General features: G+C 41.8%; 1 protein-coding gene and 1 long non-coding RNA gene across 2 annotated transcripts; both read left to right on the forward strand.

The window, feature by feature from the left end:
• Positions 1-37,356: 37,356 nt before the first annotated feature.
• Positions 37,357-39,134, forward strand: LOC311045583. Its single transcript, XR_014600784.1, has 3 exons — positions 37,357-37,426; positions 38,225-38,315; positions 38,715-39,134. It is a non-coding gene; the product is annotated as an uncharacterized lncRNA (long non-coding RNA).
• A 55-nt stretch (positions 39,135-39,189) lies between these two features.
• LOC311045228 (tetratricopeptide repeat protein 19, mitochondrial-like) lies at positions 39,190-59,270 on the forward strand (the record flags this gene model as incomplete). Its single annotated transcript, XM_084057029.1, has 4 exons — positions 39,190-39,211; positions 39,844-40,067; positions 40,877-41,038; positions 57,984-59,270. The coding sequence occupies 4 exons, from the start codon at positions 39,190-39,192 to the stop codon at positions 59,268-59,270; spliced, it is 1,695 nt and encodes a 564-aa protein (XP_083913155.1).
• Positions 59,271-61,213: the final 1,943 nt, after the last annotated feature.

A 61,213-nucleotide genomic window follows, 5' to 3' on the forward strand; every position in this document is an offset into this window, starting at 1 on the left:
TTTATGGAATTTCTTATTTAGCATTTTCTTAAATGACATTATTTTGAATGTTTTTCTTTATTTTTGTGACATTGATCTTGTAGATCGGCTATTTTCACATTGTATAATGTTTTTTGGACATCAACAATATTCCAATATGTCATATCTGCTCCATTCAGAACAAACCAATGTCATTTCAAATGTATTTAATACATTACAATGTTCATTGAACCGTAATCCACAGGCCAATAACTTGCTGGAAGCTTTGATTGAATACTTAAAGGGGCTACACCATGAATTTTTTTTTTTTTTTAGGTTTTTAGTATTTTTTGGGCTCCCCAGTGTCTCTTGTACCCAAAAAAATATTTTTTTCTAACATTCAGTCATTCATGCTCATTTCATGGATTTCCTGAATGGGCGTGTCTGAACAGGCCATTTCAGAATGGCTGTGCAAGTGATGTCACTTGCACTGATTTTGCATTGACGATGGCCAGACAGAATTGCTCAGTAGCTCCCCCCTGCCCAATAGGACGTTTTGGTATTGCAGCTGAAAAAGCTTGGAATGACAGACAGTCAGATTGTGAGAAAAAATATCTGGATGTTTTTTAGGCTTACAACCTGTTTAAAACGTATTAGGGGGCAATATTTATATATAATATATATATTTTTAATTCATGGTGTAGCCCCTTTAATTAACAGGTTGGGGTGGGGGGGGGGGGGGGGGGGTTATTTACTCATGATCCAAGAAAATGTGTCCACGACCCATTATTGAGTCCCGTGGACAAGGGTCCATTTTGTTCCATGTTTCCTTAAATATATTTGGTTCCTTTGAAAAATCGTTTTATTTCTGTACATTTCTTTCTTTTTTTTTTATTGTAGGAAACTAAAAGGAAAAATAGGAATATTTACTGACTCTAGCTGGTCTCAAAAACAAAGCAAAACTGGCAGAAAAAAAGACTCCCTCCACAAACTCCTTAGACGGAGACAAAGAGAAGCTATTTTTATTTTATTCGTTTCATGATCATAAAGTGCTCCAAGGGATCAAAGTGAAAAGTGCAGCAGCAAACATTTAGGTCATAGGACCATCGTCAGTGCTATATCATCAGATCTAATCATTTGCGGTTAAAGTTTCATTACGTCAGTCCACATCACATATGACCATAGTGTATGTCTGGTCTGGTGTAGTGTAGTGTAGTGTAGTGTAGTATGTGATGTGGATTTATGTCTCGTTTCATTTTGTGTAATTTGATTTGCGTCTCGTCTTATCATTTCACGTCACTTCAGTCATGTGCAGGTAAGTCTTCATCACGTCAGTCCACATCACATATGACCATAGGCGCTGTATGTGATGTGGATTTATGTGTTGTCATTTGCGGGTAAAGCTTCATTATTCACGGCGGTCAGTAGGCGAGGCACTGACGATGGTCCTTTGACCCAAAAGTTTGCTGCTGCACTTTTCACTTAGCTCTTGGAGCACTTTATGAGCATGAACAAATAAAATGCAAATATATTTTCTTAATCTCTGTCTAAGGAGTTTTCCTTAAAGTTTGTGTGGAGTGAAAACATGGCTACCTATTTATGGCCTGTTCATGAATTTTCCATGGCCAGACATTTGGGATCAATAAAAGTAGGAAAAAAGGCTGTTATTCTAGTCCGGACTTGTCCTTTAACATGGCAGCCTTGTTAAGTGGATAAACTAAATTGGTAAATGGATGAACTGTGACGGGATAGATGAGGGAGGTCAGCAAGAGTTTTTTTTTGTGCAAATATTAATTTGAATATCTGTTAGTTTATTGTATCTTATCTGTATTTTGTTTTAGTTTTTTTCCTTTTTTATTGTTGTAATGTTAATTATTGACATGTATTTTGGGTTATTGTTTTCCTGTTTTCTTCTTGGTCGTCATGACTTCCTAGGCTTGTCAAAATTACATAATAGCATTAGTCTTGATGGATAATATCATTGGAAATTATGTAATATTTGCACAAAAAATATTTCAGTTGTAATGTATGTTTTGTTTTAACTTCCATTTACTGTATTTGAATGTGATGGTATTCTATGTATGTGTTTACCTTGTTTATTGTGAGTCACTCTGGACAAAGAGTATAGATGAATATCTACATTGAAAATTGTGAAGTGACTTTACTGTTGAAATGTAAATGAATGAATGTTACCATGTGATTTGTAAATAACAACATAAAAACAAAGGCTCTGGTGTGGTTCTCCTGGTTTACCGGGATGGGGTTCAATTCCCTGCAGTGCCCTACTCGTAGTGTTGTATTTACCATTTTATATGGTCTGTTTTATTTATGTTCATAGTGTTGTATTTACCATTTTATATGGTCTGTTTTATTTATGTTCATAGTGTTGTATTTACCCTTTATGGTTTTATTCTTTATGTTCATTGTGTTGTATTTACCCTTACATGGTTTGTTTTATTCTTTATGTTCATTGTGTAGGGTTGGGATCCTTCATTATAATTGTTGATGACCAAATGGACCATTACAGGTCTGTAACTCTTTAGTGTACAAATGGAACCAAATGGACCCGTTATGGTGGTCCTTGAAACGTAAAAGTTTGAAGACCACTGGTATTGTAATGGTTTATCAGACGTGAAGACCACACACCAGCTCTTAGTGTGATGGATACGGTTCCAAATGCTAACGCAGCTACAAGCTCTTAGCCTGTCTCAAAGTGGGGTCCGAGGGATTTCAGCCTTGGGGGGATTTCAGGGGGTTCCCAGCTAGAGTAGTTAAGGTAGCATCATAAACATTTTAACCACTTTATCCATTTACTAGAGTCTCGGGGGACTACGCCCCCCGAGACCCCAGCCGTTGCGCGGGGCTTTGCGTTCGCTGGTGCCTACGTGTGTCTGTCTTTGTGTTTGTGTCGCTGTAGCACAGAGTGGGCATTAAGATGGGATGTATGCTCCTTTAAGGGAGGTGGATCGTGGGATTCTGTTGTGTGCAAAGAGGCGTTGTGAATATTGGCTCATTGCAGACTCACCTTATTGCCACCTGATCGTGTGAGTGATTGTTGTGTGTACGTAGGGCGGAATAGCTTGCGGGGTTGTGTGCTTTTTTGTTTGCTACTGGGCCTTGCATAGGAATGGATATTTTGAAAAGATGTAACAGTGTAAGGAAGCGTCTTTTGTGTGAAGTGGTAGGCCTTGACAATTATGTAGTGCAAGCATAAATGACACATGGAAGAATGCAACAGATGTACCTCAATGGGGAAGAAGCAGATGTCCATGATGTAAGGAAGTTGGCACGTCATCAGGTTCCAGAGATTGGCAACGCAGGGCCTGCAGAATGGGAGTGAAAGAGCAGCCAGGAATCAACCACACTATGTGACATGTTGAAGAGGGATTATGTGAAAGGAAAGGCAGTGATATGTGTGTGAAGTGTTAAGCAGCAGCACTATTAGTTATGTGGATTTATGAGAAAGGAATGTAACAATGCATGAACCTTGCCTCAAGGGGGACGAAGCAGTAGTTCAGGAAAGAAGCTGCAAGGCCGGCAGGTGGCGCGGGTTGTCATGAGAGGCTCTGCAGAATGGCTGAATGGCAGCGGTGACTTTGATGACAGCGGTTGTGGTGCTGTGTGATAAGCAGAAGGGGGTTGTGACCTATTTGGTGCCAGAAGTTGTTGGAACAGTGCAGGATAAAAGTGTATCCCTGTATCACAACGACTTTGGCAACCACCAATTGGTCAGCTCATCGTCACGTTGATTAGGGGGGAAAACTGTAGTAATAGTAGTGGATTGTTTGTTTGACGGGGGGCCACTGCAGGTGCTGGAGGACTGCTGTGAGATGGTCTGTGGAACGGGCGCTGGTGTGCGGGCAAGGCAGTGAAATGTCTGTGAAGTGGTAATTTGCGTCATTGTCAGCAGCACATGTAGATGAATGAGAAATGGCACATGTGACAATGCAGCAGATGTACCTCTTTGTGAAGGAGCACTTGACCATGAAGGGAAGTTGCAACGGGCTGAGGTTACACAGATAGTCATCCATGACAGAGGCTGCAGAATGGGAGAAATGGAGAAGGCGGGAAGGAAGCACACACTGTGACACGTCCACCATGGATCATGTGACAGTGAAGACAGTGATTTGTGTTTGAAGCGGTAGGTATTGTCAATTATGTAGAGCAATTACAAATGGCACATGGAAGAATGCAAGACTTTTACCTCAATGTGGAAGAAGCACTTGTTTGAAAACCACATTTTCAGTGTGGTCTGTCTGGTGCGGTATGGCAAACGTCAGGGCTGCTGTGTCACCCGTCCTTGAACTGGCAACATAAAGCTGTCCGTGGCTGAAGACAGGGGACTGTAGCCAGACTCCCACTCTTCTGAGGGTCTGCCCTTGGGACTTGTTGATGGTGGTGGCAAAAGCAGTGCGGATCGGAAACTGTCGTCTGGCCCAGTCAAAAGGGAACTGTCCAGCTTCAGGAAGGAACTTGATGCGAGGGATCAAGACTTCCTGTTGTGTGGCTGCGATTGTGCACAGCAGGAGCTTGTTGTTGAGGGACCTCTGGAAGAAGAGTTTGGTGCCATTGCACAGTCCGTCTTTAGGGCTGATGTTGCGGAGTAGCATCAAGGGCATTCCAGGCTTGAGGGTGATGATGTGGCAGGGAAATCCACTGGGGCAGAGGGTGTTGAGATATTTGATGGTGAAGCGCATAACATCTTGGTAGTCCACCAGGGTGTCAGCACTGGTGAGCTTGGTAGCCATACCTGGCATCCAGGTCTCCATGATGTCATTGATGGTGTCCACCTCTTTGTTGGTAGGGGCAAGCAGTGATCTGCCGTGCAGCCAGTCAGTTCGTGCGTAATTGGTAGGCAAGTCTGGAAACACTGTTGCAAAATTCTTTCATGGATGTGGCCTCTGCGACGTTGTTGCGGTCTGTGTTAGGTTGAATTTGGAAACGCATGCTTTCAGGGATGGAGACGAAGTCGTTGGCATCATTTGCTGTGCCATCGCCAAGGCTGAGGGTCCACGTGTCGAAGTCCTCCAGACGTGGGTCTCCACTGGCCTTGACGCGCATGTTTTCTGTGAGGGAGAAGACGGAGAGTTTTTCCCAGAGTGTGGAATTGTTCAGGCAGCTGTCTATAAACTGGCCCTCATTGGCCCCTCGAATCACTGGGAGACACTGTCGGAAGTCACCTGCCAAGACAATAATTTTGCCACCAAATGGAGTGTTTGGCTTCTGGAGTAGGTCTTGCAGTGAGCGGTCAAGTGCCTCTAGCAGGTGGCGGTGCATCATGGTGGCTTCATCAATCAGCAGGAGGCGTGAGCGGCGTAGTAGTTTGGCCAGGCTGCTCTGTGCTGTGTGTTCAAGGTAGTGTTCTTTGTGAGGTGGAGAGGAGCTTTCAGGCGCGAATGGAGCGTTCTGCCGAGGTGAAGGAGTTGGGCTGCAATGCCAGTGGTGGCCATGGCAAGGGCAATGCAGCCACCTGGTTCCAGACTCCGCACTGCATCTAGGAGGGCATTGAGCAGGAAGGTTTTACCGCAGCCTCCACGTGCAGATATGAAGACTTGTAGGCTTTGTTGTTGTGTGACAGCTGTAAATCTGTTGTTGTGCTGTAGTGAACTTTGGTATTGTTGCCTCCACAGTGGCGGAGAGCTCGCGCACATCGTAGTTAATTTCTTCACGGATGAGGGCGTCTTCCATGTTGACCAGCCCATGGACAGTGGCCTTTTCAGCATCAGTCATTGGTTCCAGGAAAACGTTGTGGAGGTCCTGGTGATGTGACTGGAGTGAGGCTTGTAGATCCAGTCGGACCATGGTTTTCAGCTGGTCCTCGGTGAAGGAGAGATTCCTACGCTGTGCTGTGCGCTTGAAATCATCAGTCCACTGTGACCAGTTGTCGTTGAACAGTGTTTTGGGGTCAGCTGGTTGGCAGAAGAAGAGGATGATTACGAATAAGAGACGAATCTGTGGGCACAGCTGTGTGATTGCAGCCTCAGTGAGGACAGTGGCCCACTCGTTGTCATCATCCAATAGGCCGAGCTCCCTGCACACTTCCTTGTAGGTTTCCAGGGTCCTGCCATTGATGGAGTAGAGGTCGTCAAAACTTGTTTTCCCTCTGCAGCGGTCATGGTGGAGTAGCATTCTCAAGTAGAAGACGTCGCCTGCCACGGGGTTGACGGTGTGGACGCGACCAATGGGGGAGGCATGCGTTAATCCGACAGACCTTTTCTCCGACTATGTGGCATCCGCGTGCGGTTAGGGTTAGGGTGCGGGTTTGGTTCGGGTTTACTGTTTAATGTCGGAGCACTGCGCTGTCGGAGGAATGCGCTGTCGGACTAACGTATTGCACCCGACCAATGGTGACTGCCTTTTTTTTTCTGAGCTTCCATTTTTTGGTTTGTGGTAGGTAGGTGTATTTCTGAGGCATGTCAACATAGCGCGGCATGGTTGTAGGGTCGAAGTGTGGACCTGCGAGGGCTTTCTGTTTGTCATTGTTGTCGAAGAAAGCAGTCAACTCTGTGGCCCTCTCCTGCTGCACCACAGTCTCCTCATGACCATGGGCAAAATAGACTTGCTGCTGCTCTTTCAGATGCAGGCGGAGGGCTTTGACAGGAGGGTGGTTCTTTGATATGTTGAAGGAGAAGAGTTTCCAGCAGGCCTCACTGGATCCAACTGAACGCATGTCCACATACTCGCGAATCTCATCACGTGCCGGTTGGCCGCCATCCGCTTCAGCAGATACCATTGCACGGTCAGGCCCTTTGGCAGGCAAATGTAGATAGGGGTGTGGGTGGAGAGAGTAGTACATGCAGGCGTTGCATGTTGGTGTGTATGTAGTGTGGTGTGCTGTTTGTGGAGGGGGAAGCAGTGTATTAGTTATAGGGCATGTGTGAAATGACTCTGCCGTCATGTGGAATGTGAAGTGCATGGAAGTGCAGAGGAGGGGCAACTGAGGAGCAGAGATAAGGGCAAAGAGGGCTGTGTGTTGCAGACAGAACATGCACACACACACGCAATGCACAGGGAGACACATACCCAGACTGTGTGCATGTATGTGGTGTGTGAGTATAGGGTGTATGACAGTGCAGTGGAGAGAATGTGTGCAAGAGTGGAGAAGAGCATAAGTCATTACCTTGTTTGGGAGACAGACTGCAAGGAAGGTTGTGCTGTGGCTGCAGCCTGGCGCAAAAGTCTCAAGGAGCGTCTCGGTGTGTTGGGCTGCGGTTGGTGCTGCTGGCAGCGTGTGTTCTTTGCGAGGAGTTGAGCTGAGAAGTGAAGACAGTTGGCTATGAAGTAGTGTGAGGAGCAATTATGCAGTGTGGATGAGAGGTGCGTGAATTGGCAGTAAGGCAGTCTGTGTGATGTAAGTGATAGATATTGGGGGCTGGTGTAGTAGGTAGCTAGTGTTCAGTGTGAAGATGTACATAGGAATGTGGGGTGGAGACGGAAAGAATTGCACACACATGTATGTTGCGGTGTATATAGTGTGTGATGCTGTTTGTGGAGGTGAAGCAATGTGAAGGTGAAAGGCAATGAGGGCAAAGAGTGTGGCGAGGGGTGTGATGTGAAGGCCAATGCAACAGCAGAGGACGTCCACCTGAGGACAACAGATGTGCGCAAGGACGTCTGAGTCGTGCAGACAATAGAGTGAAACACAGACACTCTGTGTGACAGAGAGACACAGACACACAGACACACACACACACACACACACACACACACACACACACACACACACACACACACACACACACACACACACACACTGCCACACAGACAGACACACACACACACACACACACACACACACACACACACACACACACACACACACACACACACACACACACACACACACACACACACACACACACAGAGACTGTAGTTGTGTGTGCATGGTGGTGATGTGAAAGAGTAGGTAGTACATGGATGACAGTGGACTGCATGAGTGGAAGTCATGAGAATTGCATTAGGCAGTACCTTGCTTGTGAGGCAGCTGCAAGGAAGGGCCTGCTGTGTGTGCAGCGTGCTCCGGTGTGTGGTGACTGTGTTGATGGTGTTGTTGTTCTGTGCCAGTAGGCAGGTGTGTGCTGAGGCGATTGGGTTGATGGTCTGCACCTAATAATGGAAGACAGTTGAGGTGGATATATTTGTTGCATTGGAAAGGCAAGTAAAGGCATCAATGAGCAATGTGTTTTGACACGGTAGGTGTACTGTGGAAGAGAAGTAGGTGAGGGTGATGTGGTGAGGATGTGAAATAAAGAGGTCCCTGAAGTGAAGAGAATGTGTTGGAGGTCAATGTAATAGCATGAGTCATCACCTGTGGCATGGGGCTGGGTGAATGTGCGTGTCCGTGTGTCTGGCGGCTGTTGCTGGTCGTGCGTGTGTGTGTCCTTTGCGAGGAGTTGAGCTGGGAAGTGAAGATAGTTAGAGATGAGGTAGTGGAATGAGCAGTAATGGCATGTGGATGTGATTATTGCAAGGACGGCTGCGCGTTGCAGACGATAAAGGGCCACGCACATAGACAGACACACAGACTGGCAGTGTTCCTCTGTGTGCATGTTGGTGATGTGAGGGAAAAGGTTGTACATATGCTTTTGCGAAGAGAATGGCTGGAAGTTTGGGAATGCAGTAAAGTCTACCTTGGCTGTCAGGCAGCTGCAATGAAGGGGTGTGAAGCTGGCGTTGTGGTGTGGCATCATGACCGGCATCTGAGAAGTGATGTGGCATGTACAGTATATGAGGTACACATTGGATGAAAAGGATTAAGTGCAGGTGGGAGACGTGGCGTGCTTTGGGTGGACATAGAATGTGCGAGAAGGTGAGTGTAGTCATGATGGGAAAGTGTGCGCCAGTAATGAGCAGTAATGCGATATATGTGAATCAGTGAGACAAAAGAAGTGGTGGTGTGTTGTTGTGCTGGGCAGAGCATATGTTGGTGATGAGAGATTATAGGTGGGAAATAGTGTAGAGTGGAAAGACTGCATGGAAGGGATGAGGACAACAGAAGTCATTACCTTGGCTGTCAGGCTGCTGCGGTGAAGGTGTGGGAGGTGGGGCTGGTGATGTGGACTCACTTCGTGCTTGTCAGCTGAGAAGTGAGGTATGCATGTTAATAGGTGTTGAATAGGATTGACTGCATGTGCGACCCCAGGGACTGGGGTCGCAAATTAGCCTTGGCTATAAACCCCTTGTACAATTGCAACGGTTTCATGTTTTTCTAACTGATTCATTGTTTTTTGTATTGTCCCTGTCAAATAAACATATAAATAAAATGTGTGGTGACACACACACACATATGTATGCATAGTGGCTGTGGCATGATGTGTAATGCTATGCGCAAGGGAAGAGCTAAGGACATGCAATGGAGGGGACTGCATAGTGAAAGAGATGTACAGAGAAGGTGGTGAAATGGAAGTACTGCATTACCTGATGTGTGTGGCAAGTGTGGCCGCTTGCGTCGTCTAGCCAATGCAGGCCTTTTCCTTTTCATGACTGCCAGACAATGTGACGGTCCCAAGCAGGAGTAGTGGGGTGGTTGTAGGTAAACTGTGAAGTAGGGAACATTGTGAGGCAGTGTAAGTGTGGTGTGACACCTTGTGAGGGCAAATGAAAATGTAATAACGGTGTGTACAATACAGCTGCGTTCCTCATAGACATGCTGTGCAAAGTGCTGTGGCCAACGAGAAGCAGCAAAAGGCACAATAGGATTGACAACGTAAAAGAGGGCCGAAGAAAACAATGTCTTGAAAGTAATGGGTCCAAGACAACATAACAGGCAGTGAGGCAAAGAGTGAAGAGATGAATTAGAACATAGAGAGTGGGAAGAGAGGAATGGAACTGAGTGCTAGAGTGAAGGAAGAAGTGTCGGCGTGTGCTTAGAAACACACGTGCAGTAAGTGGGGCCACAGACAGCGTGTGAGGTGATGGGTGTGTATGGCGTTGTTGTGATTCAGTTAGATGGAGACATGGTGGCAGTTGTGGTGCGCAACGGCTCCTTAGTATAGTTTTGTGTGTGAAGAAGTTGTATTGAATGATGTACTGCCTTGGCATGAGATGACATTACATTGTTGGTATGTGAAGGCGTGATAGCATGTGAAACATTTGTAGTGGCAGTGTGTTAAAGAGCAGTGTGCTGAGGTGGTTTGTAAACATGTTATGGCATTAATGTTAGCAGTCATGAAATAGAGGGGAAAAAAGCAGCATCCGTTTAGAAAACAATCATACATGTGCATAGAAAGAGTGTGAATTAGCATGGAGAAAATGCGAGGTTGTGAAAAGCATGGAGATAAGATGGGAATATGAAAGAAAGAGGTGAAAACATGAGTGTTAAAAAGGCATTACACATTACATTGTTGGTTTGTGAAGGCGTGATAGCATGGGAAACATTTGTAGTGGCGTTGTGTGAAAGTGGTGTGTGCTGTGGTGCTTTGTAAACACTAGAAGCTCGGCCCTGCTACGCAGGGCCTCGCGTCTAGCCCGCCCCTGCTACGCAGGGCCTCGCGTCTAGCCCGCCGCCACGCCCACGTAGCGCCCGCGGCCACTTGGCAGCGCATATAAGTGGCATAGTGTCATGAGGGCCAGTGGGGCCGTGGCTCGGTCAGTGAAGACCCTGTAGCGCGGATGATATGTGGCATAGAGGGGCAGATTTGAAATCTCCAGAGGAAACGTCCGTGGGCTACCATTGGTTCAGCGATGTGTGCGGGCGCCCTGCGGGCCCTCCTCCTCCACCAAAGTGCAGTATTGAGAGCCCTGACGTCACAACATTTGGAGCGATGGGCACTGCACTCTGGTTGGTTAGGGTCCACCTAGGGCCCAGGTAGAAGCCAGTTAAAGCCTGCATGGGCAAACCCAGTTAGGACCCGCCTTGGTCCCACATAAACGTGGCTAGTTGGGGCCCACCTAAGGGCCAGGTAGAAGCGACTTATAGCCCGCATGGGCATAGCAGTTAAGACCCACCTCGGCCCCACATAGAATTGCCTAGGTGGGGCCCACCTAAGGGCCAGGTAGAGTCGGTGGGGACCCCCCACAGGCCAATGTTAAAATGGTAGCACTTGTTCCTCAACATAGTGTGAATGTGCGTGCAAAGTTGACCACAATCGGACGCTGCATTCATGATTTGCGGCATTTTGTGCAAACTTTAGATGTGAATCTTAGCCAATCGGGATGGAATATGAAAGATTAAACAGATCCGTCTTGATCACATGACTATAGAGATCATGTGTACCGATTTGCGTGAAATGTAGATATAATCGGAAGGAGTAATGTAAAGAAATATGTTGTACATAAGGCGGCCTCCTGGTGGAGCTATAAAAGGTAGATGTGAGAAATGTAGGGGAAAGGTTTTTCCTTGACCTCTAGAGAGTGCACATACAAAGTTTTACACAGATTGGTGCAGGTATAGGTAAAAACACAAATCGGACTGTTATAGCGCCACCATGAGGCTGATTAGAAAAATCTCAAGTGGAATTTCTTGCTCGGCATAGTGGGAATGTGGGTGCAAAGTTGCACGGAAAGTGCATGCTGTGTTCATAATTTGAGGCATTTTGGTCAAAACGGAGCAGTCCTGGAAACTGTGGAAGCCATTTTTAGTCAAGCAGGATGGAAAATGAAAAATCTGAAAGAGCGTGTTTTTTTTAATGACTATAGAGATACTGTGTATCGATGTGCGTGATGTTAGGACAAAATATGTAGCAGTACTGTGAGAAAATGTGTTTTGCAAAAAGCGGCCTCCTGGTGGCACTATAACAGGGCCATGTGAAAGAAATGGGGCAGAGATTCTGAATTGGCATCCAGGGAGTGTGTGCACAGTTGCGCTGCGATCAAGCCAACGATGCGGGAGATTAGCTATCCACAGACCGTCGGACGGACAGGGGGTAAAACATACTCTCGCGCCATCCCTTTCGGCCTGGCGGAGACAATAAAAAAGCTAAAGTGAAGGAAAAGAGCATTACTGCAGCAAAAGTAGTCAACAAACTATACTATAAAACATTGGCCACATTGTCAAATAAATTAAGAAAGAGGCAAACATGTTGAAAATAGCCGAGCTTACAACGCCTCTCAACGTGAGGCGTTGTGAGCTTGTAGATCGGCTATTTTCACAATATTGACTTGTGGAACGGAGTCAAACAAAATTGGGTGGGTCCCCAGTTCAAATATGTTTTTTTTGGGGGGGGGGGGTAGCCACTGCCCTAATCGGACCGAAATTATCTGAAATTACTACATGACCATAATGCAGCCTAAACGTGTGTTGCACGGGGCGGTCCTGCCATTACGTTAGTTACTGGAGTTTCTGTGGAGCTACACCAGAAGACACACACAACATACACCATCTACAATGGACTAACGGAGCAGCAATAATAACAGTTACCGCACGAACGTGCATTGTTGACAAAGTGATTGCACAGCCGCTGCAGGCATGACAGCCACGTTAGCGTTAGCTACATGCCAACTATCACAGCGTCCTGTCCGTCGTCGCTGCGACTGACTCTGATGGCTACAGCCATAGATAAACACAACAGCAAGCTCTCTGAGATGCCATTGTCTGGGAACTGCTCTTAGCGTGACACGACCAATGAGAGTGAGCGCTTTCGTTGTTGCTAAGATACGGTGCATGGCACACGGCGTCTCTGCCCCATAGCTTGTAGATCTCTCACACATGATTGGCGTAGGCTGCGTTGCCGTCGACGCTGATTGGCTGCATGTTGCTGTGACGTTGAAATGGGGTGCCAGGTCTGCTTTGTGTGTAAGCGATTTTGGGCTCATTTGGGCGCGCTTTTGGGCTGTTTTCCATAGAGCACGGCAGGGCTTGTTTCTGTCCCGTGACGGATGTGGCAAAGAAGGTGCAAAACGAACCATCCGGAAGTAAAGTGCGAGATGAAATATATAGCACTTTATGATTATTAGAGAAGGAGACAGATGTGAAGGTGGAAAATGGAATGTAGGAGGTTATATAGTTTTTCATGAGCGATTTTTGTAGCAAGTTGTGAGTGAATTGGGCCACTCCTGTGGGCGGGGGGCTGAATAGAACCATTGGGGTTTGGGAAGGAGACGCTCTCTGTTTGAGTGGTGAGATGTTATGGCATGAATGTGAAGAGGCATGAAATAGAGGCAAAAGAACGTGCATCCGTTGTAAAGACAATCGTACATGTGCAATAGAAAGGATGTGAATTAGCATGGGGAAAAGGCAGCGTTGTAAAAAGCATACACATAAAAGCGAAGATGAAAGAAAGAGGTGAAAACATGTGTTAAAAAAGCATTGCAAAGTGCATTGTGTATGTGAGTGTAAAGAAAGGCTCCATACTAGAGAGTGGGCTCAACTGGGGAGATCTTGAAAGAACCGCTAAGAACCGAGTGAAATGGAGGACACTTAAGTCAAGTAAGTCAAGACTATATTATGTTGTAAAAGAAAGTATATGCTGTCATACTACGTTGGATGTTTCCATAGTGTAAAAGCAACACCACATGAAGCCACAACCTCCCCAGTTTGATTACAGAAAGAGAACATCAATTGCAGTCAAAATATCATCGCCGCCGCTAGCATCACTCAACGCCATTGTCGGGAGTTTACATCTTGAATTATTTAGCGGAGTGACGAATCTGCCGATCCACACAAACCATCTTTTGACCTCTCCCTTCAACCTCAAATATGCCCTTAAACATCTCATCGATGTGAAAGGCCTGGCTGCACAAGAGAAGGTGGAGATGCTTCACAAATCTGATGATTGGGGGTTTGAATCTTAAAGGTCCGGTGCAATGACATTTTCTGATATTTTTATACAACTAGATTCTGACAATGAGCACGTTTTTAAGATTGAGTAATTAAGATTGTTTTTTTAGGGACTTTTGATACAAAAATACACAAAAATGAGTTGAATTTGTTTTGGGCATCTATTGTTAGGTATGCCCATATAATAACGTGCAGCTATGAGTATCACACAGATGAACAAAATCAAGATAAATTCATACTCATAAAAGTGTATATCCCTCCTCACACTTTCACTCACTCAATGACATATGTCAGTAACATGGTCAGTATCATGGTCAGTTAAAACTTAGTGTCAAAAGTAGCAGAAATAAGCGATCTACAAGACCCCAACATATCGTGTGTGTGTGTGTGTGTGTGTGTGTGTGTGTGTGTGTGTGTGTGTGTGTGTGTGTGTGTGTGTGTGTGTGTGTGTGTGTGTGTGCGTGTGTGTGTGTGTGTGTGTGCTCTTTAATTTACAGAGAGGAGGAAACCAGACAAACTGCTGTCCTGTGCATTTAGGGGAATAAAAAATACCATTACATCACCCTAATAATAATAATTTGACCTATTTGATCCTGTGGCGTAGACTCAGTTTCCAGCTTTACCCAGCTGATGGTTTACCACAGTTAGGGGTCCAATGCCTTGCTCATAGACACGATGACACACTCCGATGAACTCTGCAGGTGGATTCTCTCTCCATTCAGCTATGAAGCCTCGCACTGCACCTTCCATCACCATGTCCTGAGCACCGGCTTCGAATGCTATCAATGCATTGAATGGGAGATTATCACGTTTTATCAGACCATTGAATGGGCGAAGTAGGCGAGCTACCGTCTACCCCGCGATTTGTCAGACCATTCATTGGGCGTAATCAGGAGCTGCTGACCTACCGACGGAGGCGGAGCAGTCCCCACAACAATATTTACGATTCTGTCCGTATCGGTACATAACTCGAACGGCGCTGAGTAGGCACAGGCGAGCGTCGCACCGCTCCGGACGGCAACTCAGTCGCCTTAGCTCCTTCGGTGGCCCGTCGCGGGGCTCCAGCTCGCCTGAGACTGCGCGCCTCCGTCATGGTCCGAAACCAAAACAACCAAAACCAAAACCGAAACTGAAGTATTTAAGTCATCTCCGTCGGTAGGTCAGTAGCTCCTGATTACGCCCAATGAATGGTCTGATAAATCGCGGGGTAGACGGTAGGTCGCCTACTTCGCCCATTCAATGGTCTGATAGAACGTGATAATCTCCCATTCTATGCATTGATAGCATCCGAATCAGGTGTCCTGAGACACTTGTTCAGACCTACAGTCTGTTCTGTGTTCAGAATGTTCAGGGTTTTTTTACATGCAATGATGGGGTCCTTTCCACATGCAGTAATGTTATGCTAGTAACACTAGGTTAGAGGGGAGTGCCGACGCGACGCGTTGTGAGCTTTTAGATCTGTTATTTTCAAACATTTTAGTACTTTAACTTTTGGTACTTTAAGCACATTTTGATACCAATACTTTTGCATTTTTACTCAAGTAAACTTCTACATTGCAGTATTGACTTAAGTCAAACATTTGAGTACTTTTTCCACCAGTGAAATTCATTTTATTTAAATGGATTTATGCCTGATTCAAACTTACTTTATACATAGTAACTAAGTTAAGGCTTCTAGGTGTAAACATTTACTTTCTACTACATCAATATGTTTGTGTTTTAATGTACTGTATAGTTCAAAACCATCTGCAACAGTGCATCTAAAGTCCCTTTGCCCACACCTTCTCAGAGGAAATGACACTCAGACATATTAGTGGGGTGGGACTTGAACCTGTGACTTTCTGTTTACCGGGTAGTCTCTCTACCCATTCAGCTATGGCTGTCTCTTTTGTCAGATTGGTTCTCTAACATCTTCATGACAAGGACCCCCAAATTGATATGTATATGGCCGTGGACGCCCATGTCAAAAGATGTAGTGCGAGGACCCCCCTTAAGAAAGATTTATATTCATAACTTGGAGGGAAAAAAAAGAGTGTTCCAAATTTGGCAAGATATTGTGTACAGCTTGGTACATTGTCAGAACACGGACTTGCAACCTCCCGTACCATAGGCAGGCACCATTACTCAGTGATCCACTGGCTCTATCTGAAAAGATTGTGCTGGGGTGGCCATAATAAGGATTTGTTTAAAACGTCAAGATTCTTCTGATATTTGTGGGACTTGAACCCAGGACCTTTTGGACATGCAGAAAGAGTCTTTTCACAGTGAGCTATTGTGGTGACTGCTAGAACAGCCAAATAGAATACATTGATCACAAAAAAAGACAGAGGATGTTTTCCATAAACATTGAAACATCTAAGCTAAACTAAATAATTTTAACTGCATATTTTGATGTGTATTTTGTTGCAGTAATTAAGGAAGTGAAGGGACAGTGGGAGTTACAGTGGTTCTTCCTTAATCTGAAGCATGTTTTAAACACCACACTTAAAAGCACTAAAGAAACATGTGGAAATGTGTGGAGGTGCCATAGGCAAGCGAGTTCTGGCGTGGACACCTATGCGACCTTCTAAACAAGGCCAAAGCAGGTTCAAGTCTCGCCTAGGCACTGAAGCACATACTCATCGATGTACTCTGTTACCCCTGGTGTACGGGGATGCAGTACAGTGGGGCCGGGGAGCGGTTCCACACAGTAAAACTAGGTGGTTATGGCAAAAGAAATCACACCTATCTGAACTTTTATGTAACCAAGGTAACAATGACAATTAGGTGAGGTCACTTCCTGAACTGCACTCCTCCCACCTCACTGTACTAGCACTAGCATTAGCATTAGCAGCAGCAGCAGCAGCAGCAGCAGCAGCAGCCAGGTAAAGTGCCTTTTATTTTCCACAGAAACGCCACTGTCAAGTCAAGACTCAGAAAGGGAGCTTTGACTTAGTGCTGAGAGCCTAGTGCCAATCCTCTTCCTACTGGCCCATGTATAGTCAAAACTACACCCCTGCTTTACGCTACATTTCCCAAAATGCACCAGCAAAATGGTCGCTCATTACTTGATGGGAAGCACCTTCAAAGGAGTGGAGGTGCTCAATCATTATACAAACACACTTCAGAGAGAAGGAACTCCAATTTCTACCAAAGAACTTGGAGAGAAAGATTTATATTTAAAACTTAAAAAGAATGTATATATTTATTCCAAATGTCTTTATTTTCACACAATGTCAGGATTAAGAATCAAACTCACAACCTTCTGTTTCTCAAGCAGGCTTTCAATCCAGCGGGCCACTGTGCCTTGCCTAAATTTGAAGGCCAAATAAATAATGACAGAAAAGCCAAAGGCTTGTTTCCATTGGGGTTCATTAACATTGAAACATCTAGACAAGTAACAGCACAGCAAACCATAGACAAAGTAATATGCTGTAAAGTTATTTTTTCTTTTCTTTTTTTAAAGTACTGTTGTGTGTTGTTCTACAAATAGGAATGAAGACCTTTCATAGCAAGGCAGCTGGTAGTACAGTGGGTAAAGTCAATACCAATGCTGCCAACATGTTCCAGAGATTGTGAGTTCAAATCCCACTCGCTCTTTACCCCGAAAAACTTCCTTTAAACTTTTTTTTTGGTCCCTAACATTCATCGAGCTCTGGACTTATATTTTTCACCATTTACCGAAACGAAAGTTGGTCACTACCGAAACAAAAGTTAAATCCGAAAAAATCACTAAGTGTGGAGGCCAAAATCGTCCCCCCAAAAACCTGTTAGGAGTACGTTTCAGGCAATTTAGAGTTGATTGGTACTGTAGTACTTTGTAGTGACTTTTTTTGGTCACAAGCGCTCGTTTCTAAATGAGGCTATATATTTATTCACATGATTCAGACAGGTTCTTTCTTACTTCAAATCAAGACAAATGGTTTAATTGTGAACATGGAATGTTATCCCTCATTTCCAGATCGCCAACATCCTCGACAGCCATGCTGCTACTCTGAACAGGAAGTCAGAGAGAGAGAGAGAGAGGTCTTCTTCATGAACACTCAGAGCATTGTGCAGTTCAGAAGTGAGTATATCCTAGGATATACTAGCGCTCTTTCTGCCCGTCATCCTCCACCCTTCACATATCATCGTTTTGAAGCTTAGGCTACTTAGGCGACTAACCAAGGGGCAATTTGAAGACCTGTTGAGTGTTGTTCAAGTGTTCAAGTGTGTATTTGCACTTCGTGAAGAAAAAAAAGCTGACATGGCCAACGTGCTCAACTACATATTCTCCCACGCCCAAGTTCCCAAAAATAATCTCCTGGTCACTAGTTAGTGTACAAATTGAATGAACACTGGGGATTTGACTGTGTACGTTGTCGTCTTGCGTGTCTAGGACCAGCTGTGTGGGCGAGATCCCACCCTCGTTGATGACCATCCTGACCGAGCTCACCCAGCTCAGCAAGACGACCAACGCCATTCAGCTGAATGAAAATGGTATGTGGCTACAGCACACATACAAAGATGCCCCATGTGAAACCGTTAAGTCACCACTTAATTATTAAGGGGTGACTTAGCAGGATGCATTAAGGTTTAATGCATCCTGCAGCAGCTATATTAATTCATGACCAACTGAAAATAATTGATGCCCAAATTATTTTACACTCCCCCAGGTGCTGATAGCCTCCCACCTGCCCTCCTATGAGCTCAGGCACAACCAGGTGGCCTACACTTGACGGACAGCACTTCAAACTCAGGGTGGAGCGACAGCACCTGACAGTCCATGTCATAGGTATGGCATGAGCTCAATACCCTTGATCTGCTAATGATTTGTGAAATGTTTCAGTTCCAGAACTGCAGGCACTGAGGCAGCATGTGGGCGACCTCAATCACTCTGCTGGGACAGATTTGACAAATTTAAGTAAAGGCCTCACCCAAGTAATGCCATCTTTTTAACTTTAACCTGGTTACTAAAAGTTTTATGAGATTACAATTTCATTTGCGATAAACAAATGGTATGTTGTAATGCAAATGAGCTGAAAGTAGTGGCAGTATAACTATGGTCTCTTCACTTGACTCTACAGATGTACAGATATTTCCAGACATTCTGACATTCTGCATTTGGGCAAGGCCCGTTCTCCCGCTCTGCAATACAGACACGACACCCGGCCAGGCGTTTGGAGCAGGAGGACAGCATGGGCTGTGTCATTGGTTCTATTTAGAAAAAGAAAGAAAAAATACACGCAAGAAAAACACACATTTTATCATTTATCATTGATATTATACACACATTTTTCAGTGTCCACACCAGCCATAACTGGTGTGGACTAGTCTAGGTGGACAAATGTCCGTCTTGTGACATGATGTCATCAATAGATACAATTTTGGTTTGATAAAAAGTTGGGTTTGAAAATCAGACATTTATCTATGCTAGTATGGATAGCTGACTCCATTCATATTTGTTGAATGATTTTTGATTCTCTTTGTTTGATTTCCTGAAAAGCAAAGTCTTAACATTTTATTTACTTGTCTCTCAATCCATATTTTTTTCTTTTACGTCAAAATTTTATATACAGTCAATATATTTTAACCGTTCAAGCCAGTTGTCACAACACTAATTCCAATACTATATTGGATTATTACTGTGTTACCGATGCAAAATGGAAACAATACCTCTGCACAGCCAGCACCTTCCTGGCATTTTTGCTTCCAGTAGCTGGGCCCTACATTGAGAATAATGCAGAGTCAAGATAGCACATTTAAGAAGGTGCTCATTTACTAATGACACTAATTTCAGATCATTTTAATTACAACATTCAGCAATGCATATATGAGCACAAATGACATGAGGATTGACCTGTAAAACAAACAATAAGCCAAGCTAAGACAACATGTAGTCTACACTGCAGTGAATCATGTTGTCTAGCGACAGACCAAATGAGACTTATGCACTTGACAGACTTTATGCTGCTGTGAGAAACGTGGGATTAAACTAACGCATTAAAGTAACTGTTTTCCTGTTCTCTGTTATACATTATAGTTCCTAAGTACAGTAACCAGGTTAAAGTTACTAAAGTTAAAAAAATGGCATTACTTGGGTGAGGCCTTCACTGAAATCTGTCATGCACGTCCCAGCAGAGTGATTCAAATTCAACAGCTAAGAAGTATCACAGTAGCTCTCACTCTCGATAAAGCATATGTTAATTCCAAATATTAACACCTCAGTCTACAGTCTTTCTATGCTTATGTGTTCACTAATGATTATTTGTCCTAGTGTCTATGCTGACCTGGTCTTGGCTAGACACCTGTCACTCCCCTTCTCAGCTCATGTGTGATTAGAGCCTGACACTATAAAGAGGAGCTGTAGCCAGCTCTCGGCTATTCCCCCCAGCACCCCAGCAGAGCACAAGAGTTTATTGGTTCCCTTGACTATTTGTACTTTCTTTATTTCAGTTACGATGGGCTGATTGTAAGTGTTTTTAATGTTGGTATGATTTGATTTCGTTATTGGTTACTTTGTACTTTGTGTTTTGGTAGTTCATGGGAGTCTGGTGAAAGGACACAATTGTAACTTTAATTAGAAATATAAATAAAGATTATTTATTTAACTGCTGTCCCTTCAGACTCAGTGATTTCATTTCCCATAGAGTGTGAGGACTGTTCTGATTCAGATTACACAAACTAGGTATACCACCTGTTTGATGAATGTAACCAATATAGGGTGATGAGTTAAACAAAGGGGCTTTGAGGAATGTTCAGGATGATCTTATACAAGACCATAGATGTAATATAGTTGGATGATTACATTATATGATAAGATGGCGGACAAGTTTCAAATAACTTGATCATTGAGAGACAAATCCTTTAAGGTGTGCATCTTTTTTGGAAGCATATATTCATTCTGTAGATTTATTATTCACTGTAACACCTAATACAAGGGCAGAGAAATGTGGCAGTCATAGGGGTCTTAAACGTTTTCAGGCCAGGGACCCCCGTTGGGGGGTGGTACAGCATATATTGTATAATGCAGGGGTCTTCAACGTTTTCAGGCCAAGGACCCCCTAGCTGAGAGAGAGAGATGAAGCAGGGACCCCCTCTATATTGTATAGAATGGTGTTTCAGATATACTTTTGCTGCTCTTTTCTCCCTCTACACCTATAACTCTTTGCCAAAAATAGCCGATCTACAAGCTCACAACGCCTCGCACTGCGAGGCGTTGTGAGCTTGTAGATCTGCTATTTTTGGCTAAAGTTCTCCTCAGAAAAGGGATGCTAGGGTTCAAGTGGTTAATATAAAAAAAGAAAAATCATATCACACAAAGATTTGGCGGACCCCTGTAGTAACTCTGAGGACCCCCTAGGGGTCCCGGACCCCCTGTTGAAGATCCCTGGTATAATGTATAACATTGTGTTTCATATGTATAGACATACGTACCATGTTGTGCATTCAAGCTATTCAAATAATAGATTAATATATTCATTCATATCCACTGCCATTAGTAAACATACTTTACTAACTGAGAAGAATGTAATACTGTCAACAATCTACCACACTTTAAGTATATTTTGATGCCGATACTTTTGTACTTTTACTCAAGTACATTTTCATTACCAGACTTGTACTTGTAACAGAGTGTCTCTACAATTGCAGTATTGATAATTGATTCATTGATATTCATTGTTAAATAAATATTACAATGTATGTCTATTATTATTATTATTATTATTATTATTGCTGTTATATATTTCGCTAACTTCTTCTCTTTAACTTTTAAATTAGTGAAATGACGTTTGCATTGAAAACAAATGTATCTATTTTTGGTTCGTGCGCATGTGCGTGCTTGTAATAGTGTGTGTGTGTGTGTGTGTGTGTGTGTGTGTGTGTGTGTGGGTGGGGGGGAAGGGGGGCGGGGCTTGTGTCGTGTTCGTGTCGTGTTTGTGTGTGCACGTCATTGTTTGGGTGCGTGCGCATGTGCGTGCGCATGTGCGTGCGTGTAACAGCGTGTGGGCGGGGGGGGGGGGGCTGTGCTTCCGTACACGCCGAGAGGGCATTCCCGGGGATGCCCTCTTGCATGTACGCATGTCTGCTTGTCAGACCAATCACAGCCCTTGTTGTTTTGTCCCTCCCCTCAAATCCACCGCTCTTGCTGAGCTCGGCTCATTTCTCAAGGTTTACAGCGGATGCTAGGTCGCTCGATACTAGGTCTCTCCGGTCGATGATAGATTACTATTGGAAACTGTTCTACTTGATTTCGGTTCATATATCACTGATCTACTTTCATTTCGTCGTCTTGTGTCTGAGGTGAGTAATATTACTTGATATATACCTTTTCCCCGCCTTTATTACTTTATTTTTATTTTTCCCCGCCTTTTTTGGACTACATGAACGTTCAGATTTCAAACACAGTTTTTACCCCATGGCCACGGATGTTATAATTATGTACGGGCCCTCAGAAGTAGCCGTATCTTCCGTATTGTTGAATAAAAACGCATCTTAATCCGATCGGTGGCCATTTGCTCTTAGCTGGCACACTCTATCAGAGTGCAGTACACCTACCAACCGATGGGTAATGCAGTTGAAAGCATTTTCTCAGCATGGCGGACATGCTGAGAAAATGGCCACCGATCGGATTGAAATGCTTTTTATTGAACAATACTGAAGATACGGTCACTTCTGAGGGCTCGAACAGAATTGTCACATCCGTGGCCGTGAGGTGAGAACTTTATATTTGAAATTTGAACGTTTATGTACATGTACGGGCCTTAAATGAATTAAGTGCAAACGCCAGATTACGTTTGTTTCAGGCCCCAGGACTCTGTCTGGGTAATGGTTTGTTTTCTTAAACTCACAATCGACCTGTCCATAACAATTCATTATACAACGCAGAATGCAGCTTTTAATCAACATTGCTATATGCGTTTGTTATATCTTGTCTGTTAAAAGCTTGAGCTTGAGCTTGTAGATCTGCTAAAACTAACTTTAAGCAGCCTCTAAAACAACCTAGGCTAACCAGTGCTAACGGCTATAAACGTATGCCTACAACTTCCGCATGGCAGTGAGGTAAATGATTACATTATCAACAGTATTGCTATCATGTTTATGTATTTATGTTTATGTATTTAATCAACATGTTGGTTTTCACATCCGTGTAATGAACGGGAGGCATGCGTTAATCCGACAGACCTTTTCTCCGACTATGTGGCATCCGCGTGCGGTTAGGGTTAGGGTGCGGGTTTGGTTCGGGTTTAGTATTGGAAACGTCGGAGCGCTGCGCTGTCGGAGGAATGCGCTGTCGGACTAACGTACTGCACCCGTAATGAACCAGAGTTAGCCAGAAGCTATCTTTCATCTGTAGTCCCTGAGCAGGCTGTTAAAAGTGCTGATATAATAACTATCCATACAAAAACGGTTGTATTAATAATACCATACAAGACCAGTAGACATAGTACAGGAGACAGAACAATGATATTTTATATGTTGGTGGACTTTACTGAGACAATGGCAAACAACGTGGCTTTGACTCAGTATAGAGTAACATGAGTTTAACTCTAGAAGGAGATGCTGTTGTAATTTGACTGTTTTACTAGCAGTAAATAGACATTCATTTGACGCACTGTTTGGTTCAACAAGTGTTTATCTGCACCGAGCATTGTACTGGGTTGACTAATGTTAGAGGACGCCGTGGCTTTGTTGTTTGTTGTTGTTTCTCTCGCTGAACCTGGCAACTGCCATGTCCGCTTATTGTAAGCGGATGGTCGCGCTTCTTTTGGGGCTTGTTTTGGGGTTGAAAAGGACCGTAATGAGAGTAGACGGTACCACGGTCGGTCGTACCGTGTCGGTCGCGCATGCGCGCCACTCTCAATTGTATATTAGGATCATCATATTTATGATTATGTGCCCACATTTGCCTCTAAATTGTGGAGAAACTGTCGATGCGGAACCAAACTGTCAAGCAATTGTTTCCGCCCAGACATGTTTCACTGTCGCACATGTCGAAAATAGCAGATCTACAAGCTCACAACGCGTTGTGAGCTTGTAGATCGGCTATTTTCAAATAGACTATGTATAAAATAAGGCTAAAGTTGTTAAGGTATGTTTTATAATGTAATAATTTATATCTTAAAAGTAACTAGTAACTAAAGTTTTCAAATAATTGTAGTGGAGTAAAAGTACAATATTTGCCTCTGAGATGTAGTGGAGTAGAAGTAAAAGTATTGGAAATTGGAAATACTCAAGTAAAGTAGAAATACCTCAAAATTGTAGGCAAATAGGTTTTATAAAATGTTCATGAATAGGAATTAATATTCACATTTATATCCATGAATAACTTTGGTTAACTAGAACACTGACCTGACTTACTTGCAAATCTATGCCCACATCAAGACTTTATTTTAGTCTAAATATTTGTCCCTTCCTGCTCCAACTTAGAAGGACAGAATTCTGTAAAGTGGGCAGGGATCACGATGTAATCTATTGGTTGCTTCATGCCAGTGTGACTTGATTTAAGAAGCAGTGATGTTGCTAAGTTTTCAATGTAATGGGTCCTGGGACCCACAGGTGGTCATTCAAATGGGTCCCAGAAACATTTTATGGGTCCCCAATTACACGCCCCCCCCCCCCCCCCCCCCTCCTTCTATCTTTTTCTTTGATCTCTAATCTCCATATCTTCTATGTGTGTGTGACTGTGTACATTATATCCTAATGCAGTGGATCTCAACCTTTTCAGGCAGCGACCCCCCCAAAATAATCATATTTGAACTGGGGACCCCCCGAGGAAGCACTTGGAATTAGGAGTTGAGGCATTTAATTTAGTTTGACTCAGTTCCACAGATACATATTGTGAAAATAGCAGATCTACAAGGTTGTATTTTTTTTTTTTGTAAATCCGATCTACAAGCTCACAACGCCTTGCTTGTAGATCGCCTCTTTCTTATGTTATTTCACAATTTTGCCCGTATTTATAGTATAGTTTGTTGATTAGTTTTGATGCAGTCATAGTCTTTTTTCTTTTCTTTCTTGAGGTATTAAAAATATCTTAAAAGTCCTTAAATTGTGACTTCACTGTGTCATCTGGGGACCCCCCCAAAATCATGTGGGGACCCCCCTGGGGGTCCTGACCCACAGGTTGAGAACCACTGTCATAATGTACATTCTATTATGCAACTTGTTGTAGTCATAAACTCAGAATACAGGGTACAAACTACGATATAAAGTTCATAATAATACTATGAAAAAGATAATGTACACTTCATAGGAGCAGAGATAGATAGGAACTAAAGAACAACAACACTTTGTGGAAGGGGGAAGAGAATGTAAACGGAACAGAGATATTTGTTTAAGAGAAGTAGTGTTTCGGTGTTTCGGCTCGCGGCCCGGTTTGGTGCGCGGGTCACGGCCCGGTTTGGGTCGCGGTCGCGACCGGGTTTGGTGCGCGGGTCGCGGCTCAGTTTGGAGCAGGGCTGCGTGGCTCGCGGCTCGCTTTAGTTGTATGCGTCCCGTGGACGCAGTGATGGTTCGTTTAATGCGTCCTTTATTAAAAATATGAGTCAGAGACGCAGGACGCAGGGCTAGCATACATTTGTACACTCTCAGAGTTACACACCTGCAAGGGGCCATTTGGAAGCCCATGAGGGTCCCTGGACCCCAACTGTAGACCCACTGGTGTAACAGAGTGTTTCCAGTGAGCCGACATGCACAATATCAGCACCCTGACTCTGTTTGACCAGAATGGAACAGAGCTTTCATTAGTATCATTGGTAACACCTGTGAATGTCTTCATAATATGGCTGCTGTCAATAGAGCCTATTGGTATCTTTAAAAAATATATTTGATTGAAATGCATTTCTTCATCACTGCCCCTATTCCTGCTCCATAGGTACGTCTTACTCGGGCTACGAGGCTGCCGTGTACTCTGCTGCCTCCACATATTACCAGCAGCAACAGCAGCAGCAACAGAAGCAGGCGGTGGCCGCGGTAGCCGCTACAGCAGTATATGTGGTTTCTACACTGTTACAGGTGGTCCAAATGCTGGCGACAGAGCTCCCGTCTGTGAGGAAAACCAGCTAACCACAGAAACCCAGTGTCGTGAGGCCATTGTATATGTGGCTGTATGTATGTATGTATGTGGCTCTTCAACTGCCTTGCATTAACCCACTAAGACCTGAGGAAGCGTCTGTGTCACTTTTTCATTTGAGCTAAAAAGCATTATTTTACACTTTGACTATTCAAAAATAGCAGATATACAAGCTCATAGCGCGGCACCGAGTGCCGCGCTATGAGCTTGTAGATCTGCTATTTTTTGAAAATATATATTCTTTTAAAGCGAACAATAACTCAAATCTTTGCTTCTGGGGGTCCATGGAACAAAATATTTTGAGACGGGGGTCCGCGGCCAAATTCATATCATTTTGGGGGGTCCTTTACATTTTGCAGAATATAAATTATACAGCAGAAAATGTCCTTATGGTTCATCTTGCATATTGTGGCAATAAAAGTGATTCTGGAGGCTACCTAATCGTGACCAAAACATCCCATTGCGATCCGGCTCTAAACTGTTTGCAAACGGTGACTAATTTTAATAGCAAGACTAATAAAGTTCTCTTTTCACAGACTGGGACCAGTGTCCAGGGGCATCTGGACAGCATCACAGAGAGCCTTCAACCCTATCTGCTTGCTGTGGGTATCCAGAAGAGTGTGATTCACAATGAAGTACTTCATTGTGATTGACAAACGTGCAATCCCTTGTAAGTCACCCAGGGGTTGACACTAACGCCTGCCCGACTCACCCCTCCTCTCCCCTCTTCTAACCTCCTCTCCTCTCCTCTCCCCTATTCTCCCCTCCCCTCCTCTCCTCTCTCCTTCTCTCCTTCTCTCCATATCTACAAGCTCACTGTGAGTTTAATGTTTGGAAAATAGCAGATCTACAAGCTCACTGTAAACTTGTTGCCTTATTTTAAATAGCCGATCGACAATCTCACTTGTCAGCTTGTAGATAACTTGTGAGCTTGTAGATCTGCTATTGTCACTATATTTATATAGTGACAAATATATATTTGTGTCTATAATACAGTATTTTTGCTTGAAATTTTCAGCTGTGGCGTGGCTGTACACCGGATCTGATATCTTGGCCAACACAGCTGTGGACTGAGGGGACCGTCCCAGACTGCACTACTGCAAGGTTTGTTTAACATAACATGACACATGTGCAAATCAAAACCTTTTAGATCTAACTATCTAATGTTAGCATATGGACATTTTCTTGTGGTCAGTCCATTGTCCGTTTTTAAGGAGGCATTGCCAATATATATACTCTGTAGCTTAACTCTTTGACTGCCATATGAACAGTGTAATAGTGTGCCACTGCTGCCAGCAAAAACAGTGATTTTTACTGTATCAGTTTGCATAGAAAAATACTGTACTTGTACTTCTATCCACTACAGCTCAGAGGCAAATATTGTACTTTTAATCCACTACAAGAAAACTTTAATTACTTTGTAGATTTTGGTTATTGTTTAAAAAAAACATAGGGTACATTAACCACTTCAGCCCCATTTAAACTTTGGCTATTTGAAAATGGCAGATCTACAAGCTCACAATGCAACATGTTGTGAGCTTGTAGGCTTACAAGCTCACTTGTCAGCTTGTTGGACACTTGTGAGCTTGTAGATCTGCTATTGTCTATTGATATGCATGTACTTTCATAGTTTTGTGTCTAAAATATTGTATTTCTTTTTTTTACAGCTCCTGCTGCGGACCCAGGTGACAGACACACCATCCCAGGCCTACTGCAAGGTGTGTAACTATCTAATGTTGGCTTATTGACATTGTCTTGGGGTCAAATACTAGGTTGTGGGGGTCTGTGGTTTAATGCATAGGCTAAAAAATGGAAGCTCTTTGACACTACAATAGTTTGAGAACCACTGGTATTCAGGTGACAAGTACATGTTGCTTACATTTTCTATAGTTGTCAGCTAATAATAATAATAATAATACATTTTATTTATAACGCACTTTACATTCTCACGGATGTCAGAGTGCTACAGATTAAAAGCAGAGCATAAAAACAGCATAGGCAACAAAACAATTACAATAGACCCAACCAGGCTAAACTAAAGGGCCAACATTTAGAAGTTAAAACTCAATACGAAAAACAAACAAAGTCCATGAAAAATTTGAAAAATGCTTTTTTTAAAAGGTAGATTTTTAGTCCATTTTTAAAAGCATCAGTGGACTGTGGCGCTCTCAGGTGGTCTGGGAGGGCATTCCACAAACATGGGGCTGTGTGGCAGAAGCAAGGGGCAAGGCTTGGATATTTACGATGAGGCCAACACGGAAGCTTGTGAATGGCCAGAGTGAGGCACTGTTTTACCCTGCGCCGACCTGCAGTGTCAGAAAGAATTTATTTTAACGCAAGTGAATGGGTTTTTGACAAACTTTAGACTAGATTTTCTTACCGTAATAAAAAAAACATAAATTCTATATGCTTCCAGTCGCTAGTTTAAAGTCTCCTTTCAATCATCATGACATGCGTTTTGCTAAATTATGGTCCCATTTATTCTAAAATTGACGATAAAGTAGGCTATGCTCCAGGAGGGGCGGGATGATTTGATTGACAACCTACACAACCAATAGCATTCATTCCCCGCCCTACTCTTGATTGACAAGCTACCCAACCAATAGCATTTTTGGGGGTTGTTTTCCCGTTCGCTGGTCACGTGTCTGGTCTCAACCAATAGCGTTTGAGTTCCGGCGTGGCCAACTGTATATATTAACGATGGAGGAATGCACGTTTCTGAACTATCGGCTTCATTTTCGTTCTGTAGAAAGCAGGGGAGTGGCTTTGTCCATTCTTTTTTACAGTCTATGGGCAGAAGGCCCGGTCGCCCATGGTGCGGAGGTTGGTGTCAGGGACAACAAGAAGGTTGGTGTTGTTGGAGCGGAGGCTTCGGGTGGCAGGTTTTGGGGTGAGGAGTTCTTTGAGGTAGGGGGGGGGGGGGGGCGTTGCCGTAAATGCACTGATGGGTGAGAAGGGAAATCTTGTATTCGGTCCTGAAGGAGATGGGGAGCCAGTGAAGGGTGGGTGGGTGTGATATGGTCATATTTTCGCACTCTCATCAGGACCCTAGCAGCGCTGTTTTGGATGTATTGGAGCCTTTGGAGGCTCTTGTTAGGGATCCCGATGAGTAGTGCATTGCAGTAATCCAGCCTGGAGGAGATAAAGGCGTGGACGAGTCAGCTGACTGAAAGGTGATAATAGGGGGGTGATTAGAGGTGTGGTTATCCATATGTGGCCAATATTTCAGCACAATATGACAGTTTTCAAGATGGATCTTGGCACTGTTTCTTTGCTATTGTCCAGTTTATAGAAAGCTATATGCTGATAGCCATCATTGCTTTGTGTTTGTTTAGTAACAGGGAACAGCCTGTCTCTGCAGGTCCTTTTTAAACAGAAAATTAAGGGTGTGTTGGCAATTTCATCCAACCATAATCAACAACTTAATTGTATAGGATGTGTCCTGTATGAGTTCTCTCTCCTGATTGGATGAAATTGGTCTCTCAAAATCACAATTTAGTTTTAAAGGCAGTTACTGTATTCACCCAGAAGCAGTATAATAGCAGTCGCACCCCTACTTAAGTAAGACTGTGTTTGCATACTGGTACAGTGGTGTAGTTAACTGGTATAGTTGCTGTGTTTTCACGTCGTGGATGCAATGTATTATTTAGTATATTTGTTTCCATTTGAAAGTATGCTTTAATAAGTACCTGGCATACAAACATGCTCACTTCTGTGTGCCTACGTGTTCCTGGGTCATTCCAGGGCCAGTGTTTAAAGGAGGAGTTCACCCAAAAAATTACTTATTTTCTATCAATTGCACACCCTATGAAGCCTTGAATCCATGGATTATTTTTTGTTTTTGTCGCATTCCTAAGCCAATAATTTGATTCCCGTCTCCTACCAGCTAATGTATCCGGTAGGAGACACAAAGTAGATTATTTGTGTCTCCTACCGGAAATACACACGGTCATCAAATTATTGTCTTAGGAATACCACAAAAACAAAAATAAATCCATGAAATCAAGGCATAAATCACAGTATTATTCATATTGTAGCATTGTTTTGCCTTATTCATATTATAGCATTGTTTTGTCTTATTCATATTGTAGCATTGTTTTGTCTTTTTTCATAACTATTGATTGTGAAGCATTTGTTTGAAAACAACACTAACACTTGTTTGCCTGTTTCTCAGAAGCCGTCCAGCACTGACATTTTTTTTGCCTTTAACCTTTTTAATGGTTCCACATGTATTATATGGTGAGACATTCCCAAGTAAATTACAAGGTATTTAATATCTATTATCAGGCTGGGGAAAATAGGTGCTGAATCTTATACTCACAAAACATGACATCATAATATAAGGAAAACGTGAAATGTCTTCTGAGTATTTACAACTTGTTTGGCAGATATGCCATTTACTCTATATACACAGGGTATTGTCTCCTCTCAATATCTCGGATCAGAAAAATAAGGTAAAAAAAAAAGGCAAGTTTGCTTTAACAATAATTTATTTTGAGATCTTCAACACCACTGGGGACTGGACTGTGAACTACTATGTGACGATGGATTCCTTGGACCCCCATGGCCGCAACCCAGAACTCTGCGTCGGCGCAACCACACTTTGCAATTGCCCTGAATTGTGAAAATTCTAGTTCAGTCTTATGCTAGATGTGCTCCTGTTTCTGCTCAACATTGTAACAGGGCCTTTTATTTATATGGTATATATTTTACCACAAATGTTTAGCAAAATGTCATGATTCCCAAATCATACCCCATCAACCAAGACAGTTAATAATGGAAAATTATATTATTGAGCATCGGAACACACGTTTAATTTAATGTTTAATATGTCCATAATGATTGATGAAGAGTTAAAAAAAAATAAGGGACAGCGCCCTCTATGTCTTGTCCGTCAGACTGCAGATGGACCCTTCAGATATCTTCCCAAATCTCGCGAGAGTGTGTTGCTGGGATAGAGAAAAGTCAATAACAAAGTTGATTTCCTCCTCATTTGTGTCTCTAAAAAAAGCCATTTTCATATGAAAATCTTGTACATATTGTGTGTCTTGTGACGATTGGGTCCAATATTTAGTTCAGTAACCATGGAGCTAAGGAATGGTTCAGAAGCTGTGTTCACGTTCACAAAATAAATATTGGAATTGGTCTATTTGTTCTATTTGATGCCTCTTTGTTATGCATCTTTTGGGAGGCCAAATACAGGCTTATATTTTTGTAACTGTCATTATTCGACTGTTCTCTTGGGATAAAAAAAACGAAAACAAAACAATTAAACGTCAACGGTATAGTTTGAATTACCGGCTTGCTCCTCCGGACGCGAAACGTAACGTCTGGGGGGTGACAGATACATTTTTACACCCACCCTTTGTTATTGTGGTCCAAGTGAAGACGATGATTACTTTTAATTGAAAGACATGTGTAATAATTAAAAGTAACTTCCCCTACACTGTCTATGAATTGACCTTCCTTCTCCGTGTCTTCCGGGTTGCAGTTGGAGGTTCTTCACCTGATGTCTCCAGAACAGAAGGCTGAGCTGCTACTGAGGCCTGAGGTTGCAGGCCTGGACAACGGGACCCTCAGCCTGGTCTTCCACAGCTTGATGACCGGTGGTCCTGGGCCCACCCCCACCTCCACCCCCGGATACACATACACCTCACATAGCCCCTACTCACCACCATCACCACCACAGAATATCTTCAGAGAGGTTGCATAGCTTTAAATATTATACATTTTTTTCATCCAATTAAACTTTTACCAGATTGTTGATGGTAATCTTCATAACCTTAAACAATATTATTTTGTTCTTTTTGAAACACTTGCAGGTGGTGAATGGGTTGATGGGAGCTTTCAGACCTGTTGGGAGCCTCGTCAGTGCCCAGCAAGCACAATGACGTCATGATGACGTTATGATGACGCCCGGTCATCACCCCGGTGACGTTCAGGACTAGGCCAGATCACAGCCCATATGGGGATGATCTTTACGTCATTTACAGGACGTCATCACCAGGACATCATATGGACATTTGGACAGCAATTTTGGGTGATGAGAATGTGTTTAGATGACGTCCTGGAAGTGACGTTTTTGTGGTCAGGATAAATTTTGGTTGAAATCAGGTGATATTCTGGGCCAGATCTGACTTGTCTTGGTTTGACTTGATCTAGCCCCAATCGAGATGTCACTGATTGGTCCGGGTCCTGACTGTGCTTGCTGGGTGAGTTTGTGTCTCTCACACGTGAGGTACACAGCGTACATACATATACTATATGCATATATGAGAAGCCAATTACTTGTTTTTATATGACTAGTTTATTATGATTATGCATATTACATCTGCTAACCTGACATGACCCTGACATTCCTATCTATCTGTTGCTCTCCAGAGAAATGTATCCGAGATCGGAAGCATGACTCTGACCCAGACCCTGCTGAACTGGACCCTAGCTGAGCTGGCTGGCATGTACACGCCACATAATACGTCCATAGACCTAAACTTTTAAGAAAAATCATTATGAATTATAAAGTATGCATATTTAAAAAATGTATTTCTTAAAATCTTCTGAAAATCTTTTGTATTCCTTTTCCTTTTCTTTAATTTCTGAAAATCTTTTGATTTAAAAAAAAAAGATTGTGGGACTTTGTTTGTTTTTGAAAAAACAAAAAACAAGCAGGATATTTACTTTACCTTACTTACTAATTCATAAAACCTGGTCTGTGACCCAAAAATGGGTCAAGAGTAAGACCCTACGTTTGGAAAACACTTATAGTCGAAATACACAAAATAGTCCCGGAATAATGATACATTTCTTTGCATTGCTGGGTCCAGAGTAAAAGACCTGAGTCATCATATGCGTCTCATGGATCCTGATCACAACCACAGCCCATTCCTTCTTGCTACATCACAACACGTCCGGTAAGTGAACCAAGTAGCCATAGCTAGAGACCAGCTCAGAGGACCATTTGTCTGCAGATGTACAGGAATTTCTGTTGCTTTCAGGGTACATTTTTGAGTAAAACATTACTCTATTCTAATACTATACTATTATAGCCTACACTGACTTGTGTATTTATCTTCAGATCCTCAGTGTGTCTCCTCATCCAGCCATAGTACAGAATGGCTGGAGGAGAACTTTGGATTCTTCTCCATGTTCGCCCCCATCACAGACTTCTATGATCTCAACATTTTTACTGAAAACATTGATTTGATTGTTTGTACTTGACACTTTCAATGACAATTTCAGTAACTTAATAACCTTTCAACCTGGCGTATATTTTGGGCATGTCATCACAGGATTGCAAGATTTTCAAAAACGTAATAGCTGATTTGCGAGTGTGACATTATAATTCGATTACGTATAAAATAGGGCTTCAGTGGTTAAATTTCATATCCTGCCCTCTCCCATTATGTCCTGTCTGTCTCTCTCTTGTCTTAAACGTGTCCAGATGGAGGTTCTACACCTCCTGACTCCGAAGCAGACTGCAGAGATGCTGCTGGTGCCTACTCCTCCAGAGAAAGACGTCATCATCCATGCAGTGTTTGACCATCTGACACAGTCTCAAGGAGACTTTCCTGAGTTCCTGCACCACCTGGTTCTGCTCGCTAGAGAGGTAACCTCATCTGTAGAGCGTCTTATGACAGCTTAAAAAACGTACAGCAAAATATAATAGTAATTATAATAATAATTATTATTATTATAATGCATGGACTTTTATTTTATTTCTTAGGTTAAGACACCCTGTGATGTCTACCAAGTCATGTGAGTGTGTTCTGATGATGTTAAATGGCTTACATTTTAAAGGGGCTACACCATGAATGTAAAAAAAAATATATTATATATAAATATTGCCCCCCAACAACCCCGTGGTCAACAATTGGTATTTTCTTGTGCGCCTGGCGTATTTCATCCAATTAAATGATAACTTCATGAAGACATTTGGAAAGTCTGTTTCCATTGTATTTTGCATTGTATTCTTGCATGTGAGGCTGTTGTCCTTTTACCATAATATTTAATATTGTCTGACCACATTACCACCAAGATAAAAGTCTTGTAAATGTATTGCATGAATGAACAGGTATCGCAAATAAAGTGATTCCAGTTGCATTTCTGATCTGGTGTCCCGTCTAATATGTCTCTATCCACTAATATGTCTCTATCCACAACGTCAGGCCTATGTCAGTGAGTCGTTCATCCCAGAAGAGAAAGTCCAGGAGCTGGGGCCTGCGTCACGCAACGCCACTACTGATGACATCAGCATGTGGAACATCACACAGATTGACACACTGTGTTCTTTAATGGACTCTTCAGATGGGGAGTGGGATTCAGCTCTGGTAAGTATACAAATGATCTTTGATTGATTGATGGTGTTATTGACAAATATACATGGGGCGGCAGTGGCTCAGGAGGTAGAGCGTCTGTCTGTTTGTCTGTCTGTCTGTCTGTCTGTCTGTCTGTCTGTCTGTCTGTCTGTCTGTCTGTCTGTCTGTCTGTCTGTCTGTCTGTCTGTCTGTCTGGCTGGCAGGCTGGCTGGCAGGCAGTGTAATCAGTGTAAAAGTGAGAAAACATAATGCGTTGTGATTATATTTACACGTTTTTGCATGTGTGTTTGTAAATGTGTGCAGTACATGTATATGGCACTAGCACATTTTTTGTCACCATCAAGGCCAAGGCCATCATTTCCAAGTATCTGACTAAGGCGGGCAACAGTCTTGGCAGTGCAGAGCTCAGTTGTGTCAAGGGACCCAACCTGTGTTCCCTGGATACCAGTGTCCTACAGACCATCTCAGAGGACACCCTCAGGTGAGGGGTGTTGGGGAGGGAGTTGGGGAGGGAGAATCATGTTTACTTTAGTATTTCTTCACTACTTGCACACACTTGAACATCGACATTAATCCAAAAAACTATTATTATAAAAAATAAATTGGGAATATGTTGGGCTTTATTGACAGTGTATAGTAGAGCGAGACAGGAAACAGGGAGAGAGAGATGGGGAATGACATGCAGCAAAGGTTGTCGGGACTGGGATTCAAACTCGCGACACTCTGTCAGACTGTATTAGAGCCTATATATGGTATGCGCCTGGACCGCTAGGCCAACGGGCGCCCCACCCAAAACTATTTTTAACCTAATTAACCCTGGCATCCGTATTTTGGGCTGGCAAAAATAAGAATCAATTATTATTTTATAGAAATAAAAGTCCTAATAATAATAATTCACGCATTTTCAAGTAGTAAAATTAGCATACATTTCTACAAGCAACATCGTACAACAAATTATAAAAGAGTGATGTGTGTGATTCCATGACATATTAGCCAAAAGGTAAATAAGATATGTAAGGGACTGAATTTTAGAGACTGAATAAATTACATTTGTGGTTGAAAATGTGGTAGCACTCTTTTGAGATGTGTGCTGTGTGTCTCCTGGTGTTTCCAGTAATTCCAGTTTGCTGGTAGTGTCCAGCTGTACGCTGGAGAAGAAGAAAGTGCTCTTTAACATCGCAGAAAAAGCCTTCTCTGTACTCAGCCGCACTACAGCTATCAGCACTACCAGCTTCCAGAATACAGAGCCATTTTTGGGTAAGCAAGCATTCATTCACATGTACATGCGTACAAACACATACTGTATATTGCAGTGGTTCTCAAACATTTCCATGTCAAGGACCCCAAGTTCATACACAACTGTCTGTACTGTACTGTATACCAGTGATAATAGCCTAACTCAAAAATCCTCACCAGGCCCGGCGCCACGGGGGGGCCTGAGGGGGCATGGCCCCCTCAGTTTCAAATTGTGCCCCCTCAGTTTATTTTGGGGAGAAAAAAAAAATTAAAATGTATTTTTTTATAATTATTTTTTTGATAAAAAATCGGTGAAATCAGGCAAAAATAAGAATTAAATAACATAAGCTTAACCTAAACCCGAAATAAAGTAACAAAAAAACGCCCAAAAACGTCCACAATCCGCGCAATTAACCGCAAAATTTTGCGCACGGGTCCCGCGACATGCACGCACGATGCGCGCGCGTGCATGCTGCGCGACTGGTGTGCCCCCCCACAATTTTCAACTGCCCCCTCAGTCATTTCATCCTGGCGCCGGGCCTGATCCTCACAATGTCTCAAATTTCTCACGCACGCACGCACACACACACACACACACACACACACACACACACACACACACACTTCAGAGATGGATAAATTCAGTATTTTCTTTATGACCTGTAGGTGGTGCATCTCTTTCCTTTATGAGAAGTGCCGCTGCCTCCAATGTCAACATGGACCTGGATACCTTTGTCAATCTGGATCTGAGTGTTGTACAGGTTAGTGGCGTGTGCGTGCGTACGTGCGTCCTTGTGGTTGTACATGTGGGAAAGGCAAGTGGTTAATGTATGTTTTTATTATACTCCAGTAAAGTAAAAGTACCTTCTAATTGTACTTAAGTACAGTACTTTAGTAAATGTACTTAGTTACTTTACACCACTGGATATTTCATACCAGTGTATTGAAGGATATTTCTTTCTCTTCCACAGGGAAGTCATGTGGCTCTGCTGGGGAAATCTCCAACGGTCAGTTTGTGTACACCGGATCAAAGTTTGGAGACTCTGCTACAGGTGTCTGTGATGAAGGGTAAGAACATTATAAATATATATAATAAGAACTAGGGCTGGGACTCGATTAAAAACATTTATCAAATTAATTAGAGGCTTTGTAATGAATTAATCACAATTAATCACATTTTAATCGCATATCAATATTTTACTTGAGAACAGGGAAAGGCAATTTTTTCATACGTCCATGTAAAAAAGTACATGTAAAAAAATAAAAGGCTTAAAAATACTAAAAAGAAGGAAAAACGTTGCGACGCTGAGGAGGAATAGCCAAAGTATAAAAGGTCATAATTATTGTGATGCTATATTAACACATTTTGCTCGGGACCCCCTGGAACCCCCTCAAGTACCCCTGGGGGTCCCCGGACCCCACTTTGAGAACCAACGGCTTATGGGCTATGATGGGATGCCACCGGCGAACTGCAGAGCCTATTTCCAAGAGCTGGCTGGTGCAGATTTCTCCGTCTTCTCCAGTGCTCTCAGCTACAAACGTACTGCTCTGTTAAAAAATGCCAGGACTTGCCTGGTGAGTTGAGAGTAACCAGTAACCACCGGACCCACACAAATTAAACTATTACTGATAATGACAGTCAAATCCACTGACATTGGGTCTCAGGGAGAACATTGTACAGATGATCTTCAAACCTTCACATTATAACTAACATATAACAGTTATACAGGACAATATAGATAGCTTACAATCCAATTTCAATGCTGTGATACTAATAGCTCTGATGCCATTATTTTCATGAATGAACCGAAACCTTTAACCACTTCATTGACCAGAGTCCCCCAGGGGTCTATATTAGGCCGCCTATTTTTTCCCCTGTACACAAAATCGATCTATGAGCTTGTAGATCTGCTATTTTCACAGATTTCATGTGCTTAAGTTTATTCATATTTTTTCCCCCTTTTTTTTCTGTCTTAGGGTATAACAACCACAACCTTGACAGAGGATAACATCAGTTTTGGGTAACATGTGCTGTAAGATTGGTGCGGCTTATATTACGAATTCTTACTCATCCATCCTGGAGAAACTAAAGAACAGCCCAAATATCAACACAAATCGAGCGGCTGCCATGGAAACCCTCCTGTTGTCAGGGACAACGACATACGGGTAAGCAACGACAAGCACAGTTCAGTTATTAGCAGTGGTGGAAAAAGTATTCAAACTTTTTACTTACAATAAGTAAAAGTATCAATACAGCAATGTAGAAACACTCTGTTACAAGTAAAAGTCCGGTAATCATAATTGACTTGAGTAAAAGTACAAAAGTATTGGCATCAAAATATACTTGAAGTACCAAAAGTAGTTCAAGTACTCATTATGCAGAATGTTTTTCAAGTCTATAAAATGCATGAAAATATTTTGAAAATAGCAGATCTACAAGCTCACAATGCGTTGCATCGCGACGCATTGTGAACTTGTTGATCAGCTATTTTCAAATAGGCGAAATGTATATAGGGCTGAAGTGGTTTTGTAATAATAATCAAAATCTACAAAGTAACTTGTGGCTAAAGTTTTCAAATAATGATGATTTATTATTTATATTTGCCTCTGAGATGTAGTGGAGTAGAAGTAAAAGTACTGAAAATTGGAAATACTCCAGTAAAGTAAAAAATACCTCAGAATTGTACTTATGTACAGTACTTGAGTACATGCACTTAGTTAATTTACACCACTGATAATAAAATGCCCAAAATAGGGTCACCAGTCTGCCTGTGGGATTTAAAAATATTTATAAGTGAAAAGTATCAACAACAGCATACGACAAACAACTACATGGGATCCAATGGACAACAGGTTATTTTCCCCATTTGCTGAAAAGTAACCTCCGACAATTTGAACGTTGATGATGTTTTTTGTTTTTCAATGACAACTGAAATACCGTATTAAATGTTTTTGTGCACCCAGAGATCCTGCAACATGGAATAGAGACACTTTGAACAACCTGGGTATTCTGCCACTGTACTTATCATCGACCTTCTACGATAAGTTTGATAAAGTGAGTAATAGATTGCCTTGGCTCTGTTAAAGGGATAGTTCACCCAAAAAAATACTTTGTTTCTATCGATTAGTCACCCCATGGAGACTTGAATTCATGGATTTTTTTTTTGTTTTTGTCGCATTCCTAAGCCAATAATTTGATGACCAGCGGTTCCGGTAGGACACACAAAGGAGACTCTTTGTGTCTCCTACCGGAACCGCTGCCGGTCATCAAATGCCACTCCTATGAATTCAAGTCTCCATGGGGTGACTAATCGATAGGAAAAAAATGACATTTTCGGGGTGAACTATCCTTTTAACATCATTTCCACTTTTCTGTTGCTTCGTGCATTTGGTCATGTCTGTCTGTTTGTCCATCACTTTTATTGAGATCGGCGTTTTCATTTTGCCCGAGCAGAAAACTAAGCGACAGTTCCTGAAGGCATTCCTTAAAGTCCTTAGGCGGGATGGAGTGAAGAGGTGGAAGAAGAGGAGAATGAAGAAAGCCATCAGGCATTCCATTAGGAACAGCAGGACAAAACGATCCACCAGTAAGTCTCAGCTCCTATTTCTGCCTGCTGTCATCTCTCAGTGGAGTCAGTGGTTCCCAAACGTTTTGGCTCGAGACCAAAAAGATAAATGTGATGTCTCCCTGGGAACATAGCTTATTTACAAACGCACAACGTTGTGCACTTGTAGATGTAGATACGCTATGTTCACTACTTCTTAAAAGTATTATACATTTATGGAATTTCTTAGATTGTTTTCTTTTTTTTATGACATTCCTTTGAAAGATGTTAGATTTTTCTTTTATTTCACAATCTTTTGAAATATATATTTTTTTATTCATGTAGGAAATGAAAAATATATATATTTACTCACGCCCCATGAAAATGCGTCCGCTCCTGACCCACTGTTGGGGAAACCCTTAGGGCGTTTCCGTGGGGTCCCTGGTCCCTGGACCCCACTTTGCGAACCACTGTCTTGGTGCATTTGTTTCCTTTGGTGACCTAACATACTGTAACCACTTTAAACCTGCCGTCCCTGTTTTGGGCTTGTCATCATAGGGGAGACATTTGTAAAAGAATTTCAAGAAACGTTAAATAGCAAAAATAGCAGATCTGCAAGGTCACACGACCTGTATGAGCTTGTAGATCTGCTATTTTCGTAATTTTCTTTTTGTATAAAACCACTCATCCCATTAAACGCAGGAATTGCGTGTCTGTGTAACCACTTAAACCATTCTTTTATACTTTGGATATTCAAAAATAGCAGATATACAAGCTATGAGCTATTTTTGAAAAATCTTTGCATCTGGGGGTCCCTGGAACAAAACATTTTCAGATGGGGGTCGGCAGCCAAATACATGTAATTTTGGGGGTCCTTGACATGAAAAGGTTTGAGAACCACTGACATAGTAACAAACGTTTTTCATAAAACTGTTAGGATTTAGAAGACGTTTTGTAGAATCGGAACCTCAGGCCTTAATGGGTTAAGCCAAAGGCCTTGGGCAGGTGGTTAACAACACCCACAATGTGTGTAACAAGCTGTCCTTCCCTGCCTCTTCTGCTCTGTCACATCGACTGAATGCACGGTGGGACAAATCACACAGGTGACGATCGGCGACGAGACCTTCCCCTTCGACTACGACGACGAGACACAGTTCAACTCTTGCCTCAGCGCGACGACTGTGAAACACAACCTGGCTGCCATCTTGGACAAAGTGGACCAAGAGGAGTACGCCAGCATTGTTCTCACCAAGCTGCAAGAGGTGAGTCACTGAATATGAAGCAACATCCCCCCAAATGGACCAGTAAAGGTCCATGTTTTAGATTGTCTGAGTTCAATTAACCACTTTCAACCTGGCGTGCCTATTTTGGGCATGTCATTACAGGCGAAACTTAAAGGTAGGGTAAGTGGTTTACTTTTGTTAAAATAAGTGTGAAATAGCTCTATATTCTGATAGTAATCATTGCTATAGAGTGTTTGTTCAGTAAAATTAGTCTCTATGTCTCTCCAGCTCTTTATTAAACAGAAAATGCATTTTCAGTACTCTCTCCTGATTGGCTTAAATGTTGTCACCTACCTGAAAATGTACATAATTCTGTTTACTAAAGAGCTGGAGAGACCCCTGTGACCGAACAAACGCTCTGTAGCAATTATTACTATCAGAATATAGTATAACGTTTTGACAAAACAAAAAAAAACATCACTTACCCTACCTTTAAAGATCTGCTAGATATTTTTGAAAATAGCACTAGCATATAAAACAAAATATATAATAAGGCTTAAGTGGTCAACAATTGGTATTTTCTTGTGCGCCTGGCTTATTTCATCCAATTAAATGATAACTTCATGAAGACTTTTGGAAAGTCTGTTTCCAATGTATTTTGCATTGTATTCTTGCATGTGAGGCTGTTGTCCTTTTACCATAATATTTAATATTGTCTGACCACATTACCACCAAGATAAAAGTCTTGTAAACGTATTGCATGAATGAACAGGTATCGCAAATAAAGTGATTCCAGTTGCATTTCTGATCTGGTGTCCCGTCTAATATGTCTCTATCCACAACGTCAGGCCTATGTCAGTGAGTCGTTCATCCCAGAAGAGAAAGTCCAGGAGCTGGGGCCTGCGCCACGCAACGCCACTACTGATGACATCAGCATGTGGAACATCACACAGATTGACACACTATGTTCTTTAATGGACTCTTCAGATGGGGAGTGGGATTCAGCTCTGGTAAGTATACAAATGATCTTTCATTGATTGATGGTGTTATTGATAAATATACATGGGGCGGCAGTGGCTCAGGAGGTAGAGCATCTGTCTGTCTGTCTGTCTGTCTGTCTGTCTGTCTGTCTGTCTGTCTGTCAGGCAGGCAGTGTAATCAGTGTAAAAGTGAGAAAACATAATGCGTTGTGATTATATTTACTCGTTTTTGCATGTGTGTTCGTAAATGTGTGCAGCGCAGTGGTGGAAAAAGTACTCAAATTGTTTACTTAAGTAAAAGTAACAGTACTGCAATATAAAAATACTCTGTTAGAAGTAAAAGTCCAGAATTCAAAATGTACTTGAGTAAAAGTACAAAAGTATTGGCATCAAAATGTACTTAAAGTACCAAAAGTAAAAGTACAACATATTTGAAAATAGCAGATCTACAAGCTCACAACGCGTCGCATCGCGAAGTTCATCTGTAAAGAGTTTTGTGCAAAGTACTCAAAAATCCCAGGAGGAGATAGATTTTAACTATTGCAGTTTTATGAAAATGATTCATCTGCCCCTAACACATACATGCAGACTCACAGAGCTGTACTTAAGTACAATTTTGAGGTATGTTGGGGCCAACAAGGCCGTGGCCCGGTCTGTAAACCCTGCTTGCCTCTGTGTAGGGGCAAGATCCGCCAGGGGAAAAAAACAAAAAATCAACATAACAACATTAGCAGCCCCTCACCCTATTCTGTTGTAGCCAACCACAGCAAGTCGCCTTTGTTTTCAAAGGAGGCTCATTTGCAATCGGGGAATAGAGGGTATGCGCATGCTTAAAGTGAATGGCACATGGAGTGGCAAAGCGAGTGGCAAAGCAACATGCAAAGTGAGTTTAACATTGTTTAATGTAGTGTAATGCAATCAGATATGACTTTTCTGTTTGGATGCATGGGCTGTCATGGCCAGAAAGTATTTTTTGACACTCAGTAGGCATTCCTGCATAACTTCCGGGTTTGATAAAACCTGTGATCAGTGTTGCCATGTCTGCTTATTATAAGTGACTTTGGGCTTGTTTGTTTGCAAAGTGGCTTATAACGTTTTCTGGGCTTGTTTCTAAACTGTAGTTGCTTATTTGGGCTTCCTTTCTAAATGTTATTTAAACCAGTGGTTCTCAAACATTTTCATATCAAAGACCCCCAAATTAATATTAATATGTATTTGACCACTGATAGCAGTATTTGATATCCCTTTGAGATTTATTTTAAAATGGCAGACTTTTTTTAATGTATAACTTGTCACTTTAGAATTAAAACAATGAGCCGATAGTCTGTCTACAGACTTAACACTATATTGTAAATATGTCAAGAAGCAAGTCAAGAAGCTGGTATGGAACTCCTGGTTTACTAGGATGGGGTTCAATTCCCTGCGGTGTCTGCTGATTGCAGGTTGCTGTAGTCTGTTACGTTCCTTATGAAACTACTGTATCAAACTGCCATAACAAACTACCATATCAAACTACCATCAGGTACTACCAGGAACGGCGTACCTGACATTCCTGGAATTAGTCATGTCCAGAGTTTCGGTAGTGACCCAATGGTGAAAAAATACATTTGAATGTTAGGGACCAAAAAAAGTGTCACTACAAAGTACTACCAATCAACTATAAATTGCCTGAAACGTACTCCTAACAGGTTTTCAGGGGACGATTTTGGACTCCACACTTAGTGATTTTTTCGGATTAAACTTTCGTTTCGGTAGTGACCCAATGGTGAAAAAATAAATGTACTAAGTCCAGAGCTCGATGAATGTTAGGGACCCAAAAAAATGTCACTACAAAGTACTACCAATCAACTCTAAATTGCCTGAAACGTACTCCTAACAGGTTTTCGGGGGGACGATTTTGGCCTCCACACTTAGTGTTTTGTTCGGATTTAACTTTCGTTTCGGTAGGGACCAACTTTCGTTTCGGTAGTGACCCAATGGTGAATTTACTAGGTCCAGAGCTCGATGAATGTTAGGGACCAAAAAAAATGTCACTACAAAGTACTACCAATCAACTCTAAATTGCCTGAAACGTACTCCTAACAGTTTTTCGGGGGGACGATTTTGGCCTCCACACTTAGTGATTTTTTCGGATTTAACTTTCGTTTCGGTATTGACCCAATGGTGAATTTACTAAGTCCAGAGCTCGATGAATGTTAGGGACCAAAAAAAATGTCACTACAAAGTACTACCAATCGACTCTAAATTGCCTGAAACGTACTCCTAACAGGTTTTTGGGGGAACATTTTTTTTTCGTTTCGGTAGTGTCCCTACCGAAACAGAAAAAACATTACGGTAGCACTTTACAATAATGACCCGTTATAAAGCATTTATAAACGTTTATAAGTAGTTTGTAGACTATTAACAAATCATTAACAACCTGTTTGTTGACATTCGTAAATGATTACTAAAACCTTTATAACTACAGTTACAAATCATTTGTAAAGTATTAGTAACTATTCATGAATAAGCCATGTGTAATACATCTGTAAATGATTATTAAATCACTTTTTTTTTTAAAGTAATTTGTCTTGTTTGTTGTTCAAGTCAAAGCAACAGGAAGGCTGTACTTGTCAGCCATCTGTTAGCTCAATGGGTTGAGACGCAGTATTCATGATCCAGAGGCCATGAGTTCGAATCCCATTGATGTCTTTCCTATGATTCTTTCCTTTGCAGACTGGCTTCCAGAAGATCAACTGAAAACTACCAGGAAGCTATATTTGTCATCCAGCTGTTAGCTCAATGGGTTGAGACGCAGTATACATGATCCGGAGGCCATGAGTTCAAATCCCATTGATGTCTTTCCTATGATTCTTTCCTTTGCAGACTGGCTTCCAGAAGATCAACTGAAAACTACCAGGAAGGCTGTACTTGTCAGCCATCTGTTAGCTCAATGGGTTGAGACGCAGTATACATGATCCAGAGGCCATGAGTTCAAATCCCACTGGTGCCTTTACTGTGATGCTTCCCTTTGCAGACTAACTTCTAGAAAAACAAGTTAAAACCACCAGGAAACCTTTAACTCTCAGCCAACAGTTTAGCTCAACTGGTAGAGCGTCTGTCCAATAACATGACTTGACTTGAGTGGGTTCGATTCCCACTCGAGTCAAGTGTCCCCGGTAACTTGAGGCAACGGATAAATTGACTGATATCCTTAGTGATGCTTCCCTTTGCAGACTAACTTCTAGAAAAACAAGTTAAAACCACCAGGAAACCTCTAACTCTCAGCCAACAGCTTAGCTCAACTGGTAGAGCGTCTGTCCAATAACATGACTTGACCTGACTCGAGTGGGAATCGAACCCACTCAAGTCAAGTCAAGTCAAGTCATGCTATTGGACAGACGCTCTACCAGTTGAGCTATGCTGTTGGCTGAGAGTTACAGGTTTCCTGGTGGTTTTAACTTGTTTTTCTAGAAGTTAGTCTGCAAAGGGAAGCACCACTAAGGATATCAGTCAATTTATCCGTTGCCCCAAGTTACCGGGGACACTTGACTCGAGTGGGAATCGAACCCACTCAAGTCAAGTCAAGTCAAGTCATGCTATTGGACAGACGCTCTACCAGTTGAGCTATGCTGTTGGCTGAGAGTTACAGGTTTCCTGGTGGTTTTAACTTGTTTTTCTAGAAGTTAGTCTGCAAAGGGAAGCATCACTAAGGATATCAGTCAATTTATCCGTTGCCTCAAGTTACCGGGGACACTTGACTCGAGTGGGAATCGAACCCACTCAAGTCAAGTCAAGTCTTGTTATTGGACAGACGCTCTACCAGTTGAGCTAAACTGTTGGCTGAGAGTTACAGGTTTCCTGGTGGTTTTAACTTGTTTTTCTAGAAGTTAGTCTGCAAAGGAAAGCATCACAGTAAAGACACCAGTGGGATTTGAACTCATGGCCTCTGGATCATGTATACTGCGTCTCAACCCATTGAGCTAACAGATGGCTGACAAGTACAGCCTTCCTGGTAGTTTTCAGTTGATCTTCTGGAAGCCAGTCTGCAAAGGAAAGAATCATAGGAAAGACATCAATGGGATTTGAACTCATGGCCTCTGGATCATGTATACTGCGTCTCAACCCATTGAGCTAACAGTTGGATGACAAATATAGCCTTCCTGGTAGTTTTCAGTTGATCTTCTGGAAGCCAGTCTGTAAAGGAAAGAATCATAGGAAAGACATCAATGGGATTTGAACTCATGGCCTCTGGATCATGAATACTGCATCTCAACCCATTGAGCTAACAGTTGGATGACAAATATAGCCTTCCTGGTAGTTTTCAGTTGATCTTCTGGAAGCCAGTCTGCAAAGGAAAGAATCATAGGAAAGACATCAATGGGATTTGAACTCATGGCCTCTGGATCATGAATACTGCGTCTCAACCCATTGAGCTAACAGATGGCTGACAAGTACAGCCTTCCTGGTGCTTTGACTTGAACAACAAACAAGACAAATAACTTTAAAAAAAATGTGTTACAGCATAAATATAAATCTTTTTCATGGGGGGCCCTGACACTACATCTTTTCACATTGGGGTCCACTGCCCAAATACATGTCAATTTGGGGGGTTGACAACAAAACGTTTCAGAACCACAGATTCCAAGGAAACAGCTGTAGGTGAATGGATAGAGTCACTGACTAATGAGCCGCAGGTAACAGGTTCAAGCCTCAGCTCCAGCAGCAAGTCAGGATGTCAAATCAAATAGGTATTATTAGGAGTGAAATGGTTGTGTTTCTTCACCCCAATTGCACATGACATCAGTTTACATGTACGTTATTTTCAGTGATGAAGACAAACCGCACAGACGTTCACTGTACTTTAGTACATTTTGTAAACTTATGACTCTGAGTAGAGTATAGCCTGACTTAAACAAACAAATAACAACTTAGTATAGTCAGATTATTTTTTACACAACTTACATTTTGTAATCAAACTACCGAAACGAAAGTTGGTCACCACCGAAACGAAAGTTAAATCCGAAATAATCACTAAGTGTGGAGGCCAAAATCGTCCCCCCAAAAACCTGTTACGAGTACGTTTCAGGCAATTTAGAGTTGATTGGTAGTACTTTGTAGTGACTTTTTTGGTCCCTAACACCACAAATGGTTTACATACTCTTTACGAATGTCTTACGCATCATTTGCTTAACATGAATGATAATTCTAGTAATTGTTTGGTGTCTGCATTCATGAAAGCCAGGTAGTTTGCAACAGGTAAGGAGAAAGTCCACATTAACAGACAGTCATAAATGATGAACTGTCTTCACTTTACTGTAGGGCACATAATAACATGTACAAAGGATTTATAGATATTTTAGGAATGTTTTACAAAGCATGTTAAACATGAACAAACACATTAACAGACAGTTGTAAATGATGAACTGTCTTCAATTTACTATAGGGCACACAATAACATGTACTAAGGATTTATAGATACTTTAGGAATGTTTAACAAAGCATATGTTAAACATGAACAAGCTACCAATAGCTTGTATATATTATTCAACATCAGTTACAAATGATTTAATAATCATTTACAGATGTATTATACATGGCTTATTCATGAATAGTTACTAATACCTTTATAGATGATTTGTAACCGTAGTTATAAAGGTTATAGTAATCATTTACGAATGTCAATAAACAGGTTGTTAATGATTTGTTAATAGTCTACAAACTGCTTATAAACGTTTATAAATGCTTTAGAATGGGTCGTTACAAATGATTTAATAATCTTTTACAGATGTATATAAATGGCTTATTCATGAATAGTTCACTACTTATTAATACTTTACAAATGATTTGTAACTGTAGTTATAAAGGTTTTAGTAATCATTTACGAATGTCAACAAACAGGTTGTCAATTATTTGTTAATAGTCTACAAACTACTTATAAACGTTTATAAATGCTTTATAACGGGTCATTATTGTAAAGTGCTACCAAAATGACTAAGTCCAGAGCTCGATGAATATTAAGAACCAAAAAAAAAGTCACTACCAATCAACTTCAAATTGCCTGAAACGTACTCCTAACAGGTTTTCGGGGGAACAATTTTTTTTTCCGTTTTGGTAGTGACACAATTGTGTCACTACCAATTGTGTCACTACACAATTGTGTCACTACCGAAACGGAAAAAAAATTACTAAGTCCAGAGCTCGATGAATGTTAGGGACCAAAAAAAAAGTCACTACCAATCAACTTTAAATTGCCTGAAACGTACTCCTAACAGGTTTTTGGGGGAACATTTATTTTTTCGTTTCGGTAGTGTCACTACCGAAACGGAAAAAAAAATACTGTCCAGAGCTTGATGAATGTTAGGGACCAAAAAAAAAGTCACTACCAATCAACTTTAAATTGCCTGAAACGTACTCCTAACAGGTTTTTGGGGGAACAATTTTTTTTTCGTTTCGGTATTGACACCATTGTATCACTACCGAAACGGAAAAAAAATTACTAAGTCCAGAGCTCGATGAATGTTAGGGACCAAAAAAAATATCACTACAAAGTACTACCAATCAACTCTAAATTGCCTGAAACGTACTCCTAATAGGTTTTCGGGGGGACGATTTTGGCCTCCACACTTTTTTTCGGATTTAACTTTCGTTTCGGTAGTGACCAACTTTCGTTTCGGTAGTGACCAACTTTCGTTTCGGTAGTGACCCAATGGTGAATTTACTAAGTCCAGAGCTCGATGAATGTTAAGTCACTACCAATCAACTTTAAATTGCCTGAAATGTACTCCTAACAGGCTTTTGGGGGAACAATTTGTTTTTCGTTTCTGTAGTGACACATTGTGTCACTACCGAAACGGGAAAAAAATTACTAAGTCCAGAGCTCAATGAATGTTAGGGACCAAAAAAAAAGTCACTACCAATCAACTTTAAATTGCCTGAAACGTACTCCTAACAGGTTTTCGGGGGAACAATTTTTTTTCCGTTTTGGTAGTGACACAATTGTGTCACTACCGAAACGGAAAAAAAATGACTAAGTCCAGAGCTCGATGAATGTTAGGGACCAAAAAAAAAGTCACTACCAATCAACTTTAAATTGCCTGAAACGCACTCCTGACAGGTTTTTGGGGGAACATTTTTTTTTCTCGTTTCGGTAGTGTCCTTACCAAAACGGGAAAAAAATTACTAAGTCCAGAGCTCGATGAATGTTAGGGAACAAAAAAAAAGTCACTACCAATCAACTTTAAATTGCCTGAAACGTACTCCTAACAGGTTTTTGGGGGAACAATTTTTTTTTCGTTTCGGTAGTGACACCATTGTGTCACTACCGAAACGGAAAAAAATTACTAAGTCCAGAGCTCGATGAATGTTAGGGACCAAAAAAAAAGTCACTACCAATCAACTTTAAATTGCCTGAAACGTACCCCTAACAGGTTTTTGGGGGAACTTTTTTTTTTTCGTTTCGGTAGTGTCAATACCTAAACGGAAAAAAAATTACTAAGTCCAGAGCTCGATGAATGTTAGGGACCAAAAAAAAAGTCACTACCAATCAACTTTAAATTGCCTGAAACGTACTCCTAACAGGTTTTTGGGTGAACATTTTTTTTTTCGTTTCGGTAGTGACACCATTGTGTCACTACCGAAACGGAAAAAAATTTTACTAAGTCCAGAGCTCGATGAATGTTAGGGACCAAAAAAAAAGTCACTACCAATCAACTTTAAATTGCCTGAAACGTACTCCTAACAGGTTTTTTGGGGAAAAAAATGACTAAATCCAGAGCTCGATGAATGTTAGGGACCAAAAAAAAAGTCACTACCAATCAACTTTAAATTGCCTGAAACGTACTCCTCACAGGTTTTTGGGGGAACAATTTTTTTTTCGTTTCGGTAGTGACACCATTGTGTCACTACCGAAACGGAAAAAAAATTACTAAGTCCAGAGCTCGATGAATGTTAGGGACCAAAAAAAAAGTCACTACCAATCAACTTTAAATTGCCTGAAATGTACTCCTCACAGGTTTTTGGGGGAACAATTTTATTTTCGTTTCGGTAGTAACACCATTGTGTCACTACCGAAACGGAAAAAAAATTACCAAGTCCAGAGCTCGATGAATGTTAGGGACCCAAAAAAAAGTCACTACCAATCAACTTTAAATTGCCTGAAATGTACTCCTAACAGGTTTTTTGGGGAAAAATTTTTTTTTCGTTTCGGTAGTGACACCATTGTGTCACTACTTAGTGGACTTAGTAATTTTTGACAGGTTTTTGGGGGAACAATTTTTTTTTCGTTTCGGTACTAACACCATTGTGTCACTACCGAAACGGAAAAAAAATGTACTAAGTCGAGAGCTCGATGAATGTTAGGGACCAAAAAAAAAGTCACTACCAATCAACTTTAAATTGCCTGAAACGTACTCCAAACAGGTTTTTGGGGGAACAATTTTTTTTTCGTTTCGGTAGTGTCACCATTGTGTCACTACCGAAACGGAGAAAAAATTACTAAGTCCAGAGCTCGATGAATGTTAGTGAACAAAAAAAAAGTCACTACCAATCAACTTTAAATTGCCTGAAACGTATTCCTAACAGGTTTTTGGGGGAACATTTTATTTTTTTCCGTTTCGGTAGTGTCACTACCGAAACAGAAAAAAAATTACTAAGTCCAGAGCTCGATGAATGTTAGGGACCAAACAAAAAGTCACTACCAATCGACTTTAAATTGCCTGAAACGTACTCCTAACAGGTTTTTGGGGGAACAATTTTTTTTTTTCGTTTCGGTAGTGACACCATTGTGTCACTACCGAAACGGAAAAGAAATTACTAAGTCCAGAGCTCGATGAATGTTAGGGACCAAAAAAAAAGTCACTACCAATCAACTTTAAATTGCCTGGAACGTACTCCTAACAGGTTTTTGGGGTAACATTTTTTTTTCCGTTTCGGTAGTGACACCATTGTCACTACCGAAACGGAAAAAAAATGACTAAGTCCAGAGCTCGATGAATGTTAGGGACCAAAAAAAAAGTCACTACCAATCAACTTTAAATTGCCTGAAACGTACTCCTAACAGGTTTTTGGGGGAACAATTTTTTTTTCGTTTCGGTAGTGTCAGTACCGAAACGGAAAAAAAATTACTAAGTCCAGAGCTCGATGAATGTTAGGGACCAAAAAAAAAGTCACTACCAATCAACTTTAAATTGCCTGAAACGTACTCCTAACAGGTTTTTGGGGGAACAATGTTTTTTTCTGTTTCGGTAGTGAAACCATTGTGTCACTACCGAAACGGAAAAAAAATAATTAAGTCCAGAGCTCGATGAATGTTAGGGACCAAAAAAAAAGTCACTACCAATCAACTTTAAATTGCCTGAAACGTACACCTAACAGGTTTTTGGGGGAACATTTTTTTTTTCGTTTCGGTAGTGACACCATTGTGTCACTACCGAAACGGAAAAAAAATTACTAAGTCCAGAGCTCGATGAATATTAGGGACAAAAAAAAATGTCACTACAAAGTACTACCAATCAACTCTAAATTGCCTGAAACGTTATCCTAACCGGTTTTCGGGGGGATGATTTTGGCCTCCACACTTAGTGATTTTTTCGGATATAACTTTCGTTTCGGTAGTGACCAACTTTCGTTTCGGTAGTGACCCAATGGTGAATTTACTAAGTCCAGAGCTCGATGAATGTTAGGGACCAAAAAAAATGTCACTACAAAGTACTACCAATCAACTCTAAATTGCCTGAAACGTACTCCTAACAGGTTTTCGGGGGGACGATTTTGGCCTCCACACTTAGTGATTTTTTCGGATTTAACTTTCGTTTCGGTAGTGACCAACTTTCGTTTCGGTAGTGACCCAATGGTGAATTTACTAAGTCCAGAGCTCGATGAATGTTAGGGACCAAAAAAAATGTCACTACAAAGTACTACCAATCAACTTTAAATTACCTGAAACGTACTCCTAACAGGTTTTTGGGGGAACATGTTTTTTTTCGTTTCGGTAGTGTCACTACCAAAACGGGAAAAAAATGACTAAGTCCAGAGCTCGATGAATGTTAGGGACCAAAAAAAAAGTCACTACCGATCAACTTTAAATTGCCTGAAACGTACTCCTAACAGGTTTTTTGGGGAACCATTTTTTTTTCGTTTCGGTAGTGTCACTACCGAAACGGAAAAGAAATTACTAAGTCCAGAGCTCGATGAATGTTAGGGACCAAAAAAAAAGTCACTACCAATCAACTTTAAATTGCCTGAAACGTACTCCTAACAGGTTTTTGGGGGAACATTTTTTTTTTCGTTTCGGTAGTGTCACTACCGAAACGGGAAAAAAATGACCAAGTCCAGAGCTCGATGAATGTTAGGGACCAAAAAAAAAGTCACTACCAATCAACTTTAAATTGCCTGAAACGTACTCCTAACAGGTTTTTGGGGGAACAATTTTTTTTATCGTGTCGGTAGTGACACCATTGTGTCACTACCGAAACGAAAAAAAAAAGACTAAGTCCAGAGCTCGATGAATGTTAGGGACCAAAAAAAAAGTCACTACCAATCAACTTTAAATTGCCTGAAACGTACTCCTAACAGGTTTTTGGGTGAACATTTTTTTTTTCGTTTCGGTAGTGTCACTACCGAAACGGGAAAAAAATGACTAAGTCCAGAGCTCGATGAATGTTAGGGACCAAAAAAAAAGTCACTACCAATCAACTTTAAATTGCCTGAAACGTACTCCTAACAGGTTTTTGGGGGAACAATTTTTTTTATCGTGTCGGTAGTGACACCATTGTGTCACTACCGAAACGAAAAAAAAAAGACTAAGTCCAGAGCTCGATGAATGTTAGGGACCAAAAAAAATGTCACAACAAAGTACTAGCAATCAACTCTAAATTGCCTGAAACGTACTCCTAACAGGTTTTCGGGGGGACGATTTTGGCCTCCACACTTAGTGATTTTTTCGGATATAACTTTCGTTTCGGTAGTGACCAACTTTCGTTTCGGTAGTGACCCAATGGTGAATTTACTAAGTCCAGAGCTCGATGAATGTTAGGGACCAAAAAAAAAGTCACTACCAATCAACTTTAAATTGCCTGAAACGTACTCCTAACAGGTTTTTGGGGGAACATTTTTTTTTTCGTTTCGGTAGTGTCACTACCGAAACGGGAAAAAAATGACTAAGTCCAGAGCTCGATGAATGTTAGGGACCAAAAAAAAAGTCACTACCAATCAACTTTAAATTGCCTGAAACGTACTCCTAACAGGTTTTTGGGGGAACAATTTTTTTTATCGTGTCGGTAGTGACACCATTGTGTCACTACCGAAACGAAAAAAAAAAGACTAAGTCCAGAGCTCGATGAATGTTAGGGACCAAAAAAAAAGTCACTACCAATCAACTTTAAATTGCCTGAAACGTACTCCTAACAGGTTTTTGGGTGAACATTTTTTTTTTCGTTTCGGTAGTGTCACTACCGAAACGGGAAAAAAATGACTAAGTCCAGAGCTCGATGAATGTTAGGGACCAAAAAAAAAGTCACTACCAATCAACTTTAAATTGCCTGAAACGTACTCCTAACAGGTTTTTGGGGGAACAATTTTTTTTATCGTGTCGGTAGTGACACCATTGTGTCACTACCGAAACGAAAAAAAAAAGACTAAGTCCAGAGCTCGATGAATGTTAGGGACCAAAAAAAATGTCACAACAAAGTACTAGCAATCAACTCTAAATTGCCTGAAACGTACTCCTAACAGGTTTTCGGGGGGACGATTTTGGCCTCCACACTTAGTGATTTTTTCGGATATAACTTTCGTTTCGGTAGTGACCAACTTTCGTTTCGGTAGTGACCCAATGGTGAATTTACTAAGTCCAGAGCTCGATGAATGTTAGGGACCAAAAAAAATGTCACTACAAAGTACTACCAATCAACTTTAAATTACCTGAAACGTACTCCTAACAGTTTTTTGGGGGAACATTTTTTTTTTCGTTTCGGTAGTGTCACTACCGAAACGGGAAAAAAATGACTAAGTCCAGAGCTCGATGAATGTTAGGGACCAAAACAAAAGTCACTACCGATCAACTTTAAATTGCCTGAAACGTACTCCTAACAGGTTTTTTGGGGAACCATTTTTTTTTCGTTTCGGTAGTGTCACTACCAAAACGGAAAAAAAATGACTAAGTCCAGAGCTCGATGAATGTTAGGGACCAAAAAAAAAGTCACTACCAATCAACTTTAAATTGCCTGAAACGTACTCCTAACAGGTTTTTGGGGGAACATTTTTTTTTTCGTTTCGGTAGTGTCACTACCGAAACGGAAAAAAAATTACTAAGTCCAGAGCTCGATGAATGTTAGGGACCAAAAAAAAAGTCACTACCAATCAACTTTAAATTGCCTGAAACGTACTCCTAACAGGTTTTTGGGGGAACATTTTTTTTTTTCGTTTCGGTAGTGACACCATTGTGTCACTACGTTTGGTAGTGACACCATTGTGTCACCTTTGGTAGTGACACCATTGTGTCACTACCGAAACGGAAAAAAAATTACTAAGTCCAGAGCTCGATGAATGTTAGGGACCACAAAAAAAGTCACTACCAATCAACTTTAAATTGCCTGAAACGTACTCCTAACAGGTTTTTGGGGGAACATTTTTTTTTCCGTTTCGGTAGTGTCACTACCGAAGCGGGAAAAAAATTACTAAGTCCAGAGCTTGATGAATGTTAGGGACCAAAAAAAAAGTCACTACCAATCAACTTTAAATTGCCTGAAACGTACTCCTAACAGGTTTTTGGGGGAACTTTTTCTTTTTTCGTTTCGGTAGTGTCACTACCGAAACAAAAAAAAAAATGACTAAGTCCAGAGCTCGATGAATGTTAGGGACCAAAAAAAAAGTCACTACCAATCAACTTTAAATTGCCTGAAACGTACTCCTAACAGGTTTTTGGGGGAAAATTGTTTTTCCCGTTTCGGTAGTGAAACCATTGTGTCACTACCGAAACGGAAAAAAAATTACTACTGTAAGTCCAGAGCTCGATGAATGTTAGGGACCAAAAAAAAAATCACTACCAATCAACTTTAAATTGCCTGAAACGTACTCCTAACAGGTTTTTGGGGGAACAATTTTTTTGTCGTTTCGGTATTGACACCATTGTGTCACTACGTTTGGTAGTGACACCATTGTGTCACTACCGAAACGGAAAAAAAATTACTAAGTCCAGAGCTCAATGAATGTTAGGGACCAAAAAAAATGTCACAACAAAGTACTACAAATCAACTCTAAATTGCCTGAAACGTACTCCTAACAGGTTTTCGGGGGGACGATTTTGGCCTCCACACTTCGTGATTTTTTCGGATTTAACTTTCGTTTCGGTAGTGACCAACTTTCGTTTCGGTAGTGACCCAATGGTGAATTTACTAAGTCCAGAGCTCGATGAATGTTAGGGACCAAAACAAATGTCACTACAAAGTACTACCAATCAACTTTAAATTACCCGAAACGTACTCCTAACAGGTTTTTGGGGGAACATTTTTTTTTTCGTTTCGGTAGTGTCACTACCGAAACGGAAAAAAAATGACTAAGTCCAGAGCTCGATGAATGTTAGGGACCAAAAAAAAAGTCACTACCAATCAACTTTAAATTGCCTGAAACGTAATCCTAACAGGTTTTTGGGGGAACCATTTTTTTTTGGTTTTTCGGTAGTGTCACTACCGAAACGGAAAAAAAATTACTAAGTCCAGAGCTCGATGAATGTTAGGGACCAAAAAAAAAGTCACAACCAATCAACTTTAAATTGCCTGAAACGTACTCCTACAGGTTTTTGGGGGAACAATTTTTTTTTCGTTTCGGTAGTGACACCATTGTGTCACTACCGAAACGGGAAAAAAATTACTAAGTCCAGAGCTCGATGAATGTTAGGGACCAAAAAAAAAGTCACTACCAATCAACTTTAAATTGCCTGATACGTACTCCTAACAGGTTTTTGGGGGAACATTTTTTTTTTCGTTTCGGTAGTGTCACTACCGAAACGGAAAAAATAATTACTAAGTCCAGAGCTCGATGAATGTTAGGGAACAAAAAAAAAGTCACTACCAATCAACTTTAAATTGCCTGAAACGTACTCCTAACAGGTTTTTGGGGGAACAATTTTTTTTTCGTTTCGGTAGTGACACCATTGTGTCACTACCGAAACGGAAAAAAAATTACTAAGTCCAGAGCTCGATGAATGTTAGGGACCACAAAAAAAGTCACTACCAATCAACTTTAAATTGCCTGAAACGTACTCCTAACAGGTTTTTGGGGGAACAATTTTTTTTCCGTTTCGGTAGTGACACCATTGTGTCACTACGTTTGGTAGTGACACCATTGTGTCACTACCGAAACGGAAAAAAATATACTAAGTCCAGAGCTCGATGAATGTTAGGGACCAAAAAAAAAGTCACTACCAATCAACTTTAAATTGCCTGAAACGTACTCCTAACAGGTTTTTGTGGGAAAAAAAATTACTAAGTCCAGAGCTCGATGAATGTTAGGGACAAAAAAAAAAGTCACTACCAATCAACTTTAAATTGCCTGAAACGTACTCCTAACAGGTTTTTGGGGGAACGATTTTTTTTTCGTTTCGTCACTACCGAAACGGAAAAAAAATTACTAAGTCCAGAGCTCGATGAATGTTAGGGATAAAAAAAAAAGTCACTACCAATCAACTTTAAAAAGTATTGATACTTTTACTTAAGTAAGAAATCTGAGTACTTTTTTCACCACTGTTAAGTCTAGAGTATTTGCTTCCCTCTTTTTGTACCTTTCCTAGAAAATTAACAAATGAATAATAACAATAATAATAATGAGAAAGAAAGAAAGACCACAAAAAGTATAATAATGGAGGGGGGGGGGGGGGGGGGGGGGGTTAGTGAAAATAGCTGATCTACAAGCTCACAAAGCTTGAGAACCACTGATTTATAACAAAAGGAAACAAAAGGTCTTAATTTATTTCCTGTAAACTCTTTGGTTTATTGGTGTAAAAACAACAACAGCTTTATTGAAACACATCCAGTAGTCATGTGATCAACATTACCCATCTGCAGTGGCGGACAAAGTCCTCAACCCCACCCAGTACTTGAGCATAAATGCTAATAATTATAATTATAAATACTCTCTGTCAAATGTGCACGTCAGTTAAAGTACAAGTATACCTGCGTTCCATAAATACTCGAGTATTCAAAAAGTATCAATTACAAAGAAGCCTATATTTTATTTTTCTCCATTTTATCAAGAGATTAACTCTTTTTTTTCTCCAAGAATTCAAACAAATGTCGGTGATTTTCAAAACAATTCCAAATGTAGTGAAAATAGCAGATCTGCAAGCTCACGACGCGTCTCACATCTGCTATTTTCACTACATTTGGAATAGGGCTTAGGTCAAGTACTTTGCTAGAATTGCTGGATTCAAAAGTACAACATGTGCCATTGAAATGCATAGCCGAGTGAAATTCATGAGAATAAAACTAAAAAAACAAATGCTCAACTAAAGTTCACTGTTATCATCACCTCTCTACATGACAAGCATCTCCACCGAAAGGATCTGGAAGTCTGTTTCTTCTGTTACAATTTAAGTTTTAGTTTGTTTTAAGAATTGAAGCTTTATCTATGTTTGTTAAGTAGCAGGGGCTTCATATCAAATCTGCTCTCAATGCAATCAGTGCAACAATAGAATACATCAGTTCAGTCTATAGGCTGATTACACACACACACACACACACACACACACACACACACACACACACACACACACACACACACACACACACACACACACACACACACACACACACACACACACACACACACACACACACACACACACACACACACACACACACACACACACACACACACACACAGTGTTGTGTACAAAACCCAGTGGGAAAACCTTGTAGCTTCACAACCTGTCATTATATTCATTCTTACAACTATTTTTTATTTTTTTTAACCAGAGAGCCCTTGGGGAGCCCACGTGGGGGGGGGGGGGGGGTTGCTTTATAGGCTATTTGAAAATAGCCTAGGTATAAAATAGGACTTAAGTGGTTAATATGTTTGATAATATAATGATAATATCTACAAAGTAACTAGTAACTAAAGTTTTCAAATCATTGTAGTGGAGTAAAAGTATAATATTTGCCTCTGAGATGTGGTGGAGTAGAAGTAAAAGTATTGAAAATTGGATATACTCGTGTAAAGTACAAATACCTCAAAATTGTACCTAAGCTCAGTACTTGAGTACAAGTTACTTTCCACCACTGCATATATGGAGATCCCCGAACTCTACCAAGTTGGTGTGCCATACATGACTGACATCATAGACTGACCCCCCAGCACTCTTACGGGTACTAACATACATGACTGACATCATAGACTGACCCCCCAGCACTCTTACTTGTACTGACATACATGACTGACATCATAGACTGACCCCCCAGCACTCTTACGGGTACTAACATACATGACTGACATCATAACTGACCCCCCAGCACTCTTACGGGTACTAACATACATGACTGACATCATAGACTGACCCCCCAGCACTCTTACGGGTACTGACATACATGACTGACATCATAGACTGACCCCCCAGCACTCTTACGGGTACTGACATACATGACTGACATCATAGACTGACCCCCCAGCACTCTTACGGGTACTGCACTAGTTTCGTGAATTCATCATCCATTCACTGTCTCACTAGCCTCCATCTCCAGGCTTTTATTCTCCTTCGCGTTTTGCTCAAAAATAAGAGCCTGGACCAAGCTGTTGACATTCCTGGCATAGGAAGTGGGAGTCAACCTTTCATTTCCCCAACCAAGCAGAGTGCAGTGGGCGTCGCTCCAAATGTTGCGACGTCAGGGCTCTCAATGCTGCACAATGTGGGAGGAGGGGGGGGCGCGGGGTGGTGCACAGATCGGTGAACAAATAGGAGCCCACGGATGTTTCCACCGGAGATTTTGAATCCGCCCCTCTATGCCAGATATCAGACGGGCCAGGGGCAGGCTACTGTCTCGCCGAACTCCATATTTGGGCAAGACTGATGTCATCAATGACGATGGATATGACAGAGATTGGGGTGGATTTGATGGCACGTCACGTGACCTTCTCCCAGCCGCCACCCGACATGCTGTGCGGCGTGTTCCGTCGTGTCCTGCGGTGTCACACACGCTCACTCACACGCACACCCTTCACCCGCGACAGGAGACCAGTAAGAACTTTAAACTGGTTCAACTGGTCAGCGTGTTGTGTGGTTTCCACCAGCAGAAACCATCAACACCAGTTTAAACCAACCATGTGGAGCAGTGTTGCATTGGGAGCCATGGCATTCTCTCTGTTCCACATGTTTGATGAGGATGACAAACGAACTGAAGCTCAAAAGCAGGAGGATGAGATTATACTGCTGCTTAAGAAAGCTAAATTGTGTGTTTACAGAGATCAGCTCCAGGCAGCATCAGACTTTCTTCACCAGGCAGCGGCTCTGGCTCATAAGACACACAACAACCAAGCTATCATCTATACATACAGCATGATGGCCGACCTGGCGTACGGACAGCGACGACTGGACGACGCCGAGAAACTCTTCAAGGCAACCATGAGCTTCATGTTGTCTGGCGGAACGCCACAGGACGACAACGGCATCGTTGAAATCTCTCTGAAACTGGCCACCATCTACGCTGTTCAGGAGAAGAGGGAGCTTGCAGACGTCGGTTACAGCTTCTGTATCGAGTCTCTGGAAGCCAAACTCTTGAGACACAAAGATCTGCCCGCAGACCCACTCACCGAGGAGGCGGAGGCTCTCAGAAAGGAGACCAGGTTGTTGCTGGGGTTGTGTCTGGACGCTCGTGCGCGGTACCACCTGTCCACCCGACGGCCGGTCGACGCTGGCCTGGACTACCGGCGAGCTCTGGCGATCTGTGACCAGGAGCAAGGACACGCGCACCCCCAGACCCTGGTGCTGATGAGCGACCTGGCCACCAGCTTGGACCTGCAGGGTCGGCACGACGACGCGTTGCCGCTGGTGACGCGGGCGGCGGAGCTGAGTCGAACCACCGCGGGCCATCCCGACCTCCTGCACCGCCTTCTGGGGAACATGGCTGGAATATTACTGCACCAAGGGCGTCTGGAGCGGTCGCACAGTGTTTACGAGGAGGCGTTGTCTCTGGCTCGGGCGGCAGGGGACGAGGAGGCTGTGAAACACATTCTACAGGGACTGAGCCGAGTTAAGGAGAAGAGAGAACAAAACCAAGAACCTGAAGAAGCACCTTGAAGAGAACTCTGTCTGTCTGTCTCTCTGTCTGTCTTTCATTGGTTCATGGGTAATGTGCATGAAAGTCTGTATCTGGTTCTCAAGGGGCCCCGACACACAGAGGAGGCCTCATAAATAATGTGTACACTGAAAACAATCACATTACATATGACAGATGTCTGTTCTTTTTCCCCCCCTTTTTAGCGGCGCTAGCCGCTCTATACCTTTAGGTATAGAGCGGATATTAGCCCTCTATACCTGGCTTTTGCGTCAACGTTCTGATTGGTCAGGCTCGCCAAGGTTCTGATTGGTCAGGCTCGCCAAGGTTCTGATTGGTCAGGTCCGTCAACGTTCTGATTGGTCAGGCTCGCCAAGGTTCTGATTGGTCAGGTCCGTCAACGTTCTGATTGGTCAGGCTCGCCAAGGTTCTGATTGGTCAGGTCCGTCAACGTTCTGATTGGTCACTATTCATGACATCACTATGTTACTATTCATGACATCACTATGATGTCATGAATAGTGACCAATCAGAACGTTGACGGACCTGACCAATCAGAACATTGACGGACCTGACCAATCAGAACCTTGGCGAGCCTGACCAATCAGAACGTTGACGCAAAAGCCAGGTATAGAGGGCTAATATCCGCTCTAAGTTTATTCTTAAGGTACCCACTCTATCAGCTATGACAGATCAGTTTTTGCCACTTACCTTGGAATGCATTTGGTGATTCGCTTCCAATGGCACTATTTAGTGCCACTGGAAGCCTTTTAATATTGTTTCTCTAGTAGAAACACATATCTATGACAAAATATATCAAAGGCGCCGCTACCTTCACACAGGTGTGATTTTTTATACATATGTTTAAAAAAAAGGGGAAATAAGGATATCTTCCCTTTACTTTAACTTCATCTTCATCTATTATTGTAATCCGTTGTGTATTTCATGAGCAATGGATTCATTATGTTGCGATGAAAACTCTTCAGCCACACTGAGCCGCTTGGACACTATATACCGTTTGCTCCATAAGCTCTAGCCTTTGATTGCCTTTCAATAAAACAGTATTTGATCAAGGAATTGACACTCACTTCTGCTGATTATAGGAAAATTAGAATCGCAGAGATTTGTTGAGAATTAGGAGAGAGAGAGTCTCTGAATGTTGTGCCGTTGTGCGCCCTGCCCGACATACAATATCAGCTACTGTATCCATTGGGGTGTAACGATACATTTTAACAGCAATACGATACTCATCACGATAAAATCTCTGTGAAACATGTGGATAGTGCAGGTTTTTTAGGGGGAAAAAATATTATGGATATAAGTAAACACAGTGATTCTCTGGTAAATATATGGACATTGTATTTGAACACATATGGACAAACCCACACCTTGACATGAACCCAGAGAATACACACATGTATCTATAAACCAAGTGTAGAGATATGTAATGGAAAAGTAATTAAACCCCTCTCTCTCTTTTTTCTTCTTAAAATTGCTAAATACAACCCACAAGTATCGATAAAATCAATTATTTGCATTTCAAAACAATTTGATACGATTATTTGCACGATTCAATACGATATTACGCATATTGATATAGTAGATTGTTTAAAATAGATTTTTCGATGCGGTCATTATATTGTTACACCTCTAGTATTTATTGCACCAACTGTACACCGACAAGGACGGAACGATAATAATATCAATTTCTTCACCATAATAAAGAATAAAATCAACGCACATAGGCTATTATGTCGCATAATCCAAGTAAATCCACCGTGCAACTGGCCACACCATATATGATATTACCACGACTTTAAAAAAATGTCCCCATAGGGGCTCCATACATCTACTAAATAGAAACCAGCCAATCAGTAATAGCCGTTTTAGAATAAACTTTTATTCATAGTTACTCTGAACAAAATGATCAAAATGTTTCATTGTGCTTTAAGGAAGTATTACACTT

The sequence above is a fragment of the Gymnoscopelus microlampas genome (genome assembly GCF_963454915.1).
Source record: "Gymnoscopelus microlampas genome assembly, chromosome: 5".
NCBI classification, from domain to species: domain Eukaryota; kingdom Metazoa; phylum Chordata; class Actinopteri; order Myctophiformes; family Myctophidae; genus Gymnoscopelus; species Gymnoscopelus microlampas.